Below are 72,089 nucleotides of genomic sequence, written 5' to 3'. Positions count from 1 at the left end.
CTCAAAGATGAATTTTGTTGTACAAACACAAATCCAACCATGGCTAAAATAGTACAATCTTGTTATGAAATATATTATGGAATTAAAATATGAACTGGTTCTGTACATGTGTGCATGGGTCTGCATGTGTGGCGATTCTGTGTGCATGTGGCTTGGTGGCTGTGAAGAGCCAGCCTTCATTTACTTTCAGTATTTTTTAAGGTGGAGAGGACTCAAGTGTGGTTATTACAGTACTTAACTTAAGCGAGGCACCAAGTGCATATCTTTGCTAGACAAAGGCCTGCTAGCGGAGACCAAGGAATATTATATTTTAGAGATAATATCCCTTGCCTTGGTGAATTGCACATAGTCTGAACACTGGATCTTTGCGAACATTTTATAAAGGGATAAATAAGCCATTTGTGACTTCAAATTGCAACCATCTTGAGAAGCCTGAAAGCTGTTGCAGGAAGGAAATGCCAAATTTATCTCAAGTCAGTACAAAAGGCAGCACTTGTCTGTTGGCTGCGTGGCTAAGTTGCATGCTTGGGAGGATCTTCAGGGTTAAAATAATAGCCTCGTGTTTTGTGCAATTTGAGTTTGATTGTTGACTTTAGGGAGCTAATAGACGATCAAATGAGTCTGAGAGCTCAAGTTTTGCAAACACTTTCCTATAGGGTGAGCAAAAAGATTAGAAAGACAGGAAAATACAAGTGCCTCACAAATCCAGGAAAGCAGTTATCCATTTTCTTCTTTGATACAGCGTTTAAAGGAATGTGAATCCATATTTCTACAGATTTCATTTGCAATTTACAAAAAGTGATATGGCATAGAAAAGTAACAGATTGTCCATACCACATAAGAGAAGAACGCTAGTTTTCCTTTAACATAAATACACATCTCAAATAAAATGTGATAAGGAATTAGTTGTCAGTCCAAAGTATCTACAATGTTGTCAGCTAGGTCAATAAAATGAAATCTTAGATTTGCAGCATGAATCGTTTTTAAAGATTATTATTTTTTGATTCATGAGTTGCTGGAATGAAACCAGGGTGGTTGTTGAAGATTTATTTGGCTGATATTTTTTTATGAATTGTGGAACATGTGACATGTCCATGGCTTTTAAAAGGATATTTTCTTCCATTTGTCCTGTGTATTTTTTTTCCTCTGGAATGTATGTCAAGTCAAAGCAGTTAAAAATGACTTGTTTTCATGGCAGAGCTTCAACTCTGTTTTATTGGGAAATAAATACTGTTGTTTTGTATGATCATCTGAGAAAGAAAGAAAGAAAAAAAAAGAGTGATCAGAAGAAAATGGTTGTTTTGGAAAAACCAGTGGTGGACCATGTAGTTTGGGGATGGACTGAGTCAGCATCTGTTGCCATGGAGCTTCTGAGATGGAGCAATTTGAGAACTTAGCTGTGGCTAGTTTATGGACCATCGTTGTAGTGGCCTGTCAGCATTGAAATGATGTACATCTACACAGAGAAACCCTTTCTCAATAAAAACAAAACAAAACAAAACAAAATCCAAAAATGATGTGGATGTGGTTCATTGGGATTAACCCACGAGAAGAAGAAAAAAAATAAAAGACCCAATTAAGGAAGAGCTGGCTTTGAGTCTCAGCCGTCTCACATCAACCTTCTTTATTCTCTTCGATCTTGCTGCATTTCTGCATTGCCGTCTGTGGCGCTAAAACCACCCATTATTCTTGCATGTCTGCTTTCCAAGTCTGGTCAGGGGCGAACAAGACTGTGTGCTCTTTTGGTGAACTGCAGCACTATTAGTTTTTAGAAAACAGATGGGCAGCTCAGTGTGAACAAAATGTCATGCAGTTTGACCCCATCACCTCTGGCTCTAGACAGCTGCCATAGTTCATAGGAAGGTAGAGCAGACACTAGGTGTTCCTGCTCTTATAATTAGATTTAAAGCTGAGAATGACAATGGTGGAAAAGTTACTTTGACTTAACTTCTACTTGACAAGTACCTCTAAATTAGTTCTCGATTTCTCGTAGCTGCCTCTAACTTTGCTTCCAAGTGAAGTTCTTACTTTTAAACTTCATCCATAACCCTACCATTTTTTTTCACTGTAAATTGAGCCTTTACTTTGCTTTCCCCCCACCAAGATAACTGTACTATTACCCTCCTGAATTTCCTAAATGAAAAATTTGATGATTCTTTTTTTGTTTTTTTCCTTGTGTTTTCATATTTCTTAAACGATCAGACATTCACATTTTACAAAATTCTTACTATTTATAACCCTTATTACAAAGCAAAACATTTTGATTGTAAGAGATGCCATGCAAGCCTTCTTTCCTTGTTTTATTAAATATCTAGTGACAATGGCCCAGTGAGGTAACCTCGTGTCTCCCAAGTTTTTTGCTTTTATGCGGGTTATAATCATCCTTAAGGAGTTCTAAGAATTTTTAAGTGACTAAAATAACAATTCTTTGAAATATGCTGGATGTATCTGTTGAACTAACCATATTATCAGCCTTTTGTGTTCCCTAAATGCACATGTTTGGCACAATTCCTTTTTCTATCTCCTTGGTATTCTCATGTTTTTCTGAAAGAAATAAGAAAAAGTTTACTTTCATCCTTATCTTTAGGAATCCTAGAAGTTTGTTTTGTTTTGATTTGATTTGGCATCTACCACATTCAAATTGGTCAGTGTGGTTCATCATCCTCTCTGTTCTCAATCATTTCTGTAGGGTACACTTGTAGGAGGAATTTCTACTCTCCCCTGACAATGCGATACAAAACCAACACTTTGCAAATATTCGTCCTTATGTCCACGTGTAAAACCTAAGCCTTCCTTTTGTGTTTCTGTTTTCACTGCTTTCTATGTTTTCAGATGAGGTTACAAAGCAGTAATTTTTATAGTATTCTACTATCTTAAAAAAAAAAATAAGTGTAGGATTGGAGTTGTAACACTTCTGCCTGACTGGGTATCTGTGATAGCAGCATCACTGCAGTTTTTGCATTCATGAAATCTTACACAGAGACAGAGTTCCCTGAGGGCAGACAGCAAATTTTCTGTCTTTTCTGAATCCATAGCGACTGTAATTGTGAAGGACACTGAGGGTAATTGATAATCACTGCTTAAGATAGTTGGGTAATGGTCTGGAAGTTTTCTTTCTGCGTTCTTTTGTTTGTGCATTTTTGGAAAAAGTCCAAGGCAAGGAGAAAAATAAAATTTCATTTTGTCTTAGAATGTTTTGGAGCTTAAAAATAGCTAATTGAGAATAAAATTCCCTGCGTAAGAAACTGGCAAAGGAAACAGTACAGCTTTTGTCCAGACAAGATTATTTTTTAACATGTGTGAAGAATGTTTTCATTTTGCTCGCAATCCTTAATTTCTTGTCTGAGATCATACATCCTATCTGAGCCTTTCTTCTCTCTAAGTCCTCAAAAATATACCCAGTGGTGTTCGTTCCTATTTCACCAACCCATGCAGTGTACTTAATCACATCTTTTAGCCAACCCAGATACTCTCTTACTGTACTTGAAAATATCAGGCTCTCTGCAGCTATGTCAATACCACTCAAATTGCTTTTCTGTTTGCCTGGAATAGTCTTCCTCCTCCATCTACTGCTTTTTCATACCCTGGAGACCAATCCCTAGCATGTTCCCTAAGTGACCTTTCCCTTGACCATTATGTTTAAAGGATGGCCTCGTTTCCTAAGGTGAACTTTTGTTACACCACCTTTCCCACGCTTAGTCTCACTAGCCTGATGTCACCTTAGTCTCTCTGTGCTGACTACATTGTCATTGCTGTGATGCACTGGAATGTATGCTGCACAGTGGCTGGGTCCCATGTACCTGTGTTGATCACTTTATTTCTATTACTTACATGAGCACCTGTCATCCACCAGGCACTCACAAAATTATCAAAGGAATAATAAGGTGACAGTTTAAGCTAGAAAATATATGTATTGTGTATTGAGAAGTAACACAGACATCTGAAAGCAAGCATGTATGCTAGGGATGGGAAAAGCTGGCCATTTATTTATTTTTCACAGAAAGAAAAAGAGCCCCAGTGAAGTTAGTCTCATATAATAACCCAATTACTTTGATAAAGCAGGGTTTCATTTCTCCCCAGCTGTGAAAGGACTAATGGATCCTGGGTATATGTGTTTTTCTTCCATGCGTTTCCTGTCTATTGTGTAACAGATGAAATGAAGAGAATTATTTTAATAGTCGCTAATGTTTTCAAGCAAAAGTAAACCATGTCTTGGCCTCAGAGCTTGCCAGGGTTTCTGACTCACTCTGCCAGTCAGTGTGGAGAGAAAATAAAATTTACCTCTGCAATTTCAGTGGAGTCACAGACATGTGGAAAGAAAACAGCCTCTCAGTTTATAGTATAATAATGTATGTGATGACACTCAATATATAAATTACACAAGCTTGCTAATCGAAGGGAACTTTTATGACTTCTCCTCTGGCCACCATATCATATTACTTTTCTCGTTATTGTTTGTTGACAATATTATTTATCTCTCACAGTCTGCTCTCTAGTCTTTCCTGTATACAGCTCCTAATTCCTAGTAGCAGTCTAATACTCATTTTGTCTTCCATTTCTTCATGGATACCGCTTCTCTTATCTGTATTACCAATGTCACTCCAAGGTCAAGCTCAAGTCCTCTATGCTTCTAGGACTTTCCCCCTTCATATCTTTACTTTTAAGAGATATTGTTTGCATTTCTATTGCTTCTTGGTAGAAGAGGTTTGTTTGTTTGTTTTACATTTTACAAATATTGATGTGTATTTTCTCTTCAGGAAGAATTTACGATTCTCTTAATGACGAGCCATTTCATTCATGCCTTTCCTTTTCAACCCTATTCACTCTCACCACTGCCTAAACCCATTATATATTTGGGCTCAAAAACGCTTATTGAGATGAAAAGTATTGTAAGTGATCTTGAAAGGTGCAAAATGAATCTAGCATCTCATGAAGCTCAATTAGGTCTCTGTTTCCAACTTCTTTATCCACGTTTTGAAGAAAACTTTAGAGGAGTTAGAAAGCTGAATTCTCATATCACTGTCTTTTTAAAAAGTTGCATGTGTTGATAAGAATGATCATTAAGCCACAGCCTATCACAGAAGATGAGTAAAATCTTGGATATTGGGTAATTCATAGTATGCTAATTAGTGAAATCTTGCATTTTAATTCTTAAGATAATAATAATCAATGGTAGGAGAGAGGAGATAGATAGAGATAGAGATAGATAGATAGATAGAAAGATAGACAGATAGATAACAAAGAACAAAGGAGGGAGAGAAGACATATAGAGGGAGAGGGGGAGGGAGAGAGGGATAGAGAGAGGGAAGGAGAGGATAGTCTCTGGTCATGCAGAGGAATGGGTTCATACAGTCTCAGAGGCTCAATACCCCCATCTGTTGTCTTTAAGTTGAGACCTAAGACCCAGGAAGAATTGCAATGAGATGGGGAAATCACCTTTTTCTTACTGGGGTCATCCATGGGTTGGATGATGACTACCCATATTGGTGAGGGAAACATACTGTATAAATCAGTGCATTGCACTATCAGCTTCACTAAGAAAGACCAGCACATAACAAACAGAAATAAATTGAATTTGACAGTTTATATAGACACATAAAATGAACAATTATATATCTTTAATTTAAGTAACTTTGCTTTCCATGGAGAAAGTGACACTGAGCTCCAAAATACAGGAAAAGCTAAGAAAATCTTTGAAAATGTTCTATGCTAAAGAGATATGAATTAAAGCACAGATTCGATGGCCCCCAGATTTAACTGGCCTTGTGTACTTCAAAATGCAGCCTCATATTCTGGGCCCTGTCCATGTTTTTAGCTCTCAATGACATGTATGTTGACGAAGAGAGTGACTGTCCAAGTGCTCATTGTGAGGTCATTTCATTTCATGTGTGTGGAAAATTTTTCTCACAGAGTAAACTTTCTGCATTTCAGTGATGAAGATTTGGGCTTTTTCTCTCTCCTTCACTGGACATTAAACTTTAATAATATCTGGGATTTTATGAAAACTACTATGAATTTCTGTTATGTTTTTATTTTTCTATTTCTTATTTTCTCAACCTAGCATTTCTGGTGAGCTTTAACAAAAAACCTTTATTTATTTTGGCAAGCCTTTAAAAAGACACTGGAAACAACCTAGATGTCCCTGAGCTGAAGAATGGGTAAGGAACATGCGGTACATTTACACAATGGAATACTACTCAGCTACTAAAAACAAAAGCATCATGCAATCAGCAGGCAAGTAAGTGGAACTAGAAAAGATCATCCTGAGTGAGGTAAACCAGACCCAGAAAGACATACATTGGTATATACTCACTTATAATTGGATATTAGCCACTAAGTACAGGATAACCATGGTACAATCCAAATTCAAAGACCCAAAGAATCCAAGGAGGGCCCAATGGGGGATTATTGAATCTCACTAAAAAAAAAAAAAGAAAAAAAAAAAAAGACATCTGAAGAAGGAAGAGGGAGCGAACTGGTTGGGAGAGTAGGTGGGAAGGTTATAGGTAAGGGAATCAGGTGTGGGGAGAGCAGGGGTGGTGTGGGTAGACAGGACAGGGAGAGAGTATGCAAATTGCTGTGGCGGTATCACTGGAACAGAGGAGGCTCCCAGGAGTCTATAGGGGTTATCCTAGCTGAGACGTCTAGCAGCAGGGATTAAGGAGCCTGAAGTCACCACTTCCTGTAGCCAGGTAGGACTTCTAGTGGAGAGAGGAGCACACTAACCCAAAATTTATTTTTCCGGCAAGAAGTGTAGGGATAAAGATGAAGTAGAGATTGAGGGAATGATAAACCAATGACTAGCCCAACTTGAGACCCATCCCATGGGGGAGAGCCAGCCTCTGTCACTATTAATGACACTCTCCTATACTTGCAGACAGGAGCCTAGCATAACTGTCTTCTGAGAGGCTTCAGGTCGCAGCTGACAAAAACAGATGCAGAGACCCATAGCCAAACAATAGGCCGAGCTATAGGAGTCCTGTGGAAAAGTTGGAGAAAGAGAGGTCAAGGACACTACAAGAAAACCTACAGAGTAAACTAATCTGGGCCCATGAGGATTTACAGAGTCAGAACCACCAACCAAAGAGCATGCATGGGCTGGACCTAGACCCCTACACATATGTAGTGAATATGTAGCCTTGTCAACATGTGGGTCCCCTTAACAATGGGAGTAGATGCTATCTCCAACTCTTGTCTTTTTGTTGTTGTTGTTGTTGTTTGTTTGTTTGGATACCCTTGCCATAGCTGGGCTGCCTTTTCAGTCCTCAGTGGGAAAGGATATGTTTAGTCCTGCTATGACATGAGATGCCAGAGTGAGTTGGTACCCTTTGGGGCCTCTCCTACTCTGAGAAGGACAGAGAGGAGATGGGGGAGAGGGCTGGAAGCTGGGATGTGGAAGAGATGAAGGATGGGGCTTTAGGCTGTAAACTTATTAAATACATAAATAAAGGAAAAAAGAAAATTAAACAAAACAAAATTTACCTTTCCACAGACTTTTGAAAATATATTGGAAATACATAGACAAAGGACTATTATTTTCCAAAATTATCTTGAGCAAAAATTAAAGTCAATAACTTATCCTAGATTATCAGATTCTAAAAGAAGGGTTCTTTCACTTTACTACCCTGGGCTATTCTGTGGATCTGGTTATCCCTTGGATATCTGTATTTGCAGTAGAGTTTCACAGTGAATATGGCCTTGAGAGAGCAAAGGTGTAAGGTGCTCATATTTCCCTTCAGTATTATGAAGAAAAACATGACAAAGTTTGTGATGTTTACTGAAATGAAAATTGAGAATATTAATGCAATTTTGGTGAATTTTCCTTATATGCCAGTCATGAAACTAAGAATAGGCATTTGTTTGACCTACTGTATTTAGTGGTTTAACTGGGCATGTGGACAGAATTTACACTTCAGGTTTCTTGACATGCACATCTCCTTCCACCACAAAAAAGAATTCAGATTTAATAAAAGACATGATGGTGGAATCTAGCTTCTGAGATTTAATAAAAGACATGATGGTGGAATTCAGTTTCTAAGCAGACCCAAGCCTGCTATATCAATTTCATCTTCCTAAGAGAAACATAAACTCTTTCATCCCTGTGTGACGACTGTGGTGTCACCTTTGCTTATGAGAAAGGACTCACTGCCTGATGCAAATAGAATACCATCTTATGACACTGAGCTCTTGCAGGTAGGACAAGCATTATTGTGAGGTTGACAACAAGGAGATGAGATGCAGAGAGCTGAGAGCTGCCTCTCCCACTAGTTAGGAATAGGAGGAATAAGAGAGGAGCAAAATTCTGGCTGATTAAGAAGCACATGATTTTAGGGTACATGTGCATAGGCTGTGCCCATCTCAATTATACCTCAGAGGTGCTGGTAAGTGGAACGTTCTGCACAGGGTATTTTTTTTAGCTTGAGATAGCCAATGCTCATTAGTGAGATGGGATGGCTTATTTGTACATCCATTCTGTAAATCTAAATTGTCCACGAGTGGAAACTGGAGACGTATTTCTAGGAAGACAACTTGAGCAGGAGTTTGTATGTCAGGACACCAAGGCATCAACCAATCGCATCTTACTCAGAATCACTGTTTATACCACTTAGGATTCCCTATGTTTTTTATCTGAATAGGAATCTATTACACAAGGAGAAATGACATACTTTGTCTCTAACAGTTGATAGAAGTCTATACTGGAATAGAATTTTCATAAGTATTATTATATTCACACTATGGTACCTGATTTGTATAAAATAATAGAAAGCAAATGATTTCAGGCAATCACGTTTTCTTGATAAAAACAATTACTTTTTGTTTGTTATGGTTTCATATCTTGATCCTTGAGATAGCACCCCACTTAAGATGTATTATTTAGAGATTTGCTTTTTTAAACAGCAAATAATGTTTACTATACTCTCATTTTATTCATGACTGAGTCATGGGTATAAAACATAATTATTGTTTAGTACTATAATATGGTAAATACTGTTCGGTTTTCAGTGAGGAGAAACCTGAGTGAACGGTTAGTACAATACAATAGGGACCTCAGTATTCTGGCATGGAGTGAAAAAAATTCTACTCAGTAAGCAAAAAGTTGAAAGTTAAAAGATTAAAGCTGAGAGTAAATATTGAGGTACAAACAAAGATACATTTGTCTCAGGAGACTTAAACTCAATATTACTGTTGTTTCAAAGTACCTTGGCAATAGATTCACTTTTCCTCTTAAAATTAAAGTTAATGCTATAAAGCAGGTAGAAGAGTTACAAGAGGAGCACCTCTCAAATGAAGATGGTCCTTCCCTGCCATCTTTGGCAATGTCCTAATGCAGCATTCAGCGAAAATGTTCTGCACTCTGCAGGGCTGCAGTAAGGGGTTTTTTATTATTCCCAACATAACCTTGCATCACCTTCAAGATATAAAGGTGTTTTGGTTAAACGTCATCCTCAGGAATATCTTTGGGTACTGCTTAGCTCTCAATATATAGTCTGGGTGATGAACATAGCAGTGTAGTGAGTAACATACACTTTGCTTAAGAGCAGGCATGTCTTAGATGTCTATGCCTCTTGAAAGATAATGGGGTTGTTTTCCCTTCTCCCAGAATAGAACCTTTTAATATTGATGTACCACAGGGATGATGCTGTCTCAATAGCCTTGCTGCGAGACTCAAGCAATTTCCCCCTGGGCACAATGTAAGTTTCAGAATGTGTTTTTGTCCTGGTGTGCTCTCTCTCCTTGCTGTTAGCATAGCAGATACCCTCTCAGCACCCTCTTGCCAAGGCAGGGCTCTCTAAGTTTCTCTGAACACTCCTCTTTACACCTCTGCTTTACAATGGCAGGGCATCTCCAGGGAGATGGCTGCTCTCTGTGAACTTGCTTAATGGGAGACAATTCTAGGGAAACAAACAAAAGTCACAATTTGAACAGAGACTGTTTTAATATGAGGAATAATAGCTCTTAACTCTTTGTTTCACTCTGCCCTGGGCTTTGTTAAATCCTTCTGTCCTTTTGATTCTTGTCTCCTAAAATGAATTGCTTTTCTGACCATACTGAAAGACAGGCTTATGGAGGAATGTTCTGGAAGCACTAACTTGTATTAATTTTTTTCCTCTGAGACCTCAAATGCTCTTAATTTATAAACAGATAAAACACCATCATCTACTCATTTTCTCTAATTATTTTTCCTGCTTGCCATTAGGGGAATAAAAAATTAGAAAAAGAAGTTGGCAGCACATTAAGGACACGAGGCAGAGAAAAATATAGGTTCCTGAAATGTTTAAGGAAGATGGACATCATCTGCTTTTGGGAACTGCCTAACAGAATTTAGCTGGTGCATTAGTTATCCAAATTACCCCGTGCTTTTATCGTGCCGACAATATACAGCAGGATTGTTAAATGATGTGCACTTTTCCCTCCCAAGAGCAGAATTGGGCACTTAATCAGGTCAATAATTATTCACGCATTAGCACAGTCTTCCCCTTAAAGTGTTGCGGTGACTCATTGGGTATATAGTCATTATTACTGATTAGCACGAAATTATTTTTGCGCATCAGTGGTTCATGTGAAAACAGCTAAATTTATTGTGCTGAGTTATTTAACAGTTGGACCATGTGACGAATCTGGTGTTACTCTTCTGACTGAAGACCGCATCTTTCTATATGTAGCAGCAGATAACCACGGAGCTGTATTGGCCTAGTTAGTGTGCTGTACTTATAGGACCAGTAGATGACCATTAAACACTGCACTTGGGGTTGGGGAGACGGTTCAGTGGTTCCAATGCTTAACTGCACCTCCAGAGGGCATGGGTTTGATTTGCAGGACCACATGACAGCTCCCGATTGTATTTATCTCCAGATCCATGGAATTTGACACCTTCTTCTGGCCTCTACAGCCAATAGGCATGCAAGTGGTACACAGACATGCATGCAACAAAGGAACTATGCACATAAAAATAAATTGGCAAGATAAAAAAAATGCTGTACTGCAGGTTAACTGTTAGAGGTGGATGGTGTAGCTGTCAGATCCTACTTCTTATGTTTGATGCTTACTATGAATATTAATAGTGTGCTTCCTTTTACTAGTAGGTGAATTTATTTTGTAAATAAATAAGTGGAGAAGCAAAAAGTGAAGGCCGTTAGATATCTGTACAGGATGATTTAAATAATAGAGAAGAGACTAAAATGGGAAAGTAAGAGAATAGATGTGAGAAATGAGAAACAGCGATTTCACTCAGTTTGAAATGCTAGTTAGATGAGAGTTGATGAGAGATCTAAAATTCTCTTTGATTTATACTTATATTTAAATATAAATACAAGGATTCCCATTTGACCTTGGCCACAATATTGTTGCCATACCTAAGAGAAATAAATTTAAAAAACAATATCAATAAACATCACATTCATATTCAAAAATTTAAATGTATGTAATTGGGTATTTACAGTTGGTTTGTTTGGGTTAATATTCAAATAAGGTTAAAACAATGCGTCCATTTTGCATGTCTTTCTGTATCTGTAATACCTTTTCTTAATTTTATTTTTAGGCTTTTTAAAAGTGAAGGTAAAACGATCTGTATGTCTTCCTCTGATTCAGGTTGGCTTTATCTATTACATTATATATGTATATATATTACAAGTGCGTATCTTGCTCTCTTTTCTTTGAGGGTATACTTAAAGAATTTGGCACCTGAAGTAATGTTTTATATGAAAGAAATATATTAAATCACTCGATCCTTTTCTTTACTTACCTTTAGAAATAAATCGTTATTAATTATTGAAACTGATTGATATATTTTCTGGAGATTCCTTGTACTGGGTGATAGTGTTTTTGAAAGGCATCAATACTGGCGGATTTTCATTTTGGTGGTGTGCAGTTTTCCCACCTCCACTATAAACAGGCTTTCCAGGTGGACTCTTCCAGCCTTCAGATATGACTGCCATGGTCTTTGATAGATCCTAGGCATTTGTCTCATCTCCCATATAGCCTTTCCAGTCCCAGATGGCCTCGATAATTTCTGATTCCTTTTTGTGGTGACTGGTATGCTGAAACAAAACTGAGAGCCAACTTCCAACTGCTACTGGATTTAATCAATGGCTGCTTATTGTTTTGCGTCCTTTTGTCTTTTTAGAGGACATGTTTATCACTTCTTTTAGAGAAAGCAAATCAAGAGTTTATAATGACATTTCTAATTCTAATTTATCATTATGGACTTATAATTACCTCAATTGATTTCATAATTACTTATTTGCCTATTGTATGATACTGCTCACAGACTTCTTTAGCTAATCAGAGTGTTTTTCCTCCCTGTTTTCTTTCTTTCTTCTTTTTTTTTTCCTTTCAGGAAAATTTTACTCACCAGGGAGAAACTAATAACTAATTTTGTCACCTGATTTTTTTTCTTTGTTGACTGAGCCCTTACCTAAATACATGATGAGTCTGATTTTTTTCTGAATTTCAAAAAATTTATTTTATGTTTTGATATCACTTTTTCTGAAAAAAAATCACAAAATATTTATGCTCTTATAAACACTTGTAGAAAGTCAATTTTCCTCATTATAATAAATAAATGGTGTGTTAATTTTGCAGCTTAGCTTATTTTTTCAAACTCAGATATATATATATATATACACACATATATGTATGCTATATTGTCACATATATGACTTATAAGAGAAATTGAAGCTAAGTATTGTTCCCTTCTCACTTTAACTATAAGTCCTAGTGATTGCTCTCCAGTTGCTCTTCGCATTATCTCCTTGCCGTCTAAACTGTTTCATTGTGGAAGTTTTCTATGGTTTACTCATCTAGTTTGCTATTGAAGAATGTGAGATTGTAAAAAAAATCCTTAGATGTTACAAACATAAAATGTTTTAATAAACCTTGTGACTAATTTCATCACAATTAAAAAAATTGCACTGTTTAGGGAATAACCTGAAAATTAATATTTGTGGGTGACAGAATAAATGCATATGTAATATATATATACATATATATATATTCACCATTTAAAAATAAATTTCCATTGTTAGTGTAATATATAAGTACACAAGAAAACATCCTACAATTTCCCAAAATATGATTGTGCTCTTCAATTTTAAGATGTTGAGTGGAGAGAGTGGGGACTGACTTTCTCACGAACTCTGGTGCCTCTGGATGGGGAGGCCTGGTGGCACTCAGAGGAAGGATAGCATGCTACCAAGAAGACACTTGATACCCTATGAGCATATACAAGGGGAGGAAGTCCCCCTCAGTCACAGTCATAGGGGAGAGGAGTAAGGGAAAAATGGGAGGGAGGGAGGAATGGGAGGATACAAGGGAGGGGATAACCATTGAGATGTAATATGAATAAATTAATAAAATAAAATTTTAAAAAATTTAAAAAAGACATTGGTAAGTGAAAAAATTGTGTTTCTATAAGGTTTAATATTTATGTTAAATACTGAATATTATGTTTACTATTTAAATGTATTTTAAAACATTTGCTATTTGCTTATTTTGTGTGAGTGCATATGTGCATGTTAGTGGAGGTCAGAGGACAGCCTGAAGGACTTTAATTACCCAATTTTACCCTGTGGGTTGTATGGTGCCTACTCAGATTGACAAGATTAGCAAACCCACTGCATGACAGTCTTCCCAGCCATTCCTCTATAGAGCTGGCAGTTAAAGTTCTCTCTACTTGAACCAAAGCAGGCTCTGGACCTTCATGAACAGCACAAGGCGGCAGAAGATATCTTGTGTCAGTCTTAATCCCAGTCTTCAGACATTTCAAGGCACTCCGCCATGTAGATGAGGCCAGGCCAGGCTGCGCCAAGACAGGAGCACATGAAGCAGAGAGATTGAGGACTACTTACAAGTGGAAAGACATGAGCCCTGCAGAAACTGTAAGAGCCACAGGCTTAGTCAAAATGTAGACATCAGGAAGTTGTCTCCTGTGCCAATGTATTCCAGGCTCTTCCCCACTTCTAACTGATTTAGTGTCTCTGGTTTTATGTTGAGGTCTTTGGTCCACTTGGATTTGAGTTTTGTGCATAGTGACAAATATAGGTCCAATTGCATTTTTCTACGTGTAGACATCCAGTTAGACAAACACCATTTGTTGAAGATGCTATCCTTTTTCCATTGAATAGATTTGGCTTCTTTGTCAGAAATCAAGTGACCATATGTGTGTGGATTCATATCTGGGTCTTCGATCAAAAATTCAAGCGACACCACATGCTGGCCAGGATCTGGAGAGAGAGAGGAACTCTCCTTCATTGCTGGTGGGAATGCAAACTAGTACAACCACTTTGGAAATCTATCTGGTGCTATCTCAGAAAACTGGGAATAAAGCTTCCTCGAGATCCAGCTATTCCACTCCTTGGAATATACCCAGAAGACGTTCTAGCACACAACAAGAACATTTGCTCAACCATGTTCATAACAGCCTTATTCATAATAGCTAGGACATGGAAACAGCCTAAGTGTCCCTCAGTAGAAGAATGAATAAAGAAATTGTGGTACATTTACACCATGGAATACTACTCAGCTATTAAAAACAAGGAATTCCTGAAATTTGTAGACAAATGGATTGAACTAGAAATGATCATAATGAGTGAGTAACCCAGAAGCAGAAAGAGTCAAATGGTATATACTCACTTATATCTGCATACTAGCCGAAAGGGCATGTCCCATGAAGTCTTCACATACCAAGAAAGTGGGACAGAGGGGAGGACATCCTATTGGGACTCTAGGTGAGAGAAGCATGAGAGAATGGGGAAATAGAAGGATCCAGAGGGTCCTAGAAACCTACAAGAAGAACATTATGACGGGTGGATCTGGGCCCAGGGGTCCTGCTCAAACTATGGCACCAACCAAGGACAATATGTGCAGTAAACTTTGAACCACTACCCAGATCTAGCCAATGGACAGGACATTCTCCACAGTTGAGTGGAAAGTGGGGTCTTACTTTTACACGAACTCTGTTGCCCCATATTGACCACGTCCCCTGGATGGGGAGGCCTGGTGGCACTCAGAGGAAGGATAGCAAGCTACCAAGAAGAGACTTAATATCCTATAAGCATATACAGGGGGAAAACGTCCCCGTCCCCCTCATTCACAGTCATAGGGTAGGGGTGTGAAGAGAAAATGGGAGGGAGGGAGGGAGGAATGGCAGGATTCAAGGGATGGGATAACAATTTAGATGTAATATGAATAAATTAATAAAATGTATTTTAAAAATGTGGACATCAGAATGAGAATCAAAATAAATTAATGTGTTTAAAACTCTAAATGTTGGGGTGTTTGATTAAGGAGAATAACTGCAAAAGAATATTCAACTTTCTCCTAAAGCATTCACAATCATTTCTCCCAGGTTATATACAGCTTGATTGTTGAATTAACTTTTTTTTTTGCTATGAATTTCTACTTCATTTCAAGTTAGCTTTTTCCATTTGTTTTGACTTCTCCTAGCTGTTTGTTTTCCCACAAGCTAGCATGGTTTTAAATAGCAACAACCACACTGGGCCTAGGATTTTATATTCTTCCCTTGTAATTTATCTCTATATCATAAACATTTTTTTCTGATTCTGAGTTGTGCTTGTAATTACAAATTTAATTACAAATCCTATTATATCCCTAAGTTTACCATCATTTTCTAATCCTTTCTTTTCTAGACATTTATTTTATGTTTGTTGTTGCCACAGATAATTCTATAGTGAACCACATTTATTTTATTGAATTGGTTCCTCTTGATAAATTGCCATGGAAGGAATTACTGTCAAAACATATAAAACCTTTATAGTTCTGCCATATTTTGACATATAGTTTTTTCAAGTAATATAATTTGCAATGCCACCAGCAGTACATGCTTACTAGGCTCTTATTAGCTGTGGATATGTTTGTGCAGATTAAGAAAGCTTTTCAATTCTTTTCCCTGGCAACTCTCAGAATCCATGACCATATTTTCATTGCTTAATTCAGAGCCAACTCAAAGCACTATCACTGGATTTCCTTCTCTACAAAATATTTTTGTTGTTCTGTGGTATGGATTGTTCTTTGTTGTTGTCGTGGTTTAGTTTTGTCTTGCACTTTGTGGTCTCAGTTTTTATTCATCAAAGCTGTGAAATAATTTCATTTCTCTCTGAGTTGCAATGTTTAAGTCTTTAGCACTGAGCCCCTTCTTTCAGCCTGAGAGCTGGTGTCCCTACCACCTCCTGACCTGTCCTTACCACTTTTGTGAATAGGGTTTCACAACTCTCCGATGCTGGATGGGCTACTGCTCCATGGATGTCCTTGTGAAGGACGTGTGCTGTATGTTTGGCATTTGTAGCCTTTTCTCTAACTGGGATATTCACTCTTGTGGATGTTTCAAGAGCTAAAAGGCTCTGCGCCCTGGTCTGAGCTTTCATCTTACGGATGCTCTTTCATCCAGGAATCAAATAGTGAGCTAGGATAGCTCTGCAAACTTGTGCCCGGTGGATTTCTGACAGAGTTCATCATATACAAAGGAAGAGTAAAGAACGCTCTCCTTGGTAGTAGCCAATGCAATCGTATTTGTAAACTGACATTCTTGGCGTAGAAATGGCAGGGGGATAAACTGTCACACATGTCTGGTGACAGACTCATGGCATGATTTATTTTACTCTCCCTTCTAGCGATTTTATGAATCACCTGTATTTCCCAGATAAAGTCTGTCTAGATAATCATACTGAATCCCTCCTTCATGCTTGGAACTGGGAACACCGATTGATGAACAGCTGGGAGATATATTGAATGTTTCTTATTAATTAATTTGTTTCTGCTTGAGAAGACTTTCTGGTAACTGCATATAGAACACATTAAATTTCTGCTTTCACAAATGGCAGGTAGACTTGGATTAAACTTTTAGATGGCAAACCATGACTAACTAACAAGTTGAAAACACCTTTGCTCTTTGCATCGCTGTTTCAAATGCCGATGCTAATTTTGTCTAGAGTGTTTTTTAAATGTGGTTTATTTTTCTTTCTCTCACTTTCAGAAGTCTGTTTAGCCACCAGATAATGAAATTTTATAGTTACATAAATTGGAGTGTTTGTTTCCTTTGCTTACTTACAGCTTGGGTAGTTTATGGCCTTTTCAATGTGGAGAGTAGTTAACTGTGTTTCAGTTAAATTTGGGAAATTTTTCTTTGTAATTTCTTTATTGCTTTTCCACACATTTTTATAAACTTCTTTATTTGAAGAAATAATACTTGTTGACTTTTTAATAAATTTGTATGTTCAATTTCATTTCCCTTTATTCTATTCTTTTTTTTTTATGCAAGGCATTCCAGAATTTTATTGTTTAACTTTTTAAAAAAAAATTTAGGCAAGTTTCCTCTTTTTGGGAGGGGGAGCAGTTGGGCATGCTGTTTATATCTTAGTAGTCACATGCTTATGCATCATGCATAATATCTTGGGTTTGATCCTAACATTAAGTAAATAAGTATAGTTCAAAATTTAATTTTACAACATTTCATCAAATATTTTTCTCATTGTTTTTATTGTAAACAGTATTTTTAGTATTCTTTTATACTACTACTATATATTGTTACAAAGTGTTCTTTGTTCTTATGTGTGCTCATATTATTTGAAAACGTGCATGGCATGATAAGCATGTGGAGGTCAGAGGACCACTTGAGGCTACTGTTATTTTCTTCTCAGAATATGGACCCTAAGAATCAAACTCTGTTAATCAGAGCCTTTACTCATTGAGGCATTTTCATGTTCCATTTCCTTTCCCCTCCAAATACAGAACAAAGAAAAAATCATTCTAATGTGGATGTACTCGTTCTTTGCAACAACTACAATATTAGCATTAATATTGAGTTAAATTGTTTCTTATAATGACATGGACTCTTTTCCTTGATTGTTTTCATCTCCATGTTTCTGGGTTAGCAGCTGGTATGTGTAGATGCCCACATCAGTAAAGAGGGCACTAAAATCAGATTGAGCTCTGTGTCCTGGGTGAGGCTGGTTTAATGGTGCATTTCACTTATAGAATAGCCTAGACTTTGGCTGTGTTGGAGAGAGGCTTTTGTTAGCAGTGTAAGTCATTTTTTAAAATTTCTTTTCATTTTCTTTTCCTTCTGTCTTCTATGTGTGTGACACAGACCTGAGTGGTAGCGCTCTGGCTAACAGGGCATGTGAACCTCACTTCTAACACTCCTCTTACTTCTTCAGTGCTTCCCTGTTCATCAGATCCTTGGATACATTCCCGGTTCCATCATTCTCAGAGGTCACACCTGCAGGGTTGGCATTAACAGGAGAGGTTCTGTGAGTGCAGCGCTTCTGCACCTCGGCTGCAGAACTGTCCCTGCAGTCTCGCATGCTCATGGAAGCACCTGATGCTGCTTCCCCAGACTCCTGTGTGTTAATCTGCTCAATTCTGATTGTTCACTTTCTGCTCTCCACTCTTGTCTTGTTTCTCTCACAGGTAGTGACTGCCTGTCAGGAATCGTAAACTGAAACACAACCCACCAGCGCTACCACATTGCTTCAGTTTTGTTTACCTTCATAATTTTATTCCTTATTAATTTTAATTATCACAACTTTGTGGTGTTTACTGGAGTAGTAATAAATACAAATTCTAATGTTAGATGCCTAATGTTTAAGGAGACAACTTAGTAAAAAAAAATCCAGGAAAAATCAGAATAGTCTTTCTTTGGGGTAAAATGAATGCTTAAATCTGAGATGGCAAGAGAAATCCTGAATTGTATATACTGCTATCCTTGTAAATGTTATCACAGATTCATTTTTCATAATTAAACATTTAGTAGGATTGGTCTCTTTTATAAAATAGTGTATATTCCTGGTTTAGTGTAGCTTTTAATAAGTTTAATAAGCTTTTAATAACTGGCATTAGAAATGTGCCTCTGACGGTGGAGCTGGCCCTAATAGTTAAGGTATAGCTGAGGCAGCCTGGAGGGCGTGAGGGCTGGAGAGATGACCCAGTGCTTCACAGGCTGCAGCACTTGGAAGAGTGGACCCTGTTCCCTGACGGGGCAGCAAAGTGTAGCTGGCTCTGGAGGTATGAGTGGTGGGAAGTCAGGAAGGCATGCGAGCAGGAGAGCTAACCCTGACTTCCACCAGTGTTAGTGTTTGGTGGCCCAACCAGGACAGTGTTCTCATCCTGGTGGTGCAGATAAGGGAGAGCCAGCACACTGACCACCTCAGCTACCAACTAGGCCCAGATCCAGGGCTTTGAGTTGGCCCACCCTGAAGTCTGCATCATCTCTGAATTGTTGGGGTGTTTGAAAGGGCTGACTCTACTGATCCAAAGCTGCAGGCCTTCCATGGTACAGAGAAACAACAGGATAACCAGAGGGAGTCCTGGTGAGGATTCAATATTGATGATGTCAGAGAAACCGGAGGCCTCAAAGCAGACCAATGACTCATTGCAATGAACATTTGCAAATGAAGATGTGTGGGCAGAGGGGGATATTGTAGGATGCCCTGAGACATTGCAGCTTCTTCCATAATGGGATGCTTTCTATGCTTTGTGTTACGTATAGTTATTTTGGGTGGTTGCAAGGGTAGACGGGTAGACAGCAGATTCAGTGCAATGTGAAGATGAGTGGGTCTGGGCTGCATGATGTAAAACTTACAAAGAAGCAGTAAAAGTTTCAAAAACTTAAAAAGAAATGTGTTTTGTGAAAACTTATTGCTTCATCTGCTTCTTTCCATGAGCAACATTACTGAGACATATAGCAGCAAGTCCATCACACTTCAGAACAATTCCTTCCCTATCTTAACTAGCACTAAATAGACTAGCACTGAATCTGTGCTTCTGAGACTACTTTTCCACAGTATCTATGCACCAAAACACCTCTTTTTCTGGCCTCTTGAAATTTTACTTTTTTGCAGGCATATTTTTATTTTTAGATACTCAATAGCATGTAATATGACATAGCTGCTATAGATTTCAGTTGTTTATAAATGACAGCCTGTCCACCTATTTTCCATTCTAATAAAGAATAAATGAAATGCGCAGCAAGTTAAATATGATAGGAGATAATGAAGATTATGAAGAGATTAAAAAGCTTGTCACACACAGTGTCATAAAAAAAAAAGAAAGGAAAAAGAGCAGAAGATGAAATAAAAAATGGTAGTAAGGTAGCCATTAAGAATAGAATTATATCACACACACACACACACACACACACACACACACACACACACACATATATATATGTTAAAAGTTGATACATTTATTCTTTGAAACTGAGATGTTGTAATAGTGTTCCTAAATTATATATGTGATTACTGGGTCACCACTGAAAGCCAGCACCTCATATCTTAGTGTGCATATCTACCATGCATACCACATCCAAACAGGTCCAGCTAGCTAGGCATACTGCACAGTCTCTTTCTAACATCTGTGTAATTTGAAACATGCAGAAACACCCAACAGATTCTCTGGAACGGAAAATTTCTCTGTGTAACAAGGTTAGACAGAGCCAACACCCACCTGCCTATAAAGCTGTCAGGAGGGACAAAGAGCTGATAAAATTATCTAATAATCTCTTCTCCACATTTGTTAATTACTCAATATTAGTTTTGTTGTGATGCCTGTGTATCTATAATAGTTCTAGCTAAGAGAAAGCAATTGATGATACTAAAAGAAATTGAGTGTTATGGTTCCTTCTCAAAGATATACAGGATCTACTTTTAAGTAAAGAAATGATTGCTAATTCCATCTGGCCAGGTTGCTGGCCCAGTGTTCCCACAAACACTGTTATCTATGCCGAGGTTTATGACATGCTACCTCAAATAAGCTACCTCGGTATTTGAGTAAACACCAAAAGTAGAAAGACCAGTTCTACCTTCCCCAACTCCCCTGAAGCAGGTCAGGAAACCCAAAAAGAATTTTCTGGTATCCCCCTGAGGCAGGTCATAAAGTCCTTCATTCTTCATTACAACGATGTCTTCCCTACGCACCTGCTGTGGTGGAGAAGAAAAGGAACAAACCAGACCTTATTCATTTCTTTGTTTACTGTTATCAGATCATAACTTCATATGCACCTCTCCTCCTCCATGACCGTACACAGCTTTATCAGACCTGGCATTAAAAATTGCACGGACTGATGTGTTTATATATGTACTCATTTCTTTATAAGTGTCCCATGTCATGTAAAACTCACATAAAATACGTTTGTATGATTTTTTTTGTCTACTTAATTAGGGTCAGCTATGAATCTAGGATTAAGGTGGCACCTTCATTCTTCCCTGCACTGGTAAGGAGAAACCCTTTGTCCTCTGCCGAGTGACTGCACAGCTCTGAAGCGTCTTGCCTCTGCTTCCAGACTGAAAACTTGTTTTTGTTTTATAGCTTCTATTCTGTTTGTCTTAGGACTTGGAAGTCTCTTTCCTTTCATATGTATTTATTTTCCAACAAAAAGAATACTAACGGTGGACTCCTGAAGGCAGTAGGGTAATAAATAATAGAGAAAGGAGTATTTTCATTTCTTCTTTCTTCAGAAAGCCCTGTCCCTTTTTGTGTAGTCCTGGTGGTCTTTGCCCCTGGTCACTAAATCATCAGCTTTACACTGATTCATCCTAACACCATTGGATTGGTTCTATGTATGGAAAAAATTAGAATAAGTATTTCACAGTGTTCACATTTAAAGAAATTCTGTGTTCTATGTCAGGAAAGCAATAAACTGTGACAGTCTCTCTTACCTTCCTGTGACAAATATTCCTTTCCTCCAAGCTTCATCCCCACCGCATTTCTTTAAGCCACAGCTCCACATTCCTGTATGGATGCTGATTCTGTGCCTTTTAGCCTATTTGCCTTTCACATGTTGGGAACAATTAACTCATTAAAAAACACCCAGATCATGACCACAAGACACATGTAGCAGTTATTCTTTCTTATCTTGTCAACTAAAGTGGTAGTGTGTGTTTGGGGGAATAGTAATTAGATTAATGGCTCTCTTTAATTTATTTACAAAAAACCTTTTCACCTTCTTGCACATTTACCATCTCTAAAGCTGGAAATTATCTACAGTGATGGCATGCCCTGATTTAACTGCAGAACTCTCCCCCACCTTCCTTTTTTTCCTACCTTTCTTCCTCCTTCTTGCTCTCTCCTCAGTCTTCATCTACTTTCTTTAAATCTTGGCATACTTTTCTATGACTTAGATCCATGCAAATAATGTGAGGCTCATTAAGGTAGGATAGCTACAAGGCAGCCGGGCCTCAGTTGGATATGCATGGATGTGAGATTTTACTTTTTTATTTTTCACGTGAGAAGAACTGGACTCAAAATTTTGACAACCTAAGCAACACAGTAGGTAAATATTGACATTTGAATGGCAACTGTTACAGGCAAAGACTGTGATTTTAAATCAAACAACAAAGATACCTCTCCTTAGCATATGCATAGCACACTTGGGCCAAGGTCTAATGCTGTAGGAATAGCTTCATGTTGGAGTAGAAGAAATCTTGATTTTTGTGTTCTAGAAAAGAACTAATAAATTGGGGAGATGGCTCAGCCATTAATGACTAGTCTCACAACCAACCCATATTATAGAAAAGTGACATGCTGTAGGCGATAAATATAGAGGGCTGAGCAATAGCTTAGTGGTTAAGAGCTTGTACTCCTTTTTTGGAGGACTGGATATCTGTTTCCAAATCCCATGTTAGGCAGCTCACAACTTCCAGTCACTTGATCTCTAGGAGAACCAATGCCTCTGGCTTCCATTGGCACCTATTTTCACAAGAACAGAAAACCCATATGTGCATATAAACGTAATTAAAAATAAAATGTATTTAAAAATAAATCTAGAAATTTTAAGACACAGGTAAAGGAAAGCAGTCATACATGTTTATAATAATAGTCCTGCAGAAATGCACAATGAAAGAATGGTAAAAATAATAGTTACCACTTTCCAGAGGTACAATAGTTATTTTAAAATCTTTTGAATGAGGTTCAAAAATAAGGGTTATGCTGTTAGCATCACCATAAAAGCCTGTACTTAAGTGTTTTGGAGAATCAGAGAAAAAGGGCATCTGATATAGGAGCTTTTGTTTGTTTGTTTGTTTAAACTCTTCTCTGCTACCTTTATCAGAAAATGAACAATCGTCATAAACTACATAGAGGAAGAACTTACAAAATATCTGCTTTCATCGCCTTTGTAAAATCTAAGGGACAGACTTTGTTACCATTTATGGAAGATGTTATAAGGATTTAGAAAAGTCAATAAGCTTACCAATAATGGAACGGTTTGGAAATGCTAAGCAATGAAGAGTTAGGTCACTCAAACCTTGTATTACTAAGGTCTGTCTAACGGTAGAAGTGATATGCAAAGGGAATCAAGAACATCAAAGACACTGAATTCTTATGGTTAGTTATACAAGTGCAGACTTTAGATGCTCAGTACAGTCTTTTCTTTATTAATTGAGTTTACTTATCTGTATTTATGATTCATGTATCTCCTTCAGTCAATGAGGATGACCTTTTATTAAATTATTTTACAAATTATCACAATAAAGACTGTATTTAATGACAGAATCACTTGTAATACACTTTTCATAGTGAATATCTGTTAAGGTCTTTAATTTATACATTTGTTATGATAAGGACAATCTACAAGATACTGGTACTTAGGTAGGTCTTTAAATTATATTTTGTAATTTTGAAATAAAAAAAACCAACAAAAAATATTGAAAGCAATTGAGTTCCAAACACAAACGAGACCGCTACTAGGTCACATTAAATGAAGGTTTAATACTCCTTCGTTTCCCCTAGTAGCTCATCAACTACTCCTCACTCCTATACACAGTGTGTATTGTATTGTCCCGGTCTTATTCCCATCACTATGTGGTCTGTTGACAAATCAAATATCTAAGTCCTGGTGAGTGGATTTAATTTTGAAATTATCCTGCTTTCAGAGTCCATCTCTTCCTACCTCTCAATTCTTTAACTCATTTCCCTGGCACATCCTGTCTCCTTACACACACATTCTGAGCTTCTGCTGACAGCTTTAGTGGGCACAGATTCTCCATGAACGCAGGAGAGGGAGGGTTTGGTCTTTGGTCTAATTTGTCCCTGTAGAGATTGACCTTCCGTGACGACAATTTAGAATGTTGATGTCGGCTTTAGGAGACACTTCAAAAGTACCAGGAGCAAAGTAGAAAAAAAAAAACGTTATATAATAAAGTTTATTATGTTTATGTACCTCTATTTCTGTATACATTGGTTGGAAAATTCGGTTTACACTTTATAAAAAATAGTATCACAGAATTTAATAAAGTTTTTTTAAACTTTAAAATAAAATATTTAAAAATTTTTATTTATTACTATTATATTATGGGTGAGGGCATGTGTTTTATGGTGCAGTCAGAGGGCCATTTTTTGGAGTCAGTTCTCACTGACTGTTTTATATGGGTTCCAGGATTCAAATTTAGAATATCAGACATTTATTTTTGAGTAGAAAGCATCTTCATCCGCTAAACCATCTTTCTGGCTTCCAGTATACCAGTTTTTTACACCATGCTTCATATGGCAAAATCTATAAAACACATGGTTTTTAATAGTTTCAGGTTTCATCATATAAATAAGTTTTCAGTCCTCAAGGCAAATGAATTTCCAAGACACTGGACAATTTGTGAAAGAGTTATATGGTCTCATAATGAAATATGAGGTCTCTTAACTGTATAGCACAAGCTCTTGGAAGAAACAAAGTCCTGCTTTGAATGATGTGCTTCCTATCTAGTCTCTCTCTCTCTCTCTCTCTCTCTCTCTCTCTCTCTCTCTCTCTCTCTCTCTCTGATTTGTTTTCATTTTACCTCAGTACTTTTTTTCATATAGTGTATTTTGATAATATTTCTCCACCACCTCCACCCAGATATTACACATCTCTTTACCCATCCAAATTCATGTTCTTTCTTTCTCTCAAAACAAAACAAATTCCCCCAAACAAAAACATTAATATTAAAACAAATGAGCTTCCATAGTCACTGTTCTATGGCTGTGATGAAACACCACAACCAAAAAGGAGTCAGGAGGAAAGAATTTATTTGTTTCACAATTTCCTATTGTAGTCCATCACTGATGGAAGTCATGATAGGAACTGAAATGGGGAAGGGACCTGGAGGCAGAAGCTGATGTAAAACAGATGGAGGTATGCTGCTCCCTGGCTTGCTCAGCCTGCTTTCTTATAGAAACCGGGATCATCAGCCCAAGGATGTTATCACCCACAAGGGGCTGGGACCCCACCCCCACCCAAAGATGGTAGCACCCACAAGGGGCTGAGACCCCACCCCCACCCAAGGATGGTAGCACCCACAAGGGGCTGAGAACCCACCCCCCTCAGTCTGTAAGAAAATCTCCTGCAGGTGATTGTTATGGAGGCATTTTTAAAAATTGAGGTTCCCTCCTTTCAGATAACTCTAGCTTGTATCAAGTGGACATAAAATTATCTAGTATAATTGCCCCCTTGTAAACTTGACACACAAACACATCACTGTTAAGCCACAACCTTTCTTTCCTTGTTTTTCCCCAAAAACGCACATGAATATTAACATTACAATATTAATTTTGCAAATTTAAAAGTTCCGCAATTTAAAACATTTAAACAGTCAAAGATTAAGCCTCTTGTAAAATAGTCTCTTAAACTCCAAAGTCTTTTAAAATCCAAAGTGTCTCAACTGTGGGCCGAAAAAGATAAATAGTCTCTCACTTCAGAAAGGAAGAGGTAGGGCACAGTCCCAAGGAAATAAAACTATAACTAAACTCCAATAACGTAAATAACTCGGTGTCCAAGTTCTGTGGGGTCACTCACAATGTTCTGGACTCCTCCAAGAGAATTTCTCTAATTCTGCCCTCTGTAGCACCTACTGCCTCTCTTCTAGGGTCTGAGTGGCCCCACTCCATAGCCACTGCTGCTATTGCGGTTATCCCAGGGCGCTAACATCTCCAAAACTGCTAGGTTCCCTTGCTGCAACTGGGATACACTAACATCAATAGCTACTTCAGGGACTCCAATCAGGCTGCACAGGACCATGCCTCAGCTCTTCTCTCTGACCTCTTCACATCTCCAAAATGGGTACCACCTGAGTGACTCCTACACTCCTAAGTTTGGCTTCTGACAGGAGGTAAAACCTTAGCTGTGTCTGCAACACAGCTTCTGTGTGTGTGTGCTGACTCTCAGGACACACTCTCCAGAAGATCTCATCTCAGCAATGCTGGCCTTTTCTTAGTCACTGTTAATGTCTCAGCTGACCAGAATCAAGCATCCCAAGAAAATAAGGCATCTCTTTAGTAGTTCTGCAGTATTGGTAACCACTGCTGACTTCATTCCCCAGATGACTTCAGAACCAGAAAATCGTAATTCAGAATAACAAATGGCCCTGATAGTCTTCAAACTTCTCTCTGAAACTTTACATGGCAGGCCTCTACCATCTGCATCCTCTTAAAACTCTTATATTCCAAGCTTTTACAGGACAGCCTACTGAGATGTCAACACTCAATGAGTTTTCTAGTCCAAAGTTCCAAAATTTTTCTACAATCCTTTTCAAAAGACATGGTCAGACCTCTTACAGCAATACCTCACAATTCTGGTACCAACTTTAGCCTCTGTCATTGTCCTATTGCTGTGATGAAACACCATGACTAAAATTGAGACGGGGAGGAAAGGATTTATTTGGATTATACTTCCAAATTATACATTGTAGTCTACCTTGATGGAAGGCAGGATAGGAACTGAAGCAGAGCTGAAACCTTGAGGCAGGAGCTGATACAAAGGCCATGGAGGACTTCTCCTTACTGGCTTTCTTCCCATGACTTGCTCAGCCTGCTTTCTTATAGAAACCAGAACCACCAGCCCAAGTAGGTTTTCCACCCACAGTAAACTTGGCCCTCACCCATCAATCACTAAGAAAATGCCCTATAGCTGAATCTTGTGGAGGCATTTTCTAAGTGGACTTGCCAGCTTTTGTTTAACCTAGCATGTGTCGAGTTGACATAAAGCTAGCCAGAACACACTCAAACAAACTAGTCCCAGTCAGACCAAAAAACAAAAACAAAAAGTAAGACAAACAAACAACAACAAAACCCAACCACATGAACAAAATACAAACTCCAAATCAGAACAACAAAAAGTAGAAACTGTGCAAACACAGAGAAAACATGGAGCCCATTTTGGGCTGGTCAGTAGCTTCTGTCCATTGGGCCTTCCCTGGAGTGAACAGAGACTATTTTAAAGTGACTGGTAGGAAGAACAATTAGAGAAAGCCACACAGAGCAGCTTCACCAGACTGTTTCATTTGGTAATTTGGAATTGACAAGACATTTAAGTCTGTCTTTCCCCATGACAGTAAATACATAATCTATAAAATGGACACTGAACATCTCCATTACCCTATGTAAAATTTTATGAAATATTCATCCTTCATCTATAAAAGTAAGTTTTTATTACACCTTGATCTCAGTGCACTAAGAAAAATGCAATCTACTTTCAAATTCATGTCTTCAATTAACCTTCTTCTGATTTAATTTTTTAAAAGTCACTAACATGGCATTCATGTTGTCAATCTGTCTGGCCTGTTGTAAAACACTGTCATCCCTTATGAATGCATAAGTTTAAATAAAATCACAGCTCTTTCATCGATTAACAATGCTTGGGATAGTAATTTTAGGGTTAAGTGGGGGAAAGGTGTTTCTAAGATGGTGAGTTTCATTTTTCTGCCCTGGTCAATAGGACAGGCTAAGTTCTTATACCCATGTTTATTTCTTGGATCATGTAAAGTTTTTGGTCACCAAATGTATAGGTGATACAAATCAGTGGGAGGTGGTGAGTGTCTTGAAGACATTTATTTTGCACGTTTTCACACCTCATGCAAATGAGTTCTTTAACTGGTGTTTAGATATGAGCAGTCTTATGAAACCAATATTTCTTCTCCTAAAGTTCACAAATAGACAACTTTCAGAGAAAGTACAAGTTAAATGGAGAATTAAATGTTATCTAGTCAAATGATAAAACAGTTTACAAAACATTTGAAATACACTGTTTTAAAACAATGGTCTATGCTTATGTAATATATCACATATTCTTGACTTTTGATGAGCTATTTCATTCCTAACCCCAAACCTGAGGGTTGAACATAAGACCTTTGCTAGGCAAGATGTCATCTGCAACCAGCTTCTCAGTTTCATTGGTGAGCAACTTTTATTGGTTTATATAGGAGTGTTAATTTTGTAACTTGATTGTTTCATCCCAAGGATACAATCAGACTTTGCCTATAATTATGTTTTAAATCTTTCCTTTAAAGATCCATTTATTTTTATTTCTATCCATTATCCCTGTCTATGTGTATTTGCACTGCATGCATGCCCCACTGGATTTGGAGTTAGATGATTGTAACCTGCCATGTGGATGCTGAGAACTGAACCTGGGTCCTCTGCAAGAGCAGGATGTGCCCTTACTCACTGAACCATTTGGCCACCCCTGGCTTTGAAATATTTTAAATAATTATTTTAAAATTGACATGGCAGAGGAAGAAAAATACTTGTGTAGGAGAAAGAGAGAGAGAGAGAGAGAGAGAGAGAGAGAGAGAGAGAGAGAGAGAGAGAGAGAGAGAGAATGACAAAGCAACTAGCAGAGCAATATTTTAGATTTAAATGTCTTCCAAGAAAAGGAAACTAGACCATAAATGTTAACAAACAACAATAAGATCTAAAGCAGGGCTTTAATTTTTTATGCATTCATCTCTAACATCCTTTCAGTCCAATTCTCCAAGAGGATGTGTTCATTTGTTTGCTTGTTTTTTAATTGCAAGATATATAAATATACATACATACATATATATAACAGAAGTTAATCTGTCTTTTGATACTGTATAGTTAGAATAATGTGTTATGCATTTGTGCCTAATATGAAACTTATTTTATCTCAGATGAGTCATAAAAATAAGTGAAACTGAACTCCACAATGCTGGGCAAGTTCACGTATAATCACTCAAGTTTAAGGCTTTAATGCAGTTAAGTTTTCAGAACAATATATTTTTTTTTCTTTTGTAGTAGAAGATTACTGTTAGCAGAAAGGTTGCCTAACTTTGGTCTAAGTTCTCTAGAGGCAGAAATAGGATGAAAAGGCCTCTGAACCATGGGCGGTTGCTTGACTAGCCCTCTGTAAATATGGCCTTGCTCCCTTTATCTATTTTAAGTCTTTGTTTAATTGTAGATTTTTGTCTGGGTAAAAGCCTTATCACAACAATATTTTATTATCTAATTCTAATGATTTGATGTCTAGAATTCACAATAATAACTTTTAGCTATGTTGAATAAAATATTTAATTTCAATCAAAGATAATATTTCCAATACAATGTCTTTGAAGTATCAAGTTAAATAATATACAGCAGATTTGCATATAATTTGTAGTTAGAAAGCTGTATCTATCTGTCTATCCTATTTATCTATCATCTATGTATTTATATCTGTTTATAATCATCATCGTCATCATCTCTCTCAATATATATGTATATATATAGCTATAGTCATGCCTATAGCTATAGATAGATATATCTCTCTATATATATTGCACCCAACTGCAACCACATTATCCCTCTAGTGATTGTGACAAATAAGGAAGTTGGAATTCTGGTCAGGTCTTCTGTAAACAGTACTTGAAAACTTGTAAATGACTTTGGGTACATCCCTTAAGCTATTAGCAGTTATATTTCTTTATTGAGGGAAGGCGATAATAGCTGTCTTCTGGCAGTTAACCTTTGACCAATATGCAGTGCACACATTGATTCCATTTTTATTGAAATATTAAGCTCCTTGATGTGTCCGTGTTCATAATGGGGCTGAATATTTTTTTTAATATCCTCCCAGCTGGACTATAGAAAGAAGCATGAAAATAGATGAAAATTAATCCTTGGATTGGACTTTATATCACTGTGAGCCTTTGTGAAGAATCATTTGACCCAGGACAGCTAGCAGAGGTTATTATAAGGGAATTAAGGGGACAATAAGTCTGTGGTGCTTATGGTGTGCTCTTTCAACCTACACTGTGAGTGCTGCTCAGAACCTCCAGAAAGCCAAGCCTTAGCTGACTCCCACACATTCTTCATCTGAGTCTCAGGTTTAAGTGGCTGTTCTGATTTGATGTATTCTAAAACCTGAGAGCCACTGGCCTAAAGTCAAGCAACAACAACAACAAAAATAAAATAAATGTCTAGTCCTACTAAGTCTTGAATGCAGATTTTGTGCTGTGCTAGGAGTATTACATGTGCTAAGCCTACATATCCTAATGTTTATGTACCAGTGAAAGTATAGAAGAATCAGTAAACTTTAAAAGCTTTGCTAATCAAATAGTAACATAGAAAAACAACAATAAAGAAGAAAGGCAATGATGGGTGCTACCGCTACAGATGTTAGCATAAGATATATCTTTTAATTGTCTCTTTTATCCTAATTTCAAGGTATAGTATACTTGTAAGACTTAACACATATTGAAAAATTACAATCATCGGAGGACATTATTCTTATTCAGTATTTGTTTTTATAACTAAACATATGATTTATATGAAAACACTGATAGGTCTTAAAATTTGTATAGTTCTTGGAGATTAAGGACATCACAGATTTCAGAATGATTTATTTCATTACAAAGGGTTTGGTTCACTGTACACTTAATGCTGTTGATAAATTTCTTTGTAGTGCAGGACAGGAGAGATTATTTTTAAAAGTTCTTTTTTTCTCTGAAACAACATCTTTATATTTGTGGCATCTTGAAATATGCTGCTGCTACTTGATGTGTGGGAGAATAATATTAGAAAAAAAGTATCTACTTCCTGGTGGTGCATTGCTTGCCATATTATCAAAATAGTTGTTTTGTAGAGATGAAAAACCAAAAGATGAGTTTTACATAGGTGCCTGGTAGTCAAATTAAGCTATTTATTTACCCCAACATGGCACAACCCTCCAGTACCTCATAAAAACAATGGTTGTGGATTGTCTTGAAGCAAACAAAACTGATTTTAATAACACCTTATTCATTTTCATTCTTGTTCATTTGCGATATTTATCCAAGATAATTTGAAATATCGTTTAAAATTTTATTTTATATTTTTGTGCAAAAAATGAAGGAAGGAGAAAATCACATTACTATTTTGTCTGTTTTTGTAAGCTAAGTTATAAGAATTTTCCTATCTGTAGTGAAATATTTTCTTTAATTACTCCTACTCTTCTGTTCTTCCTCATCAAGCCATGAGAGACATAAGAAAAGAAGCCATGGAAGTTGCTGCGGTGGTAGGCATGCTTCACCAATCACTGTATATGCAAGGAAATTATGTCTGCTGATTATTGCTATCCCTACTGTGACTCCTCATGCCATTTTGAGTCACTAACAGTAATTCAGTGGTGTAAATAGGATAATACATGCTTTTTGCAGGATGTTGCTTTGTGGAAGAAAGTAAAAGTAGTTTATACCTTGGAACTTGAAAAGCATGTTATATGATGATGAAAACCTCCTTAATTTGATGTTCTATCAACTTGTCACTGTCCTTTGGTTCTATTGTTTTTTTTTTTTTTGTTTTTGTTTTTTTGTTTTTTTTGTTTTGTTTTGTTTTGTTTTTTGAATGAAGAAAGCAAGGCTGGCTTTGACTTGCTATTTAGAACAGGTACGGCTTATAGTTCTGTTCTTTTTTCTTCCACCTCCCAAGAGTGCTATGGTTATAGGCTGTCACCATGGCCAGTTTATATGGTGATGAACTCCAATGCAAGGCTTTGTGCATGACAGATCCACGTGCTCCCAGCTGGACTCTATGGCTCCTCCTGTCCTTCAGTCTTTAATCTTCTTGGATATACACTTCATAGGAAAATGTGTTTGATCATCTCTGATTTAGCCTTACTGTATGTTCCAGTGAGGCTATTGCCCAGTATCACCCTTGCATAATTTTTTTCCTTCTCTCATCATGCTTTGACACCCACAGTCTCTGTTGCAATCCTATCAATGTTATCAGCTTTTTTGGTCAGGCCAAGCATTATGAAAATATTGCACAAATATTGTCCTTGAAATTATCCCCGTGCAGAGATGAAGTTGTGTTAGAGTGAAGTCAGCATTGACAGCAGATGTGTAGCCTGAATAAAAAAAAAAAACAAAACAAAAAGCAAAAAACAAAACAAAAAACAAAATGCAGGTTCAGAAATCAGATGTAGAGTACACAATGCTAAGCTCATGCCCTTAGAATGGGTCTAATCCATTAGCATGTTCTTTAAAATTTGTTTGTAAATTTCTCATTCCACATTTCTGTAGCTTTGAGAAAACTGCTTGAAAAAAATGTGTTTACAAAAGTAGAGTTCAATTGTTCAATGAATTCTTTTCTCAAGGCCTGACATAATTGTGGTTCAGAAATATACACGGAGGGTTTTTGGAAGAAATGATAGCAAAGAAAATGGCCTGATGTGGTGCTAGTTTGTTTGAATAGAGCTTAGAATTTTAGGTTATGATGATCCCAGTGATAGAAGTACCAGAAATTTGATCATATACTAAGTTGATTATATGTCTCCCTCTGTGACAAATGACGTGAAGAAACAACATAAGGAGGAAAAGATGCCTTTCTGGCCTGTAATCTCTCATGGTGGGGAAGCCATAGCTATAGGAAGCCAAGGCAGATGTGTTCATAAGACAGAAAATCAGGAAACATGAAAGATACAGGCTGGAGCCAAAGCCAATAAAACCTTCAAGCAGCCGTCTAGAACCCACATCCACTGGCTTGCCCACCTCTGACATTGGCTAGAAATTGGATGATTAAACATATGAGCTCAAGAGGCCATGCAGTGTTATAACTGTATTGGACTGTGTCTATGAGGGATAATAGAGGATGTGTAAAATGGGTAGAAGACAAAGTACCTGTGGTGTTTTGATTGACGATGAACTGCTTCACCGACCTGATGATGCAGGCTCTTCCCAAATCTCTAAATGATGCTTTTATTTACTCAGAAGAGGAGATGAGAAGAGAGTTGTACCAACACTTTACAAAGGCATGGCTTGGGCTGAACACAGAGTGTTTCTATCTTTGTTCTGTCTCTCAGCCTAGGTCTGGAAGCGTCTAGCCTCCATGCACTCTAATCTTCTGTAAGCCCAGACCTTGAAGAATTCAGCTTCCAGCTTCTGCTGCTAACTTAGGCCTAGAATGATTTTATCCTCTGAGACTTACTGCTGAAATACGCTTACCTCTTTTAGCTCTTTCTGAACTATGGCTGGATGTTCAACTCAGTTATTCTGGTTCAAAACCATCTCCATGCTGACCAATTCAAACTGGCTTCTCCCAGCTCCTCTCTTAATTGTGGTGATTTGAAAAACCGATTCTGAACTCCATGAACTGAACTGCGCTGACCACATTGAATGCACAAACTGAACAGAACTGCACAAATTCAGCTGTACTCCAATGCACTCAATTGAACTACAGAAAACTGAACTGTACTCCTGAACCCTACCGCACTGTCTCTAGGCGCTCTCTCTCTCTCTCTCTCTCTCTCTCTCTCTCTCTCTCTCTCTCTCTCTCTCTGGATTATTCTTAAGTAGCTTCTTTTCCTGTCTATTCTAGTGAAAGTTGTGTGAACCCTATTTCTTTATTATCCTGTCAAATCTTTATCTGATTCATCACTTTGCCCCTCAATTGATATCATTATTTGGGATTGAAGGTGTGTACTACATTCCTGCAAGAGTCTCTATTCCAGCAGGATCATACAGACCTAGGTCTTTGAATGTGATCCCTTAGCCAGAGTTGCCTTGTTGCTTGATTAAAATTCCTCTACACAAATCACTGACATTACACTTCAGAGGTGACACTTGTGTCCCTGCTTAAGGATGAGCCAAAAATATTCCACTATGTGGAACTTTTATGCTAGAAACAAAAAGTTCTGAAGCCAATAAATGTAACATATATACAAAACAAGCATATGTACAGTTTGCATTACTTATTCATATGTTGCTTATCTATTAATTCATCTTGTTTTACTATTTTAAAAGGAGAAATAAATATAAACTATAAAAGAAAATATAGTTAACATTGTCTCAGTACTGCTCAAGGTGGACTTTTTCCTAAAACAAGTTGAATTTCACTGAGCTGAATGAATGTAAGAGGAAAACAAAGGCAATCTATTGCTTTCAATGCTACCTGATAGAGGCATCATATCACACTGTCAATTTCATCACTTTATTTTTTTTCTCTGCATTTACTGGTGACTTTAGTACTTTTACTTTTAGTGCCAAATTTCCAGTGTGTGGTGGTCCTTTGATTTTCAATATACATTGTCAGATTAGATCTGAAAAAGTACTTTAAAATTTTTATTTTGCCAATTGTACACTTTAATTTTACTTAATAATATAATCATATAAATAGTACATATAATAAGCATTCCACTCTTTAAAATTTTGACTTTAAGCTTGACCTGTTGACACATGTTTGTTATTTTAGCTAGTAGGTAGGCCAAGTGAGGAAATCAGAAGTATAAGACCAGAGTAAAATAGGAGAATGAGAAAGACCAGCCTAAAATAGGAGAATGAGAGAGTGAACAATGGAGGAAACTGGGAAAAAAGAAAAGAATAGAAGGAGAGAGGAAGGAAGGTAGAGGGAAGAGAGGAAAAAGAAAAGAGGAAAGGAAATTGGAGAGAATGAGGGAGGGATGAAAGATAATTAAAAAAATGTCTTTCAAAAATATATTTGTTACTTGTAGAAATGAACAGTTTTCTTCTTAGTGACAATTGTGTTTGGTTTTCTCTCTTTTTAAACAATTATTAACTTTTAAAAGATATTTGAAATGGCATTTATAATTTGTTTTAATTTCTAAGATCACATATTTTTATCAGTTCTCTATTATAGTTTGTATTGCATTGCTGAATTCAGTATTTTCACCAATTTGAAAATATTAAAGGAAGTTTTTGAAAATTTCTGGTTATTTTTCCTTGTTTATTTTGATCCATTCAAAGATTTTGTGTTTATTATAGTAAATATTTGATCTTTTACATTCTAGTTTTGAATTTATGTATAAGGATGATGACTTTACCTCTTTATCTTCAACTTGATTTTACTTTTTACCTTAATTTTCTAATTCATTTTAAATGAATTAAGCACTATTACAAGAAGACTGCTGTGTCTTCATAAATTTGTTCTTGTTTATCCTTTCCCAGCTTATGATTATGGCAGTGAAATACCATATCCTTAATTTCCTTCTGTTCTTTGTCCTTTGTCTTATTTATGCTAATCTGATCAGATCCTTCAGTGACTCAATTTTCCATCTAACAAAGCTTACTGGTTATTACCACATACCTGACTGTACGCTGGTCAGAATCCTAATCAGATCTGGACTGTACCTACTGTGGTGGAGGAGGAATGAAAACCTGATGCTGGAGAAATCCACAAGAATTTTACACAGCTGAAGGCATGGGGACTTTGATCCAGGGAATGACAAAGCCTAGAGTTGACCTTTGTCAGGCTCTCCCTAACTTTTCTGTTTGAGAGTGATGACAAAGACACAAATTAAAAGCTTAGTCATTCAGTAAGAAATCACAGTTGACAGGTCAAGGTCGTATTAGGCAGATGGACAGAGGTGAAAAAGAGCTGGGTTGCTATATTCTGAACATAGAGAATTTGCTAGAAGATTCTATTTGAAGTCTATGTAAAACATCGACTGAGGAAAACTCTAAGAGTCTTAGCCATGGAAAATGTTGACTATTGACTTGAAAACCAAATAAAAGGTATTTGGGAGAATCAGAGTTTTGTTATTGCTTTTGTTTATTACATCTTTGTGTGTGTGTGTGTGTGTGTGTGTGTGTGTGTGTGTGTGTGTGTGTGTGTCTGTGTCTGTGTCTGAGTACACCTCAGGGATTTTATTTTGTACATGTAAATGCTGAAAGGCTTGTTACACATTAGTGCAGAACTGTAGAAATGGCAAGTGGCAGTTTATACTTAGGCATAGCCTCTCGTCTGAAGATCCATATTTTTATTGGAGTGAAAAAAGAAGCCTACGTGTTAGACTGTACAAGGCTGTCAAATGACAGAGGTGACAGGAAAGAGAGGATAAGAGAGGAAAGAGAGGAAAGAGAGGAAAGAGGATAGGGAAAGGCACATAGGGAGAAGCCAGGGTGGCAGGTGGGGTGGGGTGGGGTGGGGTTGGGGTGCGGGTAGAGAACCTGATTCCCGGGGGGAGTCTACTGTAAAAGATTTAGCAAATGTGACGAGAAGCACATTTCTCTCTGCTTCTGTCTGTTTCTTCACCGCACCTCACCCAAGAACTGTTTAACATTATTTCTGATATAAAAAGAAAAGAAAGAAAACCCAAGAAAGGAAAGAAGGAAAAAGCAAGGAAGGGAGTGAGGGAGAGGAGAGAAGTGGAAAAAGGTAGGCAGGAAGGAAGGAAGGGAACCAGTGGAGGAGTGGAGGCAGGGGAATGCTAGGACTGCCTCTCCAGTCACACATAGAGGCTACCCTGGCAGTGTCACATGTGAGTTTATAGAGAAGTCAGACGAAACCTGGAAACGTCTTCTTAAAGTAAGGATGTAGAGACTGCTAGTGAGATTGATATGCAGAAATTTATTGGATAAATGGGACTAAAATCTGGTTGATAGAAAACAGACACAGAAATATATAAAAGACCTAACCAAGAGCAAGACAATAATAAACATTGAACTCCTACTCTGATTTACTCAATGGATAGGACATTCTCCACAGTTATGTGGAGAGAGGGTACTTACTTTGACATGAACTCTAGCACCCCATATTTGACCGCTTCCCCTTGGTGGGGAGGCCTGGTGGCACTCAAAAAAAGAATAGGCTGGATACCACGATGAGACTTGATAGCCTATGACCATATAGTGGGGGAGGAGGTCCTCTTCGGTCATAGACCTTGGGAAGGGAAATAGGGTGAAAGTGAGAGGGAGGGAGGAATGAGAGGACACAAGTGATGGGACGGCAATTGAGTTGTAATCTGAATAAATTAGTAAAATTTTTAAAAGTTAAAAAAATAAATATATAAAAGAGTCCCAATTCCTTTGAAGAAACTGATATGAAAATAGAGATTTAAGATGTAGACTTAGGATTTTCTTTAACAAACACTGGCAAAATGATGGAATGGTTGTTTCTTGGAAATAATCAGAAACAGGCACCAATATTCTTTGATATATGAGATAAGCTGAAGTTTTAAGTCAAAAAGAAACCTTTGACAAAATATCTGGTGTGGAGAGTGGCGAGTAACCAGTGTGATGGAAGATCTAAAGGACTTCCTATTATGTCAGGCTCTTCAGTAAACTAAGAGAAAGTTAAGGGGTGAGCGATGGCTAAGTGGTTAACAGCACCGGCTGCTCTTCCAAAGGTCCTGAGTTCAATTCCCAGCAACCACATCGTGGCTCACAACCATCTGTAATGTGATCTGATGCCCTCTTCTGGCCTGTGAGTGTACATCACATTCATACATTAAATAAATAAATCTTAAAAAAAAAAAGTTAATTCTAAAAGGTTAGGCTTGGCTTTATGGAAATGTATGGAGAGGTCATTTGAGGTAGTCCTCCCAGAGGGAGAAGATGAGGGGAACATCGAGGAAGATTTGGCAGCAGAGTGGCTCCCACTGCGGCCCTCCAGCTTGACCTGCACATGTGGCAAAGAGCATGGGGAGTCTATGATGCCCAAATTATGAGAAGGTAGAAGAAGCTTTTATTTCTTCTGGGACTTTCCAACCACGCTACTTTCACTTAGCTTCCCGCTGGACTTTAAGGATGCAATGACGATTTGAAGCTGAAATGCCACGTACAGTTTCCCGATTTGAACGCTATGGTGTCAGTTTTGGAAACTATGGCAAGAACTCCTAGAAGCGGGACCTAGCTGGAGAAAGTAGGTCACTAGAAACGGGCCTTTGAAGGTTAAATCTTTCAGTTCCTGGTCTCATCCAAGCTTTCTGTGCTTCCTGATCCACGACCAGATAGACAGCTGTTTTGTTGTACACAGCCAAAGCTACATGCTCCTAATGAGGTCATTCCTCTGTGCATTCCCAGTTATAATGGACCAAGACCATGTAAAGCCATGAGCCAACATAAACTTTTCCCGCTTTATGCTATTTCTTTCATATATTTTTGGCCACTATGTTTCAAAAGTAACAACTGCACTATGTCTGTGGATCAACTTGAATTATTGTAATGAAATGCATGAGACGAATAACTTAGAAAAAGAATAAATTATCTAGTTCATGGTTCTGGAAATTGAGACAAGCCCTGGCAAGCTGATTACGTAGTTTTCTGGCAAGAATGCTGGATAGTAGAAACCTGCTCACATCATGAGCATCAGGAAGCGGGGAAAACCTAGACTTCAGGTTCCACAAGGCTCCCACACACCCTGTGTGACCCTAGGCTTCCTTTAAGTCCTTACTCTTAAGGATCCCAATACCTTCCAACAAGACCAAGTTGGGGTAGGGGCAAGATCTTTTTTATTTTTTTGGCAGGATGACAGTGCTCAGATCCAAACCATAGCAGTATATCAGTGTATGCAGCAAATGAAATTTCTACTTGGCTAAACCTTGACAATTAGGTTTCAAGTGTGATACCTCTGAATCTCTGCATTCATATTTTACTCTAGCTATGAAGTTATTATTAAAGGTGTATCATTGGGAATTTTGAAAAAGAATATGATATGCTGGTCCTAAACTTCAACGTCCCCTCCATCATGGCAGCTAGCATCTCCAGGGTCTGCTGCTCCTTCATCCCTTGACAAGACTGGCTGACTCAAATTCGGAAGCTCTCAGCAGTGTGCAGTAGGAACTGTGTTTGCTGTGGCAGGGGGAGCACCAGTTCGACTGCTAGGTTTCTGACTGTTGTTTTCTGTGAAATTATTCAGTGAATACAATGGTGTCAATGATTGCTTAAGCATGGTTTGCTGCTAGTGATAAAATTTATGAAGGTATGAAAGTGGAAGTTAGTGTTCCACTGTGAGCTTTTGGGCATTTTATGCAACATTTTCAAGGAGACAATTGTCAGAGTGAGAATGAAATTTTGAAATATGATGAAAGTTCTGTTTTATTACTGAGGGCCTAGATTGCATTGTGGGTTGTTCTAGAGGTGAATCATACGATCATTTATTGCTTTAAAAAAGGCAAGATAGTTATTAAAATTTAGGATTGTAATAGAGATATAGAAATGTTATCAAATAATGATGGTTTCACTAATTGTATTAAAATTCTGTCACATAAGTTTCTACTCTGAGACATTCTGTCACAGAGAGCTTACAGTATTTTGGAGGACCCTGTATACTTAGTAAGAGCAAGCTCTATCTTCCTGTGCCATCAATTTGTTTGATGGTAATAAATTAAAGATAAATTTATGTTTAAAATAATTCCCATCTACTAAAATGTTTAAATAGCCACACATGTGAAAATATATAGAAGAAGCTTTTACAAAGGGAGATCTCTATAGACTTTCTTATTTCACTGGATGATTTAATTCTTTTTTATATCTTATGTTGTGATTTTGAACTAGGAGTAAAGAATAAATGTCAATTCAGAAAGACAAGATGAGATAATAGAAACCAAATATATTTTACAGAGAGGAAGAGAAATAAATATAGTGAGCAGATAATAAGCACCAGTCACTGTGGCCCAGACAGCTGTGTAGATTTAACAGGACCCCTTTTCTGATGTCCCATTGGCTTGTGAGGACCACACAGCTGGCAAACTAGCATAGCTGAATGCCGCTTTAGTTAAAAATAGTTGGAAGGATGTAAAATGAATGTAGAAGAGATGGCCTCCGGCTGAAAAGTCAACAGCAAACTACACTTGGAATGTATGCATGCACCTTGCACTTGATAGCACCTGGGAAGTTCTGTGTGATGAAATGCCATTCTAGATTTTTATCTTGGGCATTTATGCAGTGAGCATTTAAGAAATTATTAAGAGAAGGCTGGATGTCAGATGTAAATGCTAAAGACTTCTTAAATTTAAATCAGAATAATTATTGCAGGGTAAATAAGGTAGACATTTTCTGTTTTTACCTAGCAGTTGATTACTTAGTTTGTGGACTCTCTTAGCTTCATTAATGCAATTTTTTTCAAGTTTCTTTTTCTTGATTTACAAGTATGTATCTTTTTGCTACAGTTTATTTAAAAAGTTATTCAATTTTTAAAAAAATAAATAATTTAAAATGATAAAATAATGTAGTTTGTAGTTTTTATGTTATATATAAACATATACATATGCACAATTACATTCACACATATGCAAAGATGCAGTTACACAGATTATTTCAATCTTTTTCTCTCAAATTTCTACTTTTGCATCACACTTTTTCTTATTAAAGTTATTCTGTATAAAAACATATAGCAGGAATAAAATCCTCTTAAATGTTAATATGAACTTCTTCAGCTACTAATTTATTATATTACCTTTGCTCTTCAGTACTTCCAATTTTTTAAACCAATGAACAGAGGACTAATTTTCTTAACAAAATATGTAGATATTTTAAATATAAGATTTGGAAGGAACTCTATCTACTCTTGCATCTCTGAGTAAGACACTAGGGTAAGAGATTTGAAACAGCACTAGACGTTTTAGAAGCAGCGTGGATGCATCAGTCAGTCTTTAGCCAGAAGTTTCCATAATTTAGGACTGATGTATATGTGGCTCTAGGAGGAGTTCTCTTTTAAGAAAAGCAGTAAGATGAACTCAACTACAAAGATAATGAAATGTCTTAAAGTTGATGGATATTGACTGAGGGAATATGTCAGTTGTGAATGGAGACTGGAAGCAAAGCTCCAAACACCAAGTTCTAGGGCAACAGTTCCTAAACTGTGGTGGTCACATATCAGATATCCTTCATACCAGATATTTACATTATGATTCGTAATAGTAGCAAAATTATGATTATGAAGTAGCAACAAAAAATCCTATGGTCAGGGTCACCAACACAAGAGGAACTGTATATAAAGCCATAGCATTAGGAAGGTTGAGAACCACTGTTCCAGGTCATTGGCACATGTGAGAGTACGATGCTCCAGCAGCCTAGACTTCGGAGAGTCCCTTGAGACACATCCCCAAATCACAACGTTCTCCTTAAACACTTACTCACATTTTAACATGACGGACAGCTGTTAAGTTGCTAAAGAGATAAACGTTCTCATGAAAACTTCTAAGCGGATGCTTGGCATTTGTTTTGAGACTGAGAAACAATTTGGAAAGTAATATGCATATTATAATCTTGGAGTATGTAACAGTCAGTAAATGAACTGTTAACCATTACTTTCTTTTTAGCTTTGTGTATGCTTACCTAAAATTGGTAACCTGGCAGAAACTTGTCATCGTGAAGGATATATTTTCTTTTCCCAATGAATAGATGTCTTTTTAAGTAACACAACCTGTATGGATTTCACAGAATTGCTGTGCCGTGAATGTCCAAACTATTAAAGGTATTTAAAAGTAAGCCTCCAACATTGTTTTTTAAGATAGTAATTGGTAAATGACTTAAACACACACACACACACACACACACACACACACACACACACACACACACTGTTACCATTCCTGTACTGAGAGTTGTTAAGAAGGTTTGAATTTTCTTTGTTTCTGCTTTTTTTCTTTTTTTGTAAAATAACTCAATGAGAATGTGTTTCTAATTATTTAATATCTATTTCAAAAGAAAAACATTTGCAGGCAACACTTAAAACAATTTAAAAGTTAAAGTAAAGGAGAGTCCAGTGAGATATCTCAGCAGTAAAAGTGCTTGGAGTAAGAGCTTAATTACTTGGGCTTCTTCACCAGAATCCACATAAGGGATCAGCAGAAAATTGACCCTGTGAATTTGTCCTCTCCCTGCCATATATGTGTGCACACATGCATATCACAGACACAAAAATCATTTAAAAATAACAATAATTAATTTTTTAAAATAAAATTTAAAAATGAAAGAAGCCCCAATTACTACATTCAGCTTAATCGATTACATTTCCGTGGACATGTTTTCTAATTTAGACCCACTGTTTATGAATCAACTCAGACACATAATCTAGACATTACAGGGCACAGGATATCCTTGAGATTATACTATCTACATGGCCCTGTTCTTGAGGCAAAGGAATAGAAAAAACTACCAAGAAAGGAGAATCATAGAAAAAGAGAATGCTATATAAAATAGGTGGCTTAACAAAAGCAAAAAACATGGACCTGGAATATTGTGAAAGAGACAGTTCAGTGATGCACCTCATCCGTAGATGATGTGTTCACATGATGCAGAATAATGAATGACAAGACTGAGACATATGAACTACAAATAGAATTGTGTAAAAAAATGAATTCAGCCACCAGGAAGATAAGGATTTGGGACCAACAGCATGGTGACAATGATGCTGCAGACCATGTCTAATTATTGCCTAAGCACAGAATAATCAGTTACTTAAACTGAATACTGAGGAACAATTCAGTGCAAAGTTTGGTACAGCATTTTAAATAATTGGGCTCTGGGACAAGCTACCCAAATTTTTTAATGCAGGCTTCCTAGGTTAAGAGCCCTGAATCATTGTACAGCGTTTTGTACTTCATTTCTTTACGTTAAAAAAAAAAAAAAAAGTGAGGATTATCAAAATGGTGTTCCAAATCACTGAGGTTTAAAAAAGATTCAATTAATATCATATCTGATTGTAAAGTTTGCTGCATTACTGTACTATCTGTGTATGTGATTAAAGTAATTGCATATAAGTGTATAAGTAGAAGTGTTTGAATAGGTATATATGACTGAATATATATCTTATATAGATGTGATCATTTACATGTGCATACATATTCATGTAGCTGTGTATGCATTTATGTATACTCTCATAATTTGGAAATTTTAAAAAAATCTGTGATTCATTGTATGACTATGAATGTATATATCTAAAAATATGTGATTTTGATCTCTATGTGAATGTGTGTATGCAACTTAAAAGATACTCAAAATAAGGCAAAGAGGTACAAATCAATCATGGTGGCAGGTGTGTGTGTATGTGTGTGTGTGTGTGTGTGTACAGTAGTCTCAAATAGAAGTAGTTCATAAATTCTTGCCAGAGAAAATGATTTAAAAACATTAAAATTTTAGTTGTACTAGTTGATACTTCATCAAACCTCTCTAATTTAGTTTTAAAGTGTTGATCTTTCCTCTGCTTTTCGATCACTTTCCTATGATCCATCTTCTAAAACCAAACAGGTGATTGGGTAGAGATGGGAGCTTCCAAAACATTTCAACAGAGATTTAAAACTTTTATGCTTTTTTTCCCCCCTCTGATACTGTGTTAAAAGTTAGAATGTCTTAGGTACAATGTGGCTTGTGGACTTTAGAGTTAACCATGCACAGCATTTTTAAAATGTTTTCAGTAAAAGAATTTATGTTACGAGGAGGGTAAACATGGAAGTTAAATATATCAAGGGTCATATGTGGTTAGGAGCCATCTTTGTTTCCTCTATTTGCTACTGACTCAGCAGAACCCATATTACCTAGATTCTGGATGCTCTGAGAGCCTGTCTGTATTAAAAACATCCTATTGTGATTCCTTGGCACATACTCTTCATATCCTGTTCTTACAGATATTAAGAAATAAATTCATTGACATAAAACCACCCTGTGAGGTTGGTTAAATTAAATAAGCTGATTGATAAGATAATCACCAGGGAAGACATTAAAGCAATGATAATGTTTGTTGTAATTTTAAATTGTAAAGCATTCTAAATCGGTTGATCGATTATCTCATGAGTCAGTACTCCATAAAGAGAATTATTGCCTTAATCTTTTAATTGAATAAAAATAATATGATTATTTAATTCTTCTTCTATAGAAAATCAGAAAAAAAAATCTTTCTGAAAAGCACTTAACTTCTATGTTGTCTCCAGAAAATTAGACAAAGAGCACAAATTTGAAAGTACAGTTTAGACAGGAGTCGCTGTAGGGGGAGTGATTTGCACATTGTGTGTAGGAATCAATAAGACAGATGGTAATTGAGTTGAATTGATTGGCTCGCCGAAGATGTCTTCTTGCTTGAGACATGAATAGAGGGATGGTGCTCCATTCAGATACACCTATGGTAGCAGTGACAATTCTACTTCTTGTTATAGTAGGAAAAAATAATTTCATTAGCTTAGCCCACGGTACCTTGAATTCCTGAACCTTCTTCCTCAGCCTCTTCTGTGGTGGTATTGCAAGCACACACCACTAAACTGTGGTATTTACTGTTTTTTACCAAAAAAAGTAATTTTTAGATCCCTTCTTGATATAGTCAATCGCTACACACAAAGTAAATCATATTCTTTGGCATTGGTCAGAGGTATCAGAACAAAGCCAAATCTTGCTTTGCTTGCCTCAATGGCACCAAGAATTTCCTCTGAAACAGTTGGGAAGATATATGCCTCCCTTGGCGACATGCAGAGTTAGCATCAGTGGTAGAGTTAGCACAGGCCATTAGACTTTGCCGGTGCCAGGTTGCAGTGAAGTATTTAGTACAAAGTTTTTGACCAAAAGGCAAAAGGCAACAAAAGCAGGTCCTTAAAGTTGAGTTGACAATAGATTTTAACTGTAATGAGACCATATTATTAGACAGTGAGTTCCTAGATAGTGAAACTAAATCAGTGCATTAAAGTATCACCTTTCTTGACAAAAACTGTGTTTCCTGTTGTAACTTGTATTTGAAACCAACATTTGTTTCCTAGCAGTTCTCCCTTAAAGTAAAAGCCTATAGACAGTAACATTGCTGAGTGAATAAGGTCACCCAGCACAAAGCCTGGGGCCATGAGCTATGTCTCCAGCAACTACATGGTGAAAATGGATGGCACACACTCCAGGAAATTGTCCTTTGACTTCCACATGTATGCGGACACACATGTGTATGCCCAGACACAGGAAATGTGAAAAAGTAAAATGAAATGAGAGCATGAGGCTTTATCTTGTCAACCGAGTGGAGAAACATCTCCACAATCAATTGAGGCCAGATGGATCCCATCTAGAGATAGCAGGAGCCCATTAACAGTGTGGCATATGGAAGTGCACACATGTACACAGTATGGTTTGTTAATCTTCCATATTTTTGCAACTTATTGTGTGATGTCGTTTCAAGTCTTGATGAGAACTCTGAAGTGTGATGGTGAACAAGTTAATCTACATCTCAGGCTTTCCTCCCTCTTTGTATGTGCATTTAGGGGTTGCACTGCCTCCATTGCCAACATCCAGAGTGCCCAGGAAAACAAAGAGAACAGTGGAAAACTAGAAACTTCTTTACAAATTTAGCCACCTTTTATACAATTCCTAGACAATTAAAATAACCTGAAGGGCATTCATCACCAAATATGTAATTATACACTGTCCTTTTTAAACCCAGCCTACACTTACCCCAAACTCTCTGTTCTGTGTTTGCAAGGCTACCTGGTAATGAACTATCTAAATTATCATCAACCAGTGTAGCTGTTTGCATCCTCTATGAGCTCTCTGGTAACACTAGGTGATTGCAATTTAGATTCAACATTGCCTATGATCAGAGAATTAAAGAGAAATGTACCTAGAGGCCAGTTAGCATTAGCTATTAAGAAAGCATACGGAACTGCTACAACTGGATTTTGTCTTGGCTAGCTACATTTTCTGTGTTTTCTTTTTTTAGCTAAGAAAAATGAGTTTTATGAGGTCTAATATTAGTGAGATATCTTTATTTGTTATTTATCATTATTTGATAGCCTTGGAGAATTGAACTTCATAAGAAGTTAGATCTTAGTGTCAAAGTGGATAATATAGCTCATTTGTGTGTCTCCTAGAGCTCACTAGTATCCATCCATTTTGGTGATATTAAAGTGTCATAGTATCAAAAGCAGGCAGCTTTCAATAAGGAACTGTATATTCTTTTAACAACTAGTCTTTATTCACACCTCTATTTTTAGTGGATAGTATTTAATCTCAAAGGGATAAAAACAACATAACACAGCCCTCATTGTTCAGGGCAGCCTGGAACCACAATCTTATGTAAACACACGGTCCACCCCTGTGTGTACTTTGGATACATGGATTTGATTTTGTAACAGATTGATAACTGGCATAGTGTTGACCTCATAGAATTATAGTTTGGGACTAACTAAGATTACTTTGATTGTGTTTTCGAAACAGAGCAGACTACGAAAATCTGATATTTGCATTATATCAAAATATGTCATTAACTTATCTAATGAGAATATTTCTATTTTTATTTTTATTTTTATTAAAATAGATATTTTTTAGTTTTATTTTATTTTATTTTAAAATATATTTTATTAATTTATTCTTATTACATCTCAATGGTTATCCCATCCCTTCTACCTTCCTATTCCTCCCTCCTTCCCATTTTCCCCTTACTCCCCTCCCCTATGACTGTGACTGAGGGGGACTTCCTCCCCAGGTATATGCTCACTTTGGCTTAAACATAACCATTTCAAACACATCTTTGACTTTTACAGAACTAAAATATACAATATAATTTTAATAGCTTTGATCACAAAAAATTATTCTGTGCTTTGGCTGCTTACAGACTGTATTTTGACAATTTGGAAAACAGAAATTATTTCCAAACCTTCTCCTTTATCAGAAACTATTAAGAATATTCCTTTAAACTCTCCTGATCTTATTAATTGTAACTTCTCATTCCCCAGACCTATTTGTAACATAATCAATACTGGAAATGGCTGTGTGTTATCGTTACCTTTCCTTACTCAGTGAAGACCAACACACCCAGCTCACCACCTTTCTTGCCAGGTAGATACTGAAGGAGCAAATGCACCAGATAAACGGGTATGATGGGGCCTCTAGTCAGTACAAATCTGTTGTTTTCAAAGGCCATAGAACTAATAGCAGCTCCCAGTATCTCCTTTAGAGAAAGCCACCTCTTTGCTGCACCCTGCAGGCACACAGTCAAAGCATAAATGACACAGTAAACAGCAGCACGAGTGATGGGCTAGCTAGGATCCATTTTCAGATATTATGACCATCCTGTATCCATGTCTACATATCTTATTTATCATCTGCATTGTCAAAAGTAATGAATGTTTTCATGTTGAATTAATTAGATATTGAAGTCATTACTGTTATTGTGGGCAGATTCTTAGGAACAAAGTAAAGTCATAGTTGTTTCAAGAGAGTAATAAGTCGAAGTCTAAGTATTGTAGTTGAGTATTGTATAGGAGAAGCATCAGGGACAGCTGGTCTCAAGTGATTAAGGATATTTTTCTTAGTCGCGGTGTTATGCATATATTACTACAGAAATTATAAAAGCATTTGCTCATTGTTTTCCAGGTTGATTTACATTCAGAATTTTAGACACGAAAACGTAGAAAAGATGTTTTCTTCAAGGCTATCAAATACAAAGAGCCAAAACACTAATAATGTAGCATTTATATAATTCCTGATTGTGTCATGGTTCTTCTTGCTATAGGTAGTTTATTGTATATATGTGTAATAATAATAATGTATATGTAGAAAATTTTTTAAAAATATTTAAGAAAAAATTTAAAAAATATTTTAAGAAAAAAATTTTAGACCAGCAAACAGCCTTTGTTTTTATTGTTGTATTAGTCAGTTTTTCCTTCACAGTGCCACTTAGACTGTAAACTTTTTGTTTATTTGGAGGGATTATAACAACAGATTCAGGGTTTTGTTTTTGTTTTGTTTTGTTTTACATTTTTAAAAACATTTTTACTCAGTGAGTCACAAAAAGCTTTAGGAACACTGTTTCAGGGATTTGCTTTGCCTAAAATCAAATTTAGAGCAAAAGTGTCCCCTTCATAACTGTCTGCAAAGGTTTTACAGCTCATTGTCATGACATTGGGACCATCACAGAGAACATTTTTACTATATAACAGTATTCCAGACTTTTATACAAATCTACTAAAATGACATTATTTAAGTTCAGCCAAGTTAATGATTAGATTCAGAGACAAGTCACATTTTAATTCTGGGTTACACACTTCTAAGACTTTCAGGGACAGACTTTATTTCAAAATTCACATAATTAAGATCATCTAAATAGACCCACATGAGTTCTGCTGCAGCTGAAATGTCAATGGTTCATGACAAATAGTAAAAGTGATACAAGCATCCGTATCGCTGTGGAGGAATGTTTGAGCCTGGTTAGCCTCAAGCAGACACAGAACGGTGTTCAAGGGGAGTGATGATAAAAGATGATGATGTCATTTCAGATTATCTTGGTATAGAACAGACAAGGAAAGAGGGAGAGAGTCTTGTGTGTGCAGAGACATAGAGAGACAGAGACAAGGAGAAAGACACACACATGCACAGAGAGACAGAAATAGATAGAGACAGACAGAAAGACAGAGAGACAAGGATAGATAGACAGATAGATGACAGATAAATAGATAGTAGATGAGAGCAAGAGAGAGAGAGAGAGAGAGAGAGAGAGAGAGAGAGAGAGAGAGAGAGACAGACAGACAGACAGACAGACAGACAGAGACAGACAGACAGACAGAGACAGAGAGAGACAGAGAGAGAAACAGAGAGAGAGAGAGAGAGAGGACAGAGAACAAATTCTTGCCACAATACAAAATCCTAAATATTAAGTTGATGGCTCCAAAGCCATGACCAAGAAATTACTTTTCGTGTAAGATGCTCCAGGGTAAAAGTCTTAAAACACACACACACACACACACAACAAATATTGTTCAAGGCAATGAAATCTGTTTGCCATCATTTCTGTCCTCCCAGGTGATTAAACACAGAAGAAAACAGTCATTTGATAGCCAGCAAGGCTATTTACTGAAAGTATATTCAATCACCATAAACATTATTTTTACAGCAAGACTAGCAAAAGAGACTATAGAGGTATCCCATAAAACATTTTTTAAAAAGAAAAAAGTGATAGTTCCATATATTTTTATGAGGGTTTCAGAGCAATCTGTATGCAGCTGGTTTTTCCAAGTACTGCTTGACATTGCAAGCTCTGGTTTTGGAGCCAGATGGCATACAATTCAGTCCCCCAAGTGGGAAAAATTTCATAGGCTAAAGAATAGATTCAGGCTTGTTGTGCTGTGTGACTCAGTAATGATTGCAGTGATCTGTTCGGATAAAAACACCAAGTAAAGAGGAAACAGGTTGGGGTTATATTTTTTTTTTTAAATAAACCACAATAAAAAACAAGCATATTCTCTCCAAATCTCAGTGTATACATATTCCTACCTTATCCTTTTAAATATTTTACTTAACTCATTCTGTAAAACACACACACACACACACACACACACACACACACACTTATATTCAGTTCTTTTAGGTTCGTGGTCATTTTCTGAAAGATATACATTGGGAGGAAAACAAAAAACAAGGCAGGCCCAAAGTTTCATCTATGCCAGTCATGTTGGACAACTGTGGGTGGCATAAGAAATGTTTTCAGTGGATGTATCGAGGCAAGCTGGCTGGCACAGTCCAAAGTGGGGTAATGCAGGCATTCATGTATGCTGGTCAGAAGCAATCCTCTGTTGAGACTGGCTTAAGTGAAGGTGCAGCTCCCTGATGCTAGATCAATACGTCCTTTGGCTGTGAGGTAATACCCTTCGGCTCTTTTGTCCTAGATCTCTCTTCTTTATGCTCCTCCACCTCTGCCCTTGGACGGCAATCTCCATTGAAAAGTGTATTCTTTTCCTTGAAGATACAAACTTTCAAAACATTATATGGGCTGGATTCAGTATAATTGGATTTTTCCCTGTCCTCCAGTAAGCAGAAATTGATCTGACTCATTTTCCCCTCAACAATGGCTTCACAAAGAATCCTCTGAATAATGTTAGGATCTCTCCTGCTCTACCAGACACATTGCAGTCAACTGCACTTCTTAAAAATACTTTAGTGGTAGTTAGGTTCAAGAGTATTTATCTGGATATTTCATTGAAGAAGGTGCCGGTGAGAATGACCATGAGGAAAGAATATTTTACACAGGACAGTAATTTGAAACTACAAGGTTTATTTGATAGTTTGGGAAAAAAATTAAGGATGCCCACAAAAGGAAATTGTTACCATGCACTTGAAGTAGGCATTCCATAGAGATATGGATGAGAGAGTTTTGGATAGAACGTATGCTGTTTGATTTCAACCAATATCACCCTACTGAAAAGCCAATATAAAGTAGAATAAAAATCATGGTAGATTAAAAAGATTAATATCACAGTGTTATAAATTTAATATACTTTAGAGTTTTCAGCCCTGTCAAGAATAGTGTTTATAGATACAATATTAAAAACAATGGCATCCTTTTTAAAGGCAAAGATTATTCTCTTATCCATCTCCTCTAGATTTATTTCACTGAGTATTTATGGAAGTTTAGTCCCTGGCAATTTATCTGAGTCACTCATAGCTTCACACCTGAGTTCGTCAGAATCTGTAGATGGCATATTTTAAGTTGGAGACATTGGCTCACTGTTTTGCTTTGATATCTGTTACTGGGCGTTTTCTTCCCACGCTAAAGTTTCAGCTTCACTAATATTTAGATGACACTCACATTATTTTTTTACCTTCACTTTCTTAAATTCTAGTTTTTCAATTAAGCTGATTAATTATAAAGAAATTAATCTATTGCACCATGGGGATAGTAAAGTCTGTTTTGTCTTTAAAAGTGAAATTTGGAATGTAATGGTACCCTCGTTTCTTTGATATGTTTTTCAATAAAAAAAATCAAGGGGGCAGACCAGGATGCAGGGGAAGGTTAAGCAGAAAAATATATTTTTCATTATATTAACAGTATCTTGAAGAACTTCAAGGTATTTATGATAGAATTGTGTAAAAATTGCTCTTTTGATGTACTTGGAACAGGATAGTAGACTTATAGCATTGAAGAAATGAAGTTATATCTTATTTATGAAGGCATTTCATTATAAATACCCACATTTATGAAGAGCATGTATTCATTTACTTTAATAAACACAACTTATTCCTTATGCAAATCTAATAGTATATTTTTCTCTTAAGAATGTGCTGAAATTCTAGGAAATAACTGATGATGGACATAGTACTTTAATCTCTAAACTTACCACATAGAGAGTTAAGTTAAGTTCAGGGAAGAACATTGAATATAATTTCTCAGTACTGGCCTGAGAGAAGTATTTTCCAAGAATAGTTTGTTTTTCATAAAGATGCCACTCTGTGCTATACCCATTTCTAAAGCCTAAACCTAGCAACTGTTGTGTGTCAAAATGATATAAAGTAATGTGTAGGTTTTTATTCATGCCCAAATGCTTGAAATCAAAGAAGTTTAGTAGAAACTATAAAGTTATACTTACATTGTGTGTTTTGAGTTTCATTATATATCAAGTTGCCAATATACATTCTAGTTGTTGAGTAATTTCTAATAATAATAATAATAATAATAATAATAATAATAATAATAATAATAATAATAATAAATATATAATCACCCTTAGGAAGTTAAGACCTGATATCACCGAATCCTTAAATATTATAACATCTAGCTTTTGAAAATCAGGTCAACACAAAAAGATAAAGTTGTTAAAATGTTGAAAGTTCAGGTTTGTTTATTTTTATAAATAGATGGACTCTTCATCTTTTCTATGCCTTGTAAAGCTCCATATCACACTCTTAAAAGTATTCTGAACATAATTAATGAAATAAGGTGTGGTGTGCTCTTATCCACAGGAAAAGCTTGGCTGTTGTCTTTGCTGTTTTCTATTTTGTGTTGAGTTTATTTTCAGACAGCTAAAGCAGCATTCTATCTGCTAGCACTGGGCTCCAAAGTGAGGGCGAAGTCCCACTGCCTTTCATAGTATGGTAACCTAACCAAACAGTTAGGGGAACAGAATGTCCTGTTATAAAATCTCCTTTGAGTGTTTGGTTTGTTTTCAACAGATGTGTTCTTATGAGTTGAATATCTTCTGGATAATTTTGAAAATAACCTGAAATGACTGTAGTTCTCAACATGGGCAAATTGGTTTGTCTGTCTTCATGCTTGTTCACAAGAGTCCTCTTAACCTAGGGTTTTTCTGAAATATCCTCTTCACATAAGCACTGTGTTTACATAAAATCTAAGTTCATGTGCAAGGAGAAACTCATAACACTGTACAGGTTTTCAGAAATCTAAATGGAATATTCCTTAGACAATTTAGCCAGAGGATGTATAGAATGCTTTCATTTCCTCAAATACATGCATGCTTATGTATATGCATACATACATGAACACATAAATAGATACATAAACATATAAATAATGAATACTCTAAGAAAGAGATCAACATTTCAGAACCAAGACCCTTGAATCTATGATGAGCTTGATGTGCAGGACACTGAGGGCAGCTCCTTGCAGGACATCCCAGCCTGGGTGCCAGCATAGGTAAAGGCTTGCTTTGACTAGCTGTGGCTGTGGAAATGGGCAACGAGATTCTTCCTGATAGCATCAAAAATGGAGTTCAATATGAAAACCAGAAAGGTGCATGTTAGGGCTTGGAAAAGGCACGTGGAAAGTACTTTCAGCTATCTCTATTGAGAGTGAGGGGATAACAATTGAGATGTAATCTGAATACATTAAGAAAAAGAAAAGAGAAATGTGAAGAAGTTCTCTCACTCCTGTCTTTCTTCTGTCTGTGCTTTTATCATTGTTTCCATTCATCTTCAGATTCTCCACAGTTGTGTGGAGAGCAGGGACTGACTCTGACGTGAACTTGGTGCCCCATGTTTAACCACTTCCTCCTGGTGGGGAGGCCTGGTGGCACTCAGAGAAAGGATGAGCAGGCTACCAGGATGAGACTTGATAGGCTGTGACCATATGGTGGGGGAGGAGGTCCTTTTCTGCCACAGGCCTAGGAGAGGGGAATAAGGTGAAAAAGGGAGGGAGGGAGGGAGGGAGGGAGGCATGGGAAACTAGAAGTGAGGGGATAACAACTGAGATATAATCTGAATAAATTACAAAAAAGAATAAAATAATAATAATAATAAAAAAAGAAATGTGAAGACAACAAAAGAGCTTTGGAAAGGGATCCCACTGAGGTTAGAGGAGTCATTGATCTTAATGCTGCTCCTACAACTAAATCATAGTGGTTAGGTGATTTTTGAATGTCCCGAGTTGTCACTTCTTAGGCTTCTTTTTTTTTAATTTATATATTCACTTTACATTCTAATTATAGCCCCCTCCATCTCTCCCCTTGGTCCCTTATGCCTCCTTCCCTTGTCCTCAGAAAAGGAGATTTCTAACACCCCACCACACCCCACAGCCAACCCACCTCTACACATTGGTCCAAGTTGCACTGGTACAGAGGTCCTCTGAGCTCTTCCTTACCCACTGAGACCAGGCAAGGCAAGGCAGTCCAGTTGGGGCTAAGTGATGGAAAGCAGACAAAGACCCACCCCATGGGAGAGAGCCAACCCTGACACCACTAAAGGTACTCTTCTATGTATACTGACAGGAACCTAACTTAACCATTCTTTGAGAGCTTCTTGGCACCCACCTCCCAATAGGCAGAGCTTGGGGGAGAATCCTGTGGAGGGAAGAATAGAAGGACCCAGAGAAGACAAGAATGTTGCAAGAAAACCCAACAGTCAACTAACCTATACACGTGGGGGCTTGCAGAGATGGAAGCACAAAACCAAAGACTTCTTGTTTCTGCAAGGTATCTCCAGTGATTTCAGAAAGCCACTTCCTACTGTCTCAATTATTTTCTAACATAGAAAAGAAACTGTATTTACACACAATAAACTCAGTTGTATTTCTTGTGGACTTTTTGTTTTGTTTTGTTTTACTTTGCTTTGCTTTGTTTGGATTTTTTTTTAATTTGGTTCATTAGTCCTTGCCTGTTTATTTTAGTTCTCAGTTTTTGTGTCCATTAGTTTGTTGACTTCTTATTCTGAGGGGAAAACATTTCCACATGAGTTTTTGTTCCTGTTTCCTTCATTCTCACTTCTGAGGTTTTTCTAGGAAAAAGATGTCATGAAGACACATATGCTGTGGCAGTTGTCCTGCTTAAATACTGTGAAATAAAGGCTGCTCAAAGGTTGAAATCCCCACTGTGGTTTTTTTTTAATTAGGCTTGAGTCTTTCTCAAAATGATGTCTGTATCAGATTCCAGGGGCTGCTGTAACAGTAGCAAAAACTGATAAAATTAATCTTCAGAGATATACTCTCACTCAGTTTTGTAAGCTAGAAATCTGAGTCCAAGATATCAATGAATTAATTTCCCTTTTAATCTGTGAGGGAGTGTGTGTTTCACATATTTTCCTTGTGTCTAGTACCCTGCCATGTTCTTGATTTTCTGTGTCTAAACACTGTCTTCTCCATGTGTCTGTCTCTATGTCTAGTTTTCCTTTTGATACTCACATAGTCATTTTAGATAACAATCACCTTAGTATTCCCAGATTAGTTTCATCATTTGCAGAGAATCACTTTCTAGTAAGTTCACTTTCGTAACTACCTGATATTAGGATTCTAAGTCTTTTTTTTTCATAAAGCATAATTCAGACCCTAACAATGTCCTGAGCATGTTTATGCTTTGATGTTGATAGAATGTATCATTTGATTGTTTCTCACAGTATTTAAATGTGTTCTACCTACAATAAACTTCCTTCATCCCAATAGCCTACCTTAATCTATCATTCCTATTTTTATTGCTCTATAATGAAGCTTTTAAAAACAACTTTCACGCAGTTATAGTCTCCGTCCCTGTACCAAGCATTCACTTTTAGACTCACTATATTCTCACATGACCTCACACCTGTGAAATAAATCTTAATTGGGTAAATTATGCTATAATCATTTTGATAAATCTATGTAAGTTTTTATTTACTAGCTTTTTGTGTGTTTTCTGGCTTCATTTTTTAAAAAGTCAGAATGTATGCATGAGAGACATGATTGTTAATAGATCTTTTTATTTATTTATTTTATTTAATTAATTTATTCAGATTACAACTCAATTGTTATCCCATCAATTGTATCCTCCCATCCCTCCCTCCTTCCCTCTTTCACCCTATTCCCCTCTCCTAGGTCTATGATGGAGGAGGACGTCGTGCCCCACTATATGGTCATAGGCTATAATAGGTCTTGAACATTCCTGTATATTTGTGGGTTATGTGAAGAATACAAAACAATGAGCATTCAGTAGCTGGGATGCTCCTTATCATTATAGGCAGCTAAACAAGATAACTGCTTCCTGCTTACCATAAAGCTGGTGCATGATCCAAGGTCAGGTTGTGTAATTCAGCTCTCCCCAGGGGCTGGCATCCCTCATAAACACTTTGTACCACTCCAGGGGAGTTTGAGCAACAGAGGATCAATCATCATGTTGACCTCTGGCTACAGTTTTTTGGTGTGAATAAAACAGTCTTCTGCCTCTTAGCAATGAGTCATACATCTTCTGCCAACTTTTATAAAACAGTAACAGACCGCTAGTTTACACACAGATAAACTGCCATATCCTTCACAGTGCTTGGTAATAATTTGACATGATCCCAAGATTCAAAGCTAGTGCATGCCTTTACTGATTTCCTTTGCAAGTAGTTCCTTGTCTGCTGTGTTACCAGCTTCTGGAGTTTCCTATGTTTAGAAAGGAATTATTCTGTAGTCTCAAACTAGGAAATCTCAACACATACAGACACAATTTTTAGTTATCATAGTGATGCCCAAGTGAATTTCTATATCCTAGTTGCTTGTCTCAGTATATTATTGTATCCAATTATTCACCTGACGTACCAGCTGGATTGAAGGACCTGTTTTTATCGGCTTGGCTATCTTTCACTATTTCTTCCAGAAGTAAACACAACAATAATCTGCTGGTTCTTCCATGTTATCTTTTGTAATCTTATCATTTTTGTATTAATCTAAGACCTATTACTTTCATTATTCTAACACCAACGCTACTGTTTTCTTTCTGCTAATGTTTCCCCCTGTGCCTAGTTACCTGTTTTCCTTTCTTGCATCTCCTAACCTAGCCACATGCTTTTTCCTCTGGTCTATTCATCAATGCAAATCCTAATAAAAGATCACATTAAAATTCACATCATTTAGTGAATCTATACAGAAGAAATAAACTCAAGCAATCTATTGTACCGCATATCAACTATAGTTGATAGCAATATACCATAAACTCAAACATTATTGAGAGTAGGTTTTATATGTTCTCAACTGTAATAATAATATACACAAGAAACAAGTTACACAATTTATTTTAAAATATGATGCTATATATCTGAAATGTATAATTTCACTTGCTAATTAACGAAAAACAGAAAAAAAACTTTCTAATTTTGAGTCATGTCAACCTCCACCCTACACACTTAAAAGTGCTTTAAAATTTGTTGTATTTAGATTGAACGTCACCACTTTACTGCTCCTATTCTTTTTGTCATACTCCATACAGAACCTTGAGTGCCTCTTGCTCTCATTTTGACCTCTCCTAACATGCTTAGATAAACATCTCTTTTGTGCCATAACAGTTTTGAGAATGGTCATTATAGATGCTCTTAGTAGTTAACTTCTGTCTGTGTGCCTTTCCAGATGTGACTCAAATCTGAATGAGGTCAAACTGTATCAGAACAGCGATTATTACAAACCGATGCTCAAATATTTAAAAATAACCAAAAGCACGAACACAAATGAATTTTCCGATAACATTTTTTGTTTATACCTTAGCTAACAATTCATACATACCAATGAAGTATTTTAAAATAAAAACAATACATGTCAGTCATCACTTAAAACACTTTGTGAGCCCTGTTCCTTATCACGACAAGTTCCAAGATGATTTTTCTCTGTCTACCATGTGAGCATCCTTGTATGGTACTTTCTTTCATCCACTGGAATAGAACCAATCTACCCATTCCAGCCATTTTCTCAGTCAAGTGTCTACTGTTCTCTTCATTGTCGGCCATTTTGATTGCTATTTATCAGGCTAAATGCCTTCAGAGCTGTGCGTCCATCAGTATTTTGACAATTATTCTCATACCAAAATCAATTTCATATCAATTTCTTTCCCAACTTGATCATGTCCTGCCCAAACAATACATATGTTTACTTACAGCTCAAGATCTACCAGACCTGTGTGCACACATCAACCAAAGTAAGAATACCACCAAATTACAGTCTCTCAATAAATAATTATGAATACATTATTTAATTTATGGGTCAAATAAATTCCAGCAATTTTTATGGTTAAAGAAATTAAAATAATTTCTAATATGAGAACAGTTAAAACTCTATGATTTCTTGTGTATTCTTTGATGTTTGGATAGAATATTCTGTAGATAGCTGTTAAATTCTTTTGATGTATGATATCGATTATGATGCTTCTCTGTTCATTTTTTCCTCCAGATGGCTTATCTATTGGAAAAAGTGGGGTATTAAAATCACCTGCTATTAAAAAAAACTGTATGATTTCTGTTATAACTTTAAATAAGTTTTATGATTTAGAGTTCCTAAAAATTAGTAAGGAAAAGGAAGTCTATGACATTTTAGTTCTTCACTGATTTATCCCTGTAAGAATTTGCTTATCCTCGTTTTGGTAATATAACATTAAGCCAAGACTTTCATTAATATGGTAGAATCTTTTTATATAAAATTCAAAATTATTTCAAACCAAGAGACATCAAAAAATCATCTGATCTTGAAGAATGTCTTTGTCCTGGTCCTTGGATATTAAAGCAACAAACTATACAACCATACTTTGAAAAAGTGTAAAAAGGAGGACTCAAATGTTTCAACTTCTTTATATTTAAAGCATAGTCTATTGGTTTCCTTTTTTCTTTTTATTTACTGAGTTCTCCAAAGGATAGGCCTTCATGTAGTTCCTTTGTGGGGTCACATAACTAAGTGCTAAGGTCACAAAAATTATAGCCACAGCAGAATGATCCTGATCATATAATGAAAAAACCTCCTTAATTAAAAATTAATATATGGTGATTGTAAGGTGTTGTATTGTAAAACTTTACTGTGGCTGTTTTGAAAAATACCACATGCATTCTTTGCCCTGTGTATGCTCTATGCTGTCATTTCACATAAAAGCTAAGATAGCTGCCTGAAACATCTTTGACTTTCTTATATTATGAATTACAGTGTTGTTCTTGTTCACACTTAGTTTTCTGATCTTGCCACAACAAATAACAGAAAAGAAAAACTGTTATTGCCCTCCAGATAAAATTTTTCAATACTTATGAAATTAGAATATATTTGTTTCTATTTTGGCAGACATTTGAAATTAAAATTGCTATTTGTGTCCATCAAAAACTTCCCTTGAAGTTGCTATCACCTCTAGTCCTTACAGTCTCTCTACTCCCTTTTCTGAGAAGCTACCTGGACCTTGGGGTGGAAGAGAGTGACATGTACTTCCCCATTTAGAAAACTTCCATTCTTTATTCTCTGCACACTGGATAGTTTAGGGTCTCTGTGTTAATTTCCATCTTCTGGAAGGAGAAGCTTCTCAGACAAAGTTTAAGAGATACACTTATCTATGGGTGTAGCAATAATTGACTAGGAATCACTTATGTTATTACTATAAAAATTTAGCAGAATTCAACTCTCAGTCCTTCAGCCCAGAGTCCAGCTTCCAGCTCCAGTATCTTTCCTGATCACCTTCTGGATGGAATCTTTCACAGGACATCTATGTTGCGCTAATATCCACTTATAAGTGAGTATCTGCCATGCGTGGCTTTCTGGGTCTGGGTAACCTCCTCAGTCACAATGATCTTTTCTAGTTCATCCACTCTCCTCAGGGTGGGCCTGGAAGATAAGAGCAAGGGTATAACAGTCAGAATGTAATGTGAATAAATTATAATAAATAAAAAAAATCAATTGAAAATTTAGCAGAATGTTCTCCTATAGGGCACCATTAACTGTGTCAGGTATAAATTGCATCTCTTGGAGCAGGACTTAAATGTAATGAAAAGTGTTTGTTTACTCCTATAACATTTATGCCACTATATGCATAGTGGTCACATTTTAACAGGGAAGCCACCATTTTAGCTCCTTGGGTTCACAGCTAGTTGAGATTGATGGCTACTTTTCTCTTCCAGTAGTGTAAACAGTACCTACCAGCACTGTGAATGCTAGCCAGTAAGGGGGACTCAGGGCAAGAAAGTATCAACTTCTTTAATGATTTGACCCCTGGTAGGTTTGCCACACTTCAGAGCAATCTCTGTCCTCCAGATCTGTTGGCTGACAAAAATAACTTGATAGGTTAAAGGAAAGAAAGAAAGAGAGAGAGAGAGAGAGAGAGAAAGAAAGAAAGAAAGAAAGAGAGAAAGAAAGAAAGAAAGAAAGAAGGAAAGAAAACTAAAAGTTGGATTGGCAGAAGGGTAGGAATGCTAGATCTGGATCTGGAAGGGGTTCAATTTGGGAACATGATTATGATCAAAATGGATTCTGTTAAATTCTCAAAGAGTTGATAAAAATATTTTTAAAATGCTGTTTAAATTTCTGACTTGAGTTTCATAAAAATAGGTAAATGAATTTTCCTTGGAAAAAGGGCAAAATTTCCTTCAACAGTTTTAAAATTTGCCCTAAACAGGCTTCTGCCATGGTGTGCTGTGTAATTGTGTGAATGGGAAGTTTCATAATAGATGATTATAAAATAACACATAACTAAGATGACAAATGTTGGAAATGTTCTAAATAGCCAACATCCAATCAAGAGGTAGCTCTTTGTGTAAAAATGACACAGAATCATCTCAGAACACAAATTTGCTTTGCTCTTTAATAAATGCTTAAAACTGTAGGCATACCAAAGAATTTTAAAAATAAAGTTCCTATTTGTCATTAATAAATATTTGGTTCATATACCTGTTTTCTATGCACATATGCTTGGGTCCATGTAACTTCCCCAGTTATAAAAGTAGCACAATGGACAAAGCCCTGCTTTTGAGGCATCATGTTGACAACTGCCACTTCCTTTGTTACATTTCTGCATTGGATAGGGTTGGCAACACCGCTCTGAATTAAAGCCGGAAGCTTTAGACTCCTTAGCAGGAGGCAGACACTGATTTGGAATAAAACACTCTCCCTCTCTTGATAGTTTTAGCAGTACCAATGGAAGGTGTAGTGCAAGTCACTGCCTTCTACATCCCTCCATCACATAAAGGAATGGGAAAGCCCTGCTGCACTGTTGACAAGCTCTCTATGATGTGTTTTAGCCTTTTGGGAGTCCACAGAAAAAATTTGAAGTATTTGAAAAATTATATCTGGTGTTTTTTCTTTATTTTGACACTGCCCATTAATTACATCCAAGGCTCTGACATCTTAGCTCCCTGATTCTGTCATTGCCTGGCAGCGCGCCATGTCCTGCAACTTCTTTTATCTTTCCTCTCATCAATAATCCTGTTGAAACCAGTTAACAAATCTACGTTAATGAGGAAGGGTATGAAGAAGATGGCTCACTGTGAGGAAATGCATTTTTCTTTAAACAAGGTCTGTCCCTTGACTTGATAGAATCTAAATGATAAGTCTGAGCAAGCTTTTAAAAGCTTTTGGTTTTTTTTTTTAAATACTAAACTAAGAACACATTTTTTTTCTTTTTCGATTTTTAAGACAGGGTTTTTTCTGTGTAGCCCTGGCTGTCCTGGACTTTCTTTGTAGACCAGGCTGGCCTCCAACATATAGTCATCAGACTGTCTCTGCCTCCTTGAATGCTGGGATTTCCAGCATGTGCAACCACTCCTGACAAGAACACATCTTCTTATCATGAATTACAAAAGATACATTAAAAATAATAAATTAAACTGGATTAGTGTCATATGCCTTTAATCCCAGCACCTGAGAAACAGAGACAGGCAGATCTTTACCCATCCCAAATTTGAAAAAAAAAAAAAGATGATTTAAATAATTTCAAAGTCTAGTAGAAAGATGGTAATTTGGCCAATGTGTTTAGTAAAATGCTAATAATGTTTAAAGATACAACTTCCGAAATAACATGATTACCTAATGATGACACACAACACAGCAAGGCTCCTTGTCTTAGAATTTTCTCGTCCTAAAGCTTGAGTCTGTGCAGGTGTGGTAATGCATAACTTTAATCTTGCACTCAGGTGGATCTCTATGAGTTCAAGGTCAGCTTTGTCTACATAGCAAGTTCCAGGCTGTTCTAGACAATACAGCAAAAACTTGTCTCAAATAAATTAATCAAACAAACCAAACAAGCAAAGAATTCTCTGCAAGTGACAAGGAAACAATACAGAGTTGACAGGCTGGAGAGATGGCTGAGCACTTAAGAGTACTTGCTACACTTGCATAAGACCTGGGCTCAGTTTCAGTTCCCAGCATCCACATGATTGTTTACAACTCCAGTTCCAGAGCATCCAACAACTTCTGATCTCTGTGAGCAGGACACACATACATACGTGCAGTGAAAACACCCATATACACAAACTATGAGTAAATAAATCTTAATTGTTTCTTTGAAAGAAGAACTTATGGAATGGGAATAGCGTTTCCAAAATTTGGAGATCTATGTAGCCCCCTCTCTAAAGGGGAAGCTGGATAAAGAGGAAGAAACAACTTCCTGGATCAAAGTGAGGTAAATGTTCTTGGTTGGACTCAATTAGATGTGTGCAATGGATGCCTGCATCAGGGTAGAACTCCATCGTGAGAGCACTGGTACTGCCTCTAAAAGGAAGCTTGCTTGAAGCAAGTAGGAGAATTGCATAAGACAAAGTAAACTTTTCCAGTTCTAATATAGAAAGCTTTGACAACTTATTTTCTTATTCCCTTATATTGTCTTGAGAAGACTCAGTAAAGCTTTATATTTTGTGTAGCTTCTAAAGAGCTAATATTTTACTAGTGGCTATAAAACATCAAGTTTTATTTTGTTTAACTCAAAGTTTTTTACTGGAGAATTTTTTTTTTAACAATCCAACTGCAATTTTCCCTTCCTCCACTGTTCTGAGCACTGTCTCCCAACTCCCCTCTCCTACATCAACTTCCCCTCCATTTCCCTTCAGAAAGGAGCTGGTTTCCAAGTGTCATCAACTGAACACAGGGATCGCCAGGGAAGAGGGAGAGGAAAGACTGTAGGAGCCAGAGTGGTCAAAGACACCAGGAGAAGACGGTCTACAGACTCAAGTAAACAGGGCCGTAGGGGCTCAAAGAGACTGAAAAGGCAATCATAGAACCTGCCTGGGTCTGCATTAGGTCCTCTGCATATAGTCACGGTTGTTAGCCTGGTGGTTTTGTAGGAGTCCTAACGGTGGTAGTAGGGAGTATCTCTGACTCTTGCCTGCTCTTGGGACCCTTTTTCTCCTACTTGGTTTGCCTTGTCCATCCACGATATAAGGGTCTGTGCCTAGTCTTACTGTATCTTGCAGAATTTTTTAAAATTAGAAATAAATCTATTAGGCATTTCTTACTTTTAAATTTTAAAGATTCTGAAAAATATGGAATTTCTCAAAATATTAATATGACTGCACTCCACCCTGCAAATAGTCGAAACAAAGGGACAATAGAAATTCTAACATGGAAGGAAGAAATCTCAGGAAGCCTTAACCATAGAAAAAGAACTACAGCCAACTCAGGAATGCTCAGAGCCTGGGACTAGCCTTCTACAGGGAAGAGCATAGTGATTGTATTGGGTACAATACAATATGGACAACACTGAAAACAGGTATGTTATACACACTGAAAATGTTGTATTTATATCTTTAAGGATGTATAAATCTAAAGAACAATTAGGATAAAAAAATCATGAATTTGAGAGACAGTAAGGAAATTACATTGGTAGGATTGAAGTGAGGAAAGATAAGGGGGAAATGTACTTATAACCTCAAAAACTACAAACAACCATAGTAAATAGTACTAGAGAAAAAGTCATGATACAATATAAGAAAAACTTGTGCTCAAGTTCCCATGTCTCATTTTGGAAACATTTGCTTATTTAGAACATTGGAATCTAGATCAAGACCTGATCAACCTCACGTCCTGCATAACGTCAAAGAATATGCAACTGTGTGACAAATATCATTTCTGGGGCGGACTCATTCTATGTAGATGGACATATCTACTCCTATGTGCCTTTAGTTGTTTCTCCAGCCCAAATGTGGCATCAACTTCCGAGGCATCCAGCATCATCAGTTGAACATGCAAATGTGATGCTGTGTACCATCTCAGGCCTAGTCTCAATAGGTCTGCAGTTTCCATTCTTGCTAATTTGGAATAAATCTACCACATCATATGAACAATGTCTGATTAGCATGAGGCCATATGGGACACAGAGGACCAGTGACTGCCAAAGTATTCCTGATGAGTTCATCTGATAACCAGCAGCATAAAAAATATCACAGAGGTTTTAGCTTTGTTTATCTGCACATTACTTCACCCATGTGTGTGACTCTAAAGAAGACCTGTGCAACTGCCTGGATGAACGCCTACCCCAAATGACAGAATTAGAGACAAATAAATTGTTTGCAGTTTTGAAGAACTGTTATACAGCAAAAATGGTTGAAACATTTAATTTAAAATTTTTCCATTCTCCCATGCTTCTCTCATCTAGAGTCCCACTAGAATGTCCTCCCCTCTGTCTCAGTTTCCTGGTAAGTGAAGGTTTTCATGGGACATGCCCCTTGGGCTAATATGCAGATATAAGTGAGTATATACCATTTGAGTCTTTCTGCTTCTGAGTTAACTCATTATGATAATTTCTAGCTCAATCCATTTATCCACAAATTTCGAGAATTCCTTGTTTTTAATAGCTGAATAGTATTCCATAGTGTATATGTACCACAGTTTCTTTATCCATTCTTCTATTGAGGGACACTTAGGCTGTTTCCATGTTCTGACTATTATGAATAAGACTGCTATGAACATGGTTGAGCAAATTTTCTTGTTGTGTGCTGGAGCATCTCCCCTACCCAGATCTAGCCAATGGACAGAACACTCTCCACAGTGGAGTGGAGAGTGGGATATTACTTTCTCACGTACTCTGGTGCCTCACCTTTGACCATGTCCCCTGGAGGGGGAGACCTGGTGGCACTCAGAGGTAGGACAGCAGGTTGCCAGGAAGAGACTTGATACCCTATGAGCATGTACAGGGGGAGGTAATCCCCCTCAGTCACAGTCATAGGGGAGGGGAATAAGGGGAAAATGGGAGGGAGGGAAGAATGGGAGGATGCAAGGGATGGGATAACCATTGAGATGTAACAAGAATAAATTAATAAACGAGAAAAAAATTTTTACTTTTAACTCTTATCACTTAAAACGTGAATATCACTTTTGCAGTCCCTTAGGCAACAATCATAGGTTGACTTTAACTGGAAATTACTATTGTACTAATACATCAAGTAAGGTGGTGTTGATTAAGTCTTGTATGCAGTTGGATGTGTAACTACACACCTTTTACTTTCTTGGTGTTTACAAAAGAAATGAGCAGAAGAGTTTTTTCTATATAAATTAATAGAAGAATACAATATTTACAGAGCATTTTGTTAATTTATATTTAAAATAGCTTTGTACTAAAAGCTTACCCATATATTTATAAAATCATATTTCAAAATAACTTATAATTTTTATTTTATATTTAAACATTATATAAGTAGGTGTATGTACCCATGTGTGTGTAGCAGAACCCAAATCCTGCTTTATAACTCTTTACCTTATGTTCATGAGACAGAATCTGTCACTGGACCTGATGCACACATGTTAGGCTGGTATGGCTGTTCACAAGTCACGATAGCCACCATCCCTGCCTTAAGACGGTCACACATGGCATGCAGCCACTCGCAGTTTGTTGTTTACTGTGGGTGACAGAAATCTGGATTCCCGTCTTCGAACTTGTGGAGCATTCTCTTTACCAATGACATCAACTCCAGAGCTACAATAACTTATACATATTCTGTCTACTTCTGTGGACATTATTGCCAAAGGTAGAACATGAGAAAGCCAGCCACAAGGGGAAGTAAACGGGAATCAGGTTTGGGGCTCTAACAGCTGAGCTTGATTTGGGCAGAGTGGAGGGAAAACATGATGGCATGATTCAGTGAGTAGTAAACAGTTAACATGCAGATGAACCAAGACCCTCAACATTATTTTGCCATCCCATTAGGAAGGTTTTAGCATTGCTTTAATCACTGAGTTTTAACCATTGCTTCTACACTTAGTGTTTACCAAACTCAAAAGAAAGAAATGGTTCTTTGGGAAAAGGGCCTGTTTTAATTTTTAAACTTTTTTTTTTTTTTTAGTATTTGAGATGATAATAAAATCACATCATTTTTGCCTTCCGTTTCCTTCCTCCATACCCTCCATGTACCCCTCTATACCCTGTCACATATGCACCTTCTCTTTTTCAAACTCATTTTCCACTCTAGTAATATTTTTCTAAATATTTACCTTAATCATTAAATACCCATATAATTTTAGTCTTCTTCTTTCATTGGCTAGTAACTTCCACTCTTTCTCTCTCTCATCACTTTTATTCCTTTTAGTTCATTATCTCCTCTTATTTCTTTTAGTTTATAAATATGTTTGAAGAGCAGCGGAACATTGTCGTTAGCCTTATTGCTGGTAAACGAGTGTGTCCCTGCCAAGGAACCTCGATCGTGTTAGCTAAGGAACTTAGTACAGAAAAATGTGCAACAGAATAACAGCTACTGCTTGCTATTAAAAAAAAAATCTAAAACACAGATGAAGTATTTATCCATAGATTACAGTTCAGGATAAAGATAGGTCATTGACAAAGAGAACTGAAAGCACGCTCGTATTATTTCTTCAGGCTTCCTGTCTCTTCCTGTCTCCCGATACTGCAGCATGTTGTGAACACTTAAGTCAGAGGATTGAATCCTTAGTGGGAAACAGGCTTCTAAAAATTATTATATTAGGTAACAATGTCTTAAATAACAGCCTTTTCTAGTCTAGATATTTTTCTAGATGACTTGTTGTGTCAGTCTAGTTTATCCCTTTTCACTCTTCTCTGGAAGCCATGTGTTACACCTCCTCATTTCTAGGCAATATTAATCAGCCTAACATACGGAATTGTAAATTCTTTGTGTCAGATTGCAAAATGTTTGTATTCTTAACCTGTAACTGAATATTTGATGGTATATAAGCTACATGTTTGAATTACCTAAAGCAGAACTTAATTTAGACAGTATATAAAGTTTCCTTTTTTATTATAATTTATTCAGATTACATCCCGATTGTTATCCCCTCACTTGTATCTTTCCATTCCCGTCCTCCCTCCCTCTTACGCTCTGTTTCCTTCCCCTAGACCTTTTAATAAACATATTAGTGGATTGATTTTGTTATTAAAAATTAAAAACCGGGCAAAGTATATTCTTTATAAACTTCAGGAAGCATTTACTTTATGAACATACCTATGTAGACCAGGGTCAGGCTTACCCTCTCCAACTAGCATTCTCGTGCAGACATAAACTCTTGTTTATGTTTTTGGAGAAAGGGCAGTTCTCAATTTAATTCTTAGATTTCTGTAAGTCTTGCAATCTGGATCGTTGGAAACATTTGTGAAACTTCCTTTTTAGAAATGTGCTCATTAATTTCTTATTCTTTTTTTTTTACAAATACGTTTATATTATTACAGATATATACAATAAACTATCTACAGCAAGAAGACTCATGAAACAATCAGGAATTATATAAACTGAAGTGGACTTAGTTCCTGTCTTACAAAGGAATATAAACTATACTGTTTCAAATCCCTCTGTTAATGATAATTTGTTATAGCCACAAGAAAAAAACAAATACAGTGACCTGTTGCATGTTAGGAACTTTATTTTAATTGCTAAGAAAAGACATATGGCCTTTTTGGAAAGGGGAGACTAATGAAAATAAATACGTTCACAATAAAAGAAAGAACAGAGAAAGAAATAAAAAAGAAAGAAAGAAAGAAAGAAAGAAAGAAAGAAAAAATATGAGCATTACACTGCAGGAAGTTTGTTTCTCCTACTGAAAGGTAAACATGTTTTATACATCTAGAGGGAAGATAGGATATTTTCAAGAGTAAATGGCATGCATATGGATTGTCGCCAGACAGGGCCTTGGAGCTCACCACTGTCCTCTCAGGGGGAGAGCATTCATTGTGTTCTGGTGAATCAGCTGGCCCTCTTTGATGCAGGTCTCTCACTTGAATGCAGGAATTGGGAACCAGTGTCAGAGGCAGCTGATGCTTTGGCTACTATATTGTTGTGAACACTAAAGTCCTTTGTTACTGACATTTCCTGCATGCGGCAGGATTTATGAAGTATGACAGGACCTGTGACACGGCCTGCACTGAGAGGTGTTTGCAACACCACACGGTGGAAGCATAAATAGTTGTCTCTTCACCTCCCCACTCACACTCTGGCACCTGTACACAGGCCTACACACAGACAAATACATAGCAATCTATCAATCAGTAATACATTTTAAAAGTTGTAATTTTAAGTGTGACAGAACAACTTTACCCTGTACACGGTGTAAATCCTCAGATACTTTGTGGTTCAGTTAATATCATGGTCAGTGTATTCACCAAAATAAGATATAGAACTTTCAGCTATTGAGCCAAAAAAAAAAAAAAAAGTACTTCAAAGTGCCATGAGGATCAGCAGTGTGATAAAAACTGTGAAATTAGCCTGTAAAGTCTTAGCCAAGAGCTTAAATGTAGAGGTATACTAGGGGTAAGGGTAGCTCTAATTTTAATTATTAGTCCACAGAGGCATTTTTCTTGATCTGAATATGTATTTATGCTTACAACTTGCTTAAGGAAAATGAAATTGCTAATATTTAAACTCATTCTATTATAACTTTTTTTTTCTTTTGGAACATAGCTCTACACAGTTCTAAGGACTGCTACAGCACAGAGTATACACCTACCTTCCAGGTTGTCCGTCCTATCAGGTTGGCAGTAAGGTCTGAGAATCTGTGTCTATCAGGTTCCTGATTGTTGTTGGTGCTTCTAATCTGAGAAAAAACTTAGAGAAGGGTGTGGAATGATTCACAAAGAAACTATACTCTATATAGTGATTTCATTGGCTACAATCACTCCAATGTAGATAAAAGCCCAGCTCTGCCATCAGCTAATTGTATAACCTTAATCATCTTATGTAGTTTCTCCAAGCTCCAGTTTTCTCATCTATAATATAGAAACAAGGACAACAACAATAATAATAACACCAGATTCACCAAGAACTAGAGTACTAAATAAACTAAATCTTGTAAAGATGCTTTATACCGTATGAAGCTGAAAGTTGCTGAGCAAGTGAAAATAAGATGCTTTTACTTTATTTATTTTGCGTACTGGGGGTTGAGCCCAGGGCCTGGTGTATTCTTAGACAAGTGCTGGGCTACTTAGGATTATTTTAGCATTTTAGCATTTTTATTCTCAGACATCCTCTAACTCTGTTGTCTCTGCTGGCCAGGAATTCACTCTGTAGCTCACATAATACCTTGATGATTCAATTATTCCTCAGCCTCCTCAGTACTTGAGATTTTAGACAACATGGCAAGGGCTTGTTGTAGTAGCTATAATATACACTGTAAAGGAAGTTTTGAGTTACAAAAACAAATAAATACCAATTTAAATATGAAATCCCTGCCTGGTTTTTTTTCCCCAAGGCTCTTATAATAGTTACAAGCAGTATTCACCTCAGAATGGTAACCATCATATGAATATATTGTTAAAAATCTGCATTATTTTTTGCTTTTTTTTGCCCTTTTGTTTTCATTATTCATTTATTTGTCAGTTGCCATCTAGGTTGATTCAATTTTCTTTCTATTGTGAATAAAATGGCAGTAAACATAGATGTGCAAGTATCTCTGTAGTAAGCCGTAAGGCTCTTTTGGGTATATGTTCAGGATTGGTATATAGCTGGGTCCTATGAATGTTGTATTTCACTTTTTTTTCTTTACGTCTTTCTTTCTCTCATATATTACATCTGGACCACAGTTTCCCCTCCTTCACCTCATCCAAGTCCTTTCTTCTCAGATCCACTTCCCTCCACCTCCTCTCAGAAAAGAGCAGGCCTCCTAGGGACATCAACCAAACACTGCGTAACAAGCTACAATAAAACTAAGTGGTTGATATCCATGCCCCCCTTTTTTTCTGAGGAGAGAAGAAGGGCTAGAGGATGGGGAATTGAAAGGGAGGGACTCGGAGGAGAGGAGGAAGGAGAAGCTGTGATCAGGAGTAAATAAATTAATTACTTACCTAAAAAAAAAAAACACCAGGCACATATCATCATGTTAAGGCTAGATAAGGCGACCGAGTAAAGAGGAAAAAAGCCCAAGAGTCCCACAATTAGAACAAGAGTCATCATCACCCCTGCTTCCACTGTTAGGATGAATAGCTTTATGTTCTTGTGGAAAAGTACACATTTTTGAGTCTCATAACACCTATCAAAAATGTTGTTTTCTTCCTCAATTTTTCAGCTTTCACTAGGACACCATGCAGGTCTACAAACTCATATGCTACATTAGTGTGGATGGTATCTTGTGCATCCACACCTGCTTGGTGTAGGTGTTGCCAGCTAACCTTTGATATTACTTCATGTTGGTATAAATGCAGAGGTATATGCACTGATATGATTTTCCAAAGACAGCAATAAGATGGAATATGGGGCTTTGAAGTTTAGATCCTTGTAATTCAAAGTGTGGTGCATTCATGGGCAAGCAATGGCATAGCTCTAGAAATGGCTAAAAGTTCAGCAATAGACAATTCTCTAGAATCAGGAACTCCATTTTAGCCGAGTTCCTAGGAAATTTTTATGCTCTGTAAATTTTGAAAGACACTGATTTAATAGCATTCTGATGATATGAATGAATTTTATTTTATTCTGTTTATGGATATAGCTTTTGTCTATTAAATCAATTCATAGCTTCTAATGCTGCAGATAGGAGGAATAAGGGAAAATTGCAAAGAATGATTGTTAGCTCTCTTTAATAAAAGTGTATTACATCCAGTGTCACTCATTACCTTTAATCTACTACAGAGCTCAATATGAAATAACAAATCATTAATCTTGGATTTCAGGTTGGGTTAACAATGGTAGAGTTAACTGTTGACTCAAGCAGCCCATTTTCCTTTCCAGTGGGAGAATTTACCACTTTTCTCCAGAAATTCTGACGAGGCTAGACACCCCACTTAGCCCTCAGCCTGGTGAGAACCAGGCTTCAATGGTCAAAAGAGAACACATTTCATGATGGAGTTAGTTTGTACCTGTGTTCTGTGACTTCAGAGAGGCCACAGCTCAAATAATATGAACCAAACATCAGGAATTTATTGTCAGGGAGACTGTGGGGTTAGCGGACTTCACACTACTGATAAGAAAAGGATCCAAGCAGAACTCAAGCATGTTCTGTGATTCATAATGTGAACCTTGATACAAACTTAGATTTTCAGGAAGATGATGGCCTTCTCCCATTCATTCTCCTTCATTTTATCCTCCTTTTATTTTTCTATTTTTCTCCCTGTTTTTAAATGAAGGCCTCAGAGAACCAGAACTCACAATATAATAAAGAGTGACTTTAAATTCTGATCTCCTTCATCCATCTCCCAAGTGAAGCCTTCAGGAAGTCCTATTTTTGTATAAGTAGATCATATAAAATATGAGTCATATTACAATCTTATTTATTTTTCTTATTAATTCTGTAGTTAAGTATAATCAATTTCCAACCATGGAAATCATACAAAAGTTTATTCTTGACTCCAATTCAGGAATATTACATATTATATCTATGAAAGATTTATTTACTATAACTTGTTATATTATCAATTGGATGGACACAATTTTGGAAGAAGTCTTATAACTTGAATAGTGTTCTTTATTATTTCAAATTTGTTATATTCATATATTACATTTTTATGCTAAAACATTAAATACTTCAGGAGTTTTTCACTGTCATTTGCTTCATATGTTTTGGTACTGATTTAACTTCTGTTTTCTCAGTTAATTTCTCTATAAATTCTATGTTTATTTATAAGCATTCATTAGCATATTGCATTTTGTTTATGTTTTTTAATTAAATGGGCTAGCATATACAATATTATATGACAGTTGGAAAACTGTTGTCTTTTGTCTTTTTTTAACAAAGAAATTTCAGAAAAAATATGTTTATGGTACATGAATTTCTCTGATTAAGTTTTAATAAACTTAATGATAATGTCTAATTTATTATATAGCTGGGAAATGTATTGGAAAAAATGAAGTATTTGCTATTCAAGTTATATGTGTGATTAATTAATTAATAATTATAAAAACAATCAAGAAATTCTATAATATATCCTCTTTGGCTGTATAATTACAAGGTAATTTATGTTTCTGTGAGAGCAATCCTTTCTTGCCTATAGATAAAATGTGTTTGATGTGCCTTCTGTAGAGCCAACTTGCTATGACTGCTAAGCCCTAAACTTGTTATTTAGTTAGAATTTGTAGTTTGGTTGCGACTATTGAACTGTTTGCAGAGTAAATGGTGGAATAGTCATGTCATTCTGAGTGAGGCGGTTCTTTACACACTTGTCCCATCTGTCAAACTGGCTCCTTACATTACTGGTCTATGTGTGAACACAGGTGTGCCTGGAGGGCAGATGGGGTTTCGCCATGTTTATTGGACTGTCAGGGATCATTTCTCCTGAACACAGAGTCTGCAGTGTTCTGGAGCGTCAGATAGCAATATTACATAAGGCCTGGGACAGTGAAGAAATAAATTGACAGACAAGTGAGACATGACTTAAGGAAAAGGCCTATGATGAAGCTTTTAGGATGGAGAGCATATGAATATATTTGCAAAAGTCCCTTATTTCTTACATTAGTGAGTATTTAAGGCATTGATAAAATATATTCAACCTTTTAAACTTCCCATTTGATTGCTGTTTGTATATTTGAGATATATATATATACTTTGTTCCAAATAGATCTATAACATTGTCATTTAGGAGTTTCCAATTAAGATTCTTATTTATCTTTATTTACATGCTTTATTTTAATATTCATTTTAATTACTTTTTATTTCCTACAGGTTAAAGATATTGATACATTTCCAAGACAAATGTGATTTTCTAGTAGATATTACTTTAAACTTCTTACTGAATTGTGACAAATAATGTAGTCTACTATTTTCTGATGTATTAAAATTATCTTGCTTATTCCATGACTGAATATTTTATAGGTGCAAAAGCTCATTACTAATGGTATTACACAAATGGTTGTTATTACGAGTTCTTTCTTATTTTATGT

Source organism: Acomys minous (assembly GCF_964271855.1).
Source record: "Acomys minous genome assembly, chromosome: 11".
NCBI lineage: Eukaryota > Metazoa > Chordata > Mammalia > Rodentia > Muridae > Acomys > Acomys minous.
The sequence above is the reverse complement of the archived record's forward strand: the minus strand, read 5'-3'. Positions refer to the sequence as shown.